This window comes from Macrotis lagotis, chromosome 1, assembly GCF_037893015.1.
Source record: "Macrotis lagotis isolate mMagLag1 chromosome 1, bilby.v1.9.chrom.fasta, whole genome shotgun sequence".
Classification (NCBI taxonomy): domain Eukaryota; kingdom Metazoa; phylum Chordata; class Mammalia; order Peramelemorphia; family Peramelidae; genus Macrotis; species Macrotis lagotis.
In genome coordinates, this window is record NC_133658.1 from 322226196 (window position 1) to 322298284 (window position 72089).

The following is a 72089-nucleotide window of genomic DNA, read 5'->3' on the forward strand; positions in this document are numbered from 1 at the left end:
GACATTGACTGTATGTGGTAAATACTTAATAAATAGTGATGCTAAATACCATCATATTTTAAGAATATCTCTACCTTAAATACTTAAACATAAATTTGGGGGAACATCACGGAAATGCCCCCTTAATGAGAGATAAGTGATCAGGATTCTAGTCTTGGCACTTCTGTTAATTCACTATTTGTCTGTGGCCAAGTTACTTCCTGAGCCTCTGTTTCCTCATTTACAAAATTAGGGAATGAACTAATTTATTTCTAAGGTCCATTTTATGTGGAATATTCTATCATCTCTAAGTATATTTGACAATTTCATGTCCTTAATGAACAAAGCAGGATCAAAGAGCAAGAGGAAAACGTATGTCCATGCTTTTAATCACTCCCTCCAGACCTTCCTGATGGAATCCTGCTAGTTATAAACCAAAAAGCTTTCAAGTTATTCTGATTATATGAGTCCATATGTATGAGAAAGTATAAATAACTATTCCTTATTTAATTTGCTGAGATTTTCATTACCTACATGTGTTCTGCCTCTCTCTAGTAATCAAATCTTCTTTTAGTCATTTTCTCACCCCATGTCCCCCAAATTATAAGCTATGGAAGTCCTCACTGATAACCACAAGTTATTTGACCACTCAGTACCCCAAGCTATATATGTGTGTGTATACATATATGTATATTATATGTATATGTTATATGTCTGATTTGCATTATAGAAGGATTTTCTACTCCATAAATTCCTTATACCAATGAAATCATATCTGTTCAAAATAATGAAGATATGATGATGACTGTCATTTCTATATTTTACCATTTACAAAACACTATATATGTATATGTGCATATACATATATATGTAATAAAATCTAATTAGAATCTTACAACTATATATGGTAGTCTGTTTCTTTAAATGAAGGAAAAATGAAGTCCTGGAAACTTAAGTCCTGCCTTAGAAGTCAGGGGGCTCTCCTGATCTGGGGATTTCCTGAAGGATTATATTTTGAAGGAAATATGAGCCAACTTAGTGACCTCAGACATCAATTTTTCTCCTGACTCAGGCAGAATAAGCTGAGGCCTAGGGAAATAATATTGATGTCTGCCCAACTGCATGAAAGTAAAGATTATAAAAAGGATCTATCTGTCCTCCACCCTAGTGAACTACCACTTAGATCTTACTGGGTTTGGGAAGCAGTTGGCCCAGGCTTTGATCAGACTCTTACCTCTCTGCTGGAGGAAGACGAGGGTCTTCCTTGACCGTAGAGTGATTTTAATGCATTTTCTCAATGTCTTCAGTGGACACAGAGTATTGTGGAAGAAGGTTCACTCTCAGTTATAGAGTTGGCCTGAGATGACTGGGAGCTGGAAATCCAAGTCTACCATGAACCAGCCTCAGACAAATAGAATGAGGTAGCAGGGTCAACATGGGGACCAACCTTTTCCAAAATGTCACGGTGTTTAACCCTAGCAGTGAATCCCTTCCCGTGTCCTCAGAGCCAGGTGAGTGAAAGCTCCCTCCCTAGAGAATAGACTCTCCCAGGACCCCTTCCCTCAGTGAAAATTGACCTCCTTCACCTTCCCTTCAGGGCCATGGAGAGGTCTCAGGAGTGAACCAGAAGAGAGTTTACAAAAAGGAAATTTGTAAAGTAAAACATTGAAAGAGAAATAGGAAACTATACAAATGTAGAAATCAACCTGAGCATCTACTATAGACTCAGGATAAAATAATATACTGTAAAGGAAGCAAAACAGAATTTGATTCAATTTAGCCAACATATTAGCCACATTCATAAACAGGGTACTTTTAGGAATCAGGGATATAAAGATGATATTTTAGTCTAGAAACAGTTGGGGAATTTTCAGATCTAGTATTTTTCTGGCCAATAGGCTAACTACTTTTGAATTAAGTCTTCTCTTCTTGCCTGGTCTCCCCAGCAACATGTTTTGTCTCTTCTTATCTGGAAACCCCTACATCCTTAGAACATTCTAGACCAAAAAAAAAATGATTTCCAAGCTATTGATTGCTCTTTTCTGTGATCTAAGGGGGAAAAAAAATCAAACATACTATTCTAAGCAACACCTCAAAAACATTTATAGGGCTTTGAGCCATAGCAACTGAGAAGATTCAGGAGATGCCATGATTCATGAACCCAGTTGTCCTAGACCCCAGTAGACTCTCTCCCTTCCATAGCCTAGTCACCATTATTTCCAAAGTTCCCTGATGACATTCTCAGATCACAAATCCACCAATAATGCACTCTAATACCTATCTTTCTACAATCTCTTCAACATTGACTTTTCTCATTTTTTTGTCAATCTCAGCCAATTTTCTGGTTATGAAATGAAACCTTAGGATTACTTTGATGTTATTTCTCATATTATTAGTGATTCTGAAAATTCTAGTATATGATTGTTAATAGTTTTCCATTCTTCTTTAAAGAATTATTTATTCATTTACCTATCAAGGAATGAATTTTAGTGAGACAGACAGGGACAGAGAAAAAGAGAAGCAGGTAGAAGAAAAGGGAATAGGGAAAAAAAATCTCTCAATTGCCACAAGGGAAAAGTATAAGCTCTCCTGCTGCTCTAAAACCTGAGAGAAAAAATCTCAATCCCCTTCTGTGGGATAAGAGTCCCAGTTCCAGATAGAATGTGAAAAAAAATATAGGTGATGCCATGGCTTCTAATGAAGTAGAGAAATGGACAAGATATGAAACAAACTCTGCTATTAAGGAATATACTAGGGAAGTGCATTAATAATACAATAGGGATTTTAAAAGAAAGACAACAGAAGAAACTATCCAGAGAAGTGAAGGTTGGAATGAATAAGAATGAATACATGAGAAGTAATAGTATCCAAGGCCTTTGCAAAAAACATGTTAGGAGAACTGAATAGTCAAGTCAATTTAGAGAAAGAGAAGTATTAAACAAATAAAGAGGTTAATGCTTCTGAAATGAGAGGCAAGATGTAGTTCTCCCTGTTTTCAAGATGTGATGGAGAACAACTGGTGAAATATTTGATAGAATGCATAAATCCTTCATCTCAAAGACTACTTTTACCCTAGCCATGGGCACCTGAGTGATAGATTAGATAAGAGTGTTGGCCAAGCGACCAGAAAAAAAGAATCACCATAGGATCAGCACTGCTCTCAGTAAGCAGAAATCTTTAATAAATAGTGAGCAAAATAAAAAACTGCCTCTTTAGGGAAAAAGTGAGCATTATTTTAACTTTTGAAATTGGGAAACTAGCAGAGTAATATAAAAGGCAAAATATTCATTGGCAATAAATTGCATCAGTAAATGAGAGAATAAGCAGTAGGAATTGAACTCCTAGTAGATTCTCTTAATATGTGGTTTTTTCTTTATTTTTAAATAACTTTATCATTATACATTCACCATGTGTGTATATACATGTGTTGTTCTTTATTGTTGCTATTTGTCCTTCATTTTCAAAGAAGGTCAGGACTTAGGGAGGTGATTGCTGTAGAGATGTTCACTTACCTTGGCAGTATACTTTCCAGGGAAGTACATATTGATAAGGAGGTTGACACACACATTGCTAGAATTAGGTGTTTGGGAGACTCTGAAGGAATGTGTGGATGAGAAGAGATATTAGACTATCAAATTGAAGGTCTACAGAGTCTTTGTCCTGCCTCATTGTTGTAGCCTGTGATACCTGGACAGTCTACCAGCCTCGTGTCAGGAAAATGAGTTGCTTCCATTTGAATTGTTTTAAAAAACTTCTGAAGATCAGCTGGCAGGAGAAGATTCTGGACTGAGGTCCTTTTATGAGCTAAACTGCCAGGTATTCAAACATTACTAGAGAGAGCTCAACTCCAGCAGGTTGGTCATGTTGTTCATATGCCAAACATATGCTTGCCAAAAAGACTTTTATGGAGAACTCACGCAGGGCAAATGCTCACAAAGGGGTCAAAAAAATAATACAAGGACATTCTCGAGATTTCTCTTAAGAACTTTGAAATTGATTGTGCAACATGGGAGAAACTGGCACAGGACCAATCTGTATGACATGCCGTCATCAGAGAGGGTGCTGCTCTATGACCAAGGCAGAATTGAAGCAACTCAAAGGAAACAGTAATGTATAAGTTGAGAGAAATCATCCTAGATGGATGATTTGTGCCTGACCTGTGGTAGAGCATTCCCAAGCTCATATTGGTCTGATAAGCCACAATTGGACATACTATAACATGTCTCTAACAGTGTTGGAGACATTGTTTTGGTTTAGATCTTCAATAAAGAAGAACAAGAACCAACCAATTTCTTTATAAAAATAGGATTTTTCCTCTTTAGGATTTCTTTAGTCACATCCCAGAAATGTTGGTAAGTTGTTTCTTTTGTTAATATAATTTTACCTAATTATTGTTTCTATGATTTGATCTTTTCCTCATTCAATGTTTTAGATTTCACAGGATATAGTAAACAGATCTCCATTTTCACAACTGTTTGCAATATCTCTGTGCCCTAATACATGATCAATTTTTGTAAAAGTCCTATGTGGTGCTGAGAAATTTGTTTATTCTTCTGAAGTCCCACTAATTTTGGTAACTCTTTCTCTGGTTTTCCAGAAGTTTTTATAATTCCATATATTTATTTATTCATGAAAGCCCAGACTGCCCTCTTCATTGTTACCTATACTTGTTCACCCATAACTTTGTGTACCTTTCAGAAGAAGTCTCTGCAACTGAATCATGAGGTGGATCCTACTCAAAAAGGAAAAATTTCCCTAAAAAGAGACAAAACAGGCACCTAGTTGACTTTGGTTTCCCCTGATACAGCTTCTTGGTTACCTATAGGACTTAAAAATCCCAGATACCTCCCAGACTTGAAGGAATCCTGAAACCAACTGAGTCAAAGTATTCTGATGACTTGCTGATTATACCATTTCAGTTGAACATACCAAAGATGAAAATCCAGTGTATTTTTGTTGTATATTAGAGAAAAGTAAACTTCCTTTTTATCTTCTATTCAATAACTTTTGAGTACCTCAATTCATCCCAACTCTGAATCTGAATTAAGAGAGTATAAACATTAGGGTCACCTCTTACATGCAGACCTTCATTATTATTTAAATAGGACAAGAAATGCTAACTATACCAGTAAAATGTGAAAAAAGATATTGAAGGAATAAGCATAACCAAAAAAGGAGACGAAGTATTTGTAGAAACAATTTTTTTAATTCAAAACAATAGTTTCAACAATATGAGTCTATAAAATAAACCTATACAAATAATTTGTCAGTAAATTGCTAACAAGATCCCAAAGAAGTGTTATTTAAAGTAATAATTCCTTAAACATCTGAGAGCTAACCTACCAAGACATGTTCAGGATTTTTATAAATATACAACAAAAATGTATATTACAATTAAAGAATATCTAAATGACTAGAGAGATATTTGTTATTTTTGTCTATGTGGACCTGTACAATCATAATCCCCAAATTACTCAATGAATTTTTATGCTCTCCCAATTAAATTACCAAAAGAAATTTTTTTAGAATGAAATAAAATGAAAACAAAGTTTTATTTGGAGCATAGTTAAGTCACTTAACCTCTCTCAACCTCAGTTTCCTCATTTGTAAACTGATAATAATAATTGTACCTACCTTACAGGGTCATTGTTATTAAATGAGGTAATGTATTCAAAATGCTTTAAAAATCTCAAAGAAGTTTACAAAAAAGTATGAACTATCTTTTTTAGAGGCAACTAGGTGCAGTGTGCTAGACATGGAGTCAGGAAGATCTGTATCTGAATGGTGTCTCATAAACTTATTTTCCTGTGTAGCACTTGAGGAAATCACTTAATCTAGCTCAACCTCAACTTTCTTTATGAGGATAATCATAAAACATCTCACAAGATAGCTTTTGAAGATCAAGTGAGAGTATGTATATAAAGCACTTTGTAAACCTTAAAGTTTTATGTAAATATTAGTTACCAACATCATCATGATGATCATTGTTATAATCATGAAAAACAAAAAAGTCAATTTTGATTATTTTTCAAAAATAAAGTTTTTAAACAAAATCTACATACCTAAAATCAAAAGAAATGTACAAGAAATACAAATTAAACATCTAACAAGAGTATGACATCCAAAATTCATGGGGAATTAATAGAAATCTATGATGATGAAGATTTTTTTTCCTCCAAATGAACTTTGTTATAATTTATCTGATTCTTCAAAAAAAAAAAATTCTTTGGTGGGGCAGCTAGGTGGTGCAGTGGATTAAACACCACCCTGGAATTAAGAGGACCTTAGTTCAAATCCAGCCTCATTTAATAATTTCCTGTGTGACCTTGGGCAAATCACTTAACATTGCCTTAAATAAATAAAAAAATCCTTTGGTAATTTGGGTATTAGAGTCTATAGATGCATTTCTGCCTTGACAAATGATCAAAATCTTTGACTGACACTTTAGTTTACTTTTACACTATTTAGGACCAGGACTAATGAGTGAAAATTCTCCTCTTAATTTCAGTTCCAGGTACAGCTTCTGATACTAAACTAGCTCTATATTATTTTTCAGCTTGGGTGAAGAATAGGTTGTTCAGGTTACATCCTTATGGCAAAGGACCAGAGTACTACCACTGACAGCTGTCCCATGGTATAACTCAGAAGAGAAAAGGTCATTTCTTTTTTTTAGGTTTTTGCAAGGCAAATGGGGTTAAGTGGCTTGCCCAAGGCCACACAGCTAGGTAATTATTAAGTGTCTGAGACTGAATTTGAACCCAGGTACTCCTGACTCCAGGACCCGTGCTTTATCCACTGTGCCACCTAGCTGCAGTCATTTCTGACTGAGACCTCTGCTTCAAATACGCAGCTGTCATCAGAGGCTCTGAGACTATTGTTAGAAATGTTTGTTTCCTACTATAGTTATGTATGCTAAAATTGCAAATTAAAAGAATGAATATCATTTTGAGGAAGAATGGATTCCCCCCACCCCACCCCCATGTGTGTAGTGATAGTTATCAGGATGTCTGGCAGAAGATATTTATGAGAGTTTACCTTGAGGAGAGATGATGATTTCCTTGTTCAGGGTACCCTTATGATCACTGTGAATTGGAGTATTCATCTTTCTAAAAAGGAAAGTGATAATTCACACTATGTACATATCTTATTAATAACCTCTGAAGTTAACTCTGTTGGAAGCCAAGAGAGGCCCTCTCTAACTCACAGAAATTCTAAATGAATAACAGAAAATTAGAACCATTAAGGTCTAGGCTGTCTCCCCAAACAGCTATTTTTCTGTCTCTCTTATTTCAAGTTGAAAAATGGATCTTCTTTAATCAGAAAAAAAAAAAAATTACATAGGAATAAGTATAAAGTCCATTACATGGGCTTTTTTTTTTTTTTTTTTTTTAGGATTTGGCAAGGCAAATGGGGTTAAATGCCTTGCCCAAGGCCACACAGCTAGGTAATTATTAAGTGTCTGGGGTCGGATTTGAACTCAGGTACTCCTGACTCCAGGGCAGGTGCTCTATCCACTGCACCACCTAGCTGCCCCCCATTGCATAGACTTTTTACCCACACTTTCTTTTAAATGTTCCACTCTTACCTCTCTTTCAGCTGGAACAACATTCTGATGCTTCAAATTTATTCTTTATCTCCCATCTATGAATTTAACTAGATAAAGTAGGAATAGCCAGCACAACATGACATTCTTAGAAAAAAGAAGGAACACAAGGCCTTAGAGAGTGTTAAACAAAAAACAAATCAGACAGAAACATTAGAAAAAATTAAATAGATACAGATAATACAGTTAATTACATCTACCTACTTTTCAGGATTGTTGTGAAGACAAAATAAGATAAAAATAAAATGAAGTGAACAATGTTTGTAAAGCACTTGGCAAACCTCAAAGCACTATACAAATTCTAATTATTACCAAGAAAATATAAAATATGATCATCTTTGTCAGGGTAGGGAAAGGAACCCACAAACATTTCAGAACTTCTTGGAGGATTAATTTCATAGAAATCCTTCAACTGCCCTTTGGCCTAATTTTAGGAAAATCTTTAAATGCTATGCAAAGACTAAGGAAGGCAAATGACATTACTCACTGTTGTCCTTTTTGTCCTTGGATAAGAAACCCAGCAGTTTAGTTTAAAAGGAATGCTTTTGTAAATGTACAGTCTTATCTCTTTTCTTAGTCTCTTAACTGGGAGTGATTTCTTATTTGGATATCAGATCTTTCCATTTGCCTTCCAAATACTTCATTGAAAGACTGCTTATCCTAAACTAAATTGGAAGGCTATCCAATACAAATCTGTATCCAGAATCTGCTATTCAGTTAGAGCAGATTCTTTCAAATTCAGTTAACATTGTTTTACTTTAACATTAAATGATCTTTGACCAATGGTCATCAGACTCCCTCTAGTATGCCTCACTCAAAAAGTTGAGAGAATTCTATAACACATTCTATTACAGAAAAGTTTCTTAGCCTTTGTTTTTGTAGTGAATATATTTGGCAGGCTGATGAAAACTATAAACCCCTCTCAAAATGGTACTTTAAAATACACAAAATAAAACACAAATGATTACAAGACAAAGCATTTCTATTGAAATAGTTACTAAAAATAAATTTTAAGTTCCAGTACCTGAAATTTAAAAGCCCTTTCCTAGGATTAAATTTGTGATTATATATTTTTTCTTTGACAACGCTTACTATCATTTGAGTAGTATACAAGTATTTCTATCGATAACTATTAATTTCCTTCTAAGGAGGCCAGTGACACTGAATCTAAGTCTCAAGGAGTAAACTATAAAAATAGAAATGGGGGCAGCTAGGTGGTGTGATGATAGAGCACTAGCCCTGGAGTCAGAAGGATCTGAGTTCAAATTCAGCTCAGACACTTAATAATTACCCAGCTGTGTGATCTTAGGCAAGTCACTTAACCCCATTGCCTTGAAAAAAAGAATAGAAATGTAGGAAGGACATAGGTTAGGAAGGGCTTTGAATGCCAAACAGAGCATGATGCTTTTGATCCTATTGCTTTATGTTTATCAAGGCTGGGGATGACATAATAAGATCTGTGCTTTATGAAAATCATTTGACTTAACCCCATTTGCCTTGCAAAAAAACCTAAAACAAAAAATCATTTGAGTTACTGAATAGAAAATGGATAGAAGTGGAGAGAGACTTGAGGCTATCAAGAATTACATTTTCCCCCACTCAAGAATATCCATAATTATTATCATTGGCTAATAATGACTCCAATTGGGTTCAAAAATGCTGTCTGCAATGGCCATGTTGCTCAAGGATCCTATTATTATTCTATCAGAAGACTTCATTAACTACCAAAGTTGATAACACCCTAACTGCCTTGAAGGGTGCATTTAAGACCCTGTAATCAGCACATTCCTGATTCAGGAATACAGATGGGATCCCAGATGGGGTCTGGTGAGTGTTGACATTTTTAATTCCTCTAACCAGGAAGAAGTTCTCACAGGGTTCCTGATCTGTAAATTGCTTCTGGATTTTTGACCTGGGAATCATTTAAGTGTGGAATACCTAGCAGGGGCATATCCCTCACAGGGGCTATCACCAGAAAACAAGCTAAGACTGGACACTGTAGATGGGTGTCTCCCCAGGAGCTCTATGGGCCTATTTGCATTTCCTTGGCCTCCTTTTTCTGCACCTAGGTCATCTCATCACATATTCAGTAGCTTATCTCACTATAATTCTTAAGACTGAAAAGACCAGTTCCCTGGATATTTCACATTTTAATTGTAATGAATTTGGTGTAAAGTATGGGCAGTGCTTAACCTAAAAATAACACATTCTCTCATCTCCTTAAAACAAAGTAGGACTGATTCAGAAACCAGTATTTACATAGCATGTGGTCACCTTCCTCTTTCAAGTCTGTTTAATGCAGTATTCAAGTTCTTGAGAACAACTGTAAACCATATATCAGCATCTAGAATTGAAAGGAACTTTAGAATTCACTGGGGATAATTCTCTCATTTTATCAGCAAAGAAACAGTAGTCCAGAGATTTGAACAAGGTCATACAGAGAGAAAAATTCAGGATCCGGATGTGAAATTAAGTTCTTTGGATCTTTCCACTATATCATTATCACCTATATCACCTCACCATATTTATCTGCTCCCAAGCAGATTCCCACACCAGGATGTGTATAATATCTTTGAGGTTAAGAAATGGAATTTTCCTGTATAATTGTACGTTCCTACTAGTTAATACTATTTAATAACCTTTTTAGCCAATATATACCTCTTTGAATTGCTATATTCCAATTATGAAATTATTCTATCAAATCTCAATGATATCTGGGGGGGTTATCTGGGGGGGATCTCAAGCTATTTTGGCTAGTGTCTTCGCTTTGCATTTTGTGGCATTAATATGTGAGACTATGAATTTTATTGACTCTCCTTTTCTTGGATATTTGTCTCCTATGTATTCCTTTCACTAATGGTCATCGTCCCATGTCATGTTTACTAACCTCTGTGGTATTTAAGTGGACAGGAAAAACATGAATGATTTTTCTCTCTCATCTTTTAAGTTCTTTTTTTTTTAATTCTTAAGAGCTGAAATTCAGTGAAGATACCCAAGGGGAACATGACACCTATCAGAGAGTAGTAAAGATGACATTACTAAAGACCAGTGGTATTCCTTCAGCATGAGAGGTATGAGCTATATATCCACATGTATTTCCTTTCTATATGTATTTCTGGGTATAACCCCTCTACATGTGTAGTCTTTCCACATGAGTTTCTGTTATTTTGTATAATTTCCCTTATACTTCTTGGCTGCATGTATAGTGATGTGTTCATCACCAGTATAGGTCCATGAGTAAATGGAAGGGAAATAAAATCTTTTATTTTTTACTTTATTTGCAAAACTATATACTTAAATAGGTTTTGTTGTCAACTAATGTGTCCTCTTTGATGACTTTTAAAAGTAATTACATCAGTCATGACTAGTGAATGATTATTGCAAGTGCAGCTAGTCCACAGAGTGCCTTGAACCTAGGGAAGGTTTTTTTTGAGGGTCAATGTGTGTGTGTGTGTGTGTGTGTGTGTGTGTGTGTGTGTATGTAAAGGGGGGTGGTGGAAGGGGTTGTGGTGGTGCAGAAGAAGTACCTATTAATTAATTAAATCAAAGGTTCATTGGTCATTTCTTCTCTGGGTCAATACAATTCTCTAATTTTCTTAGAGGGGCTAGGATTACCCTATACATTTTCATTTTTGCTTTCTTTTTTCTTTTCCTATTTATTCCTTTGAACTATTTTTGCTGTATCCTTGCCAATGCCAAAATTGTTCTCAATGCAGAAAGGAAAAGTAAGATAACTTTAAAGTAGTCCAGCCTTCTTTCTCTTTAACACTTCTTGGTTAATGGTCCAATCTTGGCTTTGTCTTTCTTATAACCAGTAGAACAGTATTCTCATAGTTTCCTTTTTATTTATTTAGATTGATTCCACAGAGCATCTACTCTGGTTTCATGAAAATGGACTTGTACATTGACTTCTTGCTGAGGAACAGGGACTTTATTCAGATGAGATAGTCTACAGTTTCCTGGAGTAGTATGAAAGATGATTGTCCACTGAGAGTCTGAACAAATAAACTCCTTTGAAGGATCTTCACCTTTCAGTAAGAGGAAGTTAGGTCTCATTTTTAGGCTACCCTCTCTTAAGTTAGTTCTATCTCTAGCTATTCTTTGGACTTCCAGCAAGGGGAGAAAATGTTCTCTTTCCTTCCCACTAGTAGCCAATCTTCTCTGACAACAAATCCCAATCAGAGAAGGAAATAAAGATTGATCAGAAATTGTATCATCTCTGCAAAGGGAAGTTCCTCTCCTTTAGCAAGAGATCCTTTCTTCTAAAAGAAAGTCTTTTCCAACCTATATGACATTTTGAGTCTTTTTTTAATTATTTCTTATTTAGTTTGTTATATAGTTTGTATCTCTTCCATTAGATTGTGACCTCCTCAAGGACAGGGATTTGACTGTCTTTTGCCTCTTTTGAATCCCTGTTACTTATCATGGTGCCTGATCCATTAGACCAGTATACTGGCTTCTCAGAGCTTTCTCGGCTGGCAGTAACTTCTAACCTGGAATCTTGCTTTCCAGGTCACCATGGCCAGTTTGAGCTCTTAGGTTTAGAGACTCCATTTCCTACAATTAGAACTGAAAATATGAATTAAAGAGATCAAAATCCCAAATCTAATTCTTGAGATCACAGAGCTTAAGTGAGAGAAAAGTTAGAGCTTCTCTGACACCAAGTTCAGTGCACGATGCCTAAGTTTTGCTGAACAAAACCTTAACTCTCTGGACACTGCCGGAAAAAAAGATGGAGACTGTTACAGACTGGTAGTTTTAAAGATACAACCAGTTCTGCCTATACAAGCAATGAAAAGAGGTTGCCCTTGCTCAGGATCAAGATATTCTAGAATATAACAGTAGAGCACCAGCCCTGGAGTTCAAATCCGGCCTCAGACACTTAGTAATTACCTAGCTGTGTGGCCTTGGGCAAGCCACTTAACCCCATTGCCTTGCAAAAAAAAAAAAACTAAAAAAGAGATATTCTAGAATATCTTCTCTCAGAAGCAGATGCCTGCTGTTTCTTACATGGGTGCCTACATCTTAGATGATCTAGACACATACAAAAGCTTCATTATACCTACCTGACACCTCCTTTTCCATCTCTTTTGCAGGACCATCATTCATGCTCTACCAACAAGCCTTAGAATACTCAATGTTTCTGACCTCTGGATCCTTTTCTCTAATTATCTATTCTTTTTCAGGGATCTCATCAAATCTAATGGGTTTTATTATTATTATTATCTCTATGGAGATGACTCTCCCAGATCTATATAACCAACCCTAATCTCTCTTGAGCCCCAGACCTGCATGTCTAACTGCCTACTGAACTTCTCTACCTAGTAGATTTAGACATCTTTAATTCAATACCATTCAAATTGAACTCAGTGTCTTTTCCCCCAAAACACTGAAGATAATAAAAATTATGAGTTTAGTTTTAAACAGTTTACAATTGAGATATTTATTGTTGAATGGGAGAGATCAGAAAGGGAGAGATTGTGCCTCCCCCATTAGAATGCCTATTGCCATCTACAATCCACTGTTGCCAAAATGAAGCTATATTGGGGCAGCTAGGTGGCATAATGGATAGAGCCAGGGGCCTAGAGCCAGGAACCTGGTCAACACCTTGCAAAAACAAAAAATGAATGCTATATTTTTTCTTTTAAGCCAGAGGCTCTTAATCTGTGGTATGTGAATTTAGCTGCTTGCTTTTTTTTAAATATATATATATATATATATATTCTAATTCTTATATTTTACAAAGTTAAAGTAGAATTCAGAAAGGGACATCTCAGCCAGAAGTCAAGCAAAGTCTATATCCTGCTTTTACCATGAGATTGAAATACTTTTCTATTGAAATAATGTAAAATTAGGTGGGGGGGGGAAGATGAAGAATTGAATTAGATTAGAAGCAGTGAAAGTAGGGAAGAGAGTCTAAATATAGCAGGATTTTTTTAAAGGAGAAAATGAAGCATTTGACAAGGAATAATTATGCATCAAGCTATTGATCTGAATAAAAAATTAAAGATTATGAGCTCACCATCATATGATGGGCAGGTATAGCGGATAGAGTGCTGTGCCTGAAGTCAAGAAGACTTAGCTTCCTGAGTTCAAATATTATGACCATGATTAAGTCATTTAACCCTGTTTACCTCAGTTTAACAACTGTAAAATATATAGCAAATAAGGAAATGAAGAATTGGCCATGACTAAAATGAATGAACAACAAGAAAAATCAAAAGTTCAATGATTATGGGCCCATCCTCTTAGGATATCTTAGGATACCAAGAGGATGGTAATTCCAAGTAAACCATATAATGAGAATCTAGTAGGAGGAACAGATGGAATGAGGTAAAATTAAGAATTTGGTTGTTTCAGTTGTTCAGTATTATTGACTGAGTGGGAGAACTATGAGCTCTTCCCAATCTAGTTCCATTCTGTCTTTTCAAAGTGATTACACATTACTCTCTTTCACCCACCATGCATCAAAAGTAATCGAATTGTACCCCATTTACAAGCTATCCAGTCAGGGAATATATATATAGAGTAGGGAAGTATAAGATTCTCTCCCTTTTGAGGTTAAGATCAAATGACATTTCCTTAACTTCCCTTGCTACAATCAATATCCTATTCCAATAGATAACACAGGTAATTTTTTTAAAATGGGCATGGAACTTAACAAATTAATTAGAAGATAGTTCTATCACTGATGAAATTGGTTTCCTATACTTTTTCTCAGAGTTGTTATATTTTTTCTCAATTATGTAGAATTTCTTTTTTGTAATTTTTAAAAATTTATTTAAGGCAATGGAGTTAAGTGACTTGCCCAAGGTCACACAGCTAGGCAATTATTAATATCTGAGGCTAAATTTGAACTTGGGTCCACCTGACTCCAGGACTGGTGTTCTATCCACTGTGCCACCCAACTTCCCCTAGAATTTCTTTTAAAATGTAGTATGGCTCATTAATTGATATAGACAAACCAATACAGTAGATGCCATCACCAAGAGAAAGAAAACAAATGGAAAGTCTCCTCATTTTGCCAGATGAATTGAGTGAATTAAAATCTCAAACTAGAGAGTGGCTAGGTGGATAAAGCACCTGTCCTGGAGTCAGGAGTACCTGGGTTCAAATCTGGTCTCAGACACTTAATAATTACCTAACTGTATGACCTTGGGCAAGCCACTTAACCCCCTTTGCCTTGCAAAAAAACCTAAAAAAAAATCTCAAACTTTAGAGTAACCTGAATAATTAAGGTGCAGACAAAGTTCTCCAAGATCATTACTGAACTTTTGAGGTATTTTGTAGAATTGAATTCTGACTCATTTTTAAGGGACATATTTTCCTGGCTATGTGCATTATTTCAGCCAATTGTCAATCAAGCAGTAATTTTATTCAAAATGCTTTAAGGATGGCCAGATATGCTAATTTAGCTTTCAACCCCTCCTTAATGCCCCAAGTACTAAAGATAAGCAAATTTTCATTTTATATTATTCAATCATTAGGCTAAAAAACAAGGTTTAAACCCAAAATGAGTAAAAGGCACAGTTAAACCCAAAGTTGAGCATAAAGTTAAAAAGGTGTTCTCAGCACTATTCCATAGCCTTTCTCTTGACTCTCTTGACTGCAGTTTCCTCTTCCAGGTGAGTTATTGGACATCTTTGGGACTTTTCTTTGCAGTGGGACTGACATCTGGGAGCATCACATCGGGCAAAGTTAGGTAGCAGAGAAAATCTGCCAGTTATTTTTGGAAAGGGTTTCATGGGAGTGAGGTAGATGAGGAGTCCAAACTATTATTGCCCATGCTTTATGTCATTCAATAACAGTCTTTGTATATGAGAAAAGTACAGTGGATAGAACACTGGTCTTAGAGTCAGGAGGAAAGGAGTTTGAATCCAACCTCAGACTTGACTCTTAGTCTTAGCTACTCTTAGCTGATATGACCTTGGGCAAATCCTATAACCTTGATTTACCTCACAGCCAGGGTCATCTCCAAGAGACTGGGGTTTAAAGAAATAAATAGTATGTGAACATTTAGATTCTGAAAGAAGACAAACCTGGGACTACTGGAGTCAGACTAGACCTAGAATAGAAAGACAAAGTGAGGATTGAGGGAATGAGCAAGTAAACACTTAGGAGGCAGTTACCACTGACATAGTCACCACTAGTCACTTCACTCTACTATTTTGACCTTCAAATGAACAAAAGTTTGAAATGAAACCCCTATCACTTATTCAACTATCCAAAAATATTGGCCAGGAAAGAGAAGGGGGAAAAGCAGTTTTCATTTATTGTAAAAACGTAAGGTAAGATATTTGTGTAAAAGATCTGCGAATTACTATTGTTTGAATTAGAAAGCAAATAAAATATATACTTTAAAAAATAAAAGATCTGTGAATGTTTTTGACATAGGTTCCAGAATTAAGAACTGCCACATACATAGGCCCTGAAATATAGTACCATGAAACTATTTCTCTGTCTGGTTTCCCATTGCAGTATTGAGTTCTATTTCTGGAAACCAATTGGAGAAATCACATTGACAGAACAAAATTTGTCCATAAGATAGCTACCACCTAAGGTGAGGGACCTTGAAACTCTGACACATCCTGCTTTAGTTAAAGTCACTTGGAAAGTTCAAGTCAGAAAGGTAACACTATCACTATCAAAAATGACCTCTAGGGGGTAGCTAGGTGGCACAGTGGATAGAGCATGAGCCCTGGAGTCTGGAGGTCCTGAGTTCAAATCGGACCTCAGACTAGCTGTGTGACCTTGAGCAGGTCACTTAATCCCATTGCCTTAATAAATTAAAAAAATAAATAAATAAATGACCTCTAGCACATGTCCATGTGAGAAAGTCATTAAACTTAGTTTACTTTTCTGTAAGAAAAGCTTAGAGATGGGGTGGCTAGGTGGCACAGTGGATAGCACCGGCCCCAGAGTCAGGAGTACCTGGGTTCAAATGCGGTCTCAGACACTTAATAATGACTTAACTGTGGGGCTTTTGGGCAAGCCACTTAACCCCATTTGCCTTGTAAAAAAACCTAAAAAAAAGGAGGGGGGGAAACAGAGTTACCACAAGGGAGCAAATACTTTTGAGGACATGGTAAGTGTGTGGCAAATTCATAATTCAAAGACATATCAAGCACAGGCACTATGCTAAGTGCTGGGAGTACAAAGAGGAAAAAGGCAATTCTTGCCCTCAAAAAGTTTACAATCTAATAGACAACTATATACAAAACAAGTTATTTAGTCAAATAGGAAACAGGAAATAAAAGAGATAAAGAAGCTTCCTGTAGAGGATAGGATTTCAGTTGAGAGTTAAAGGAAGACAAAGGGATGAGTAGTCCAATTGGAAGAGGAGAGTGAAGAGGCAAGCGAGAAAAATCAGAGAAAAAGTCTTAAGTGAAGAGGTAGAATGTGATTAGAAGCCAGTGGGACTGCATCAAAGAGCACCTAGTTGGGGATAAGGTGTCAGAAGCCTGGAAAGGTAGGAAGGGGCTAGATTCTGAAAGGCTTTGAATTCCAAATGGAACACTTTGTAATTGATCTTAGAAGCAATAGAAACACACTGGAGTTTATTGAATAGATGAAAATCACCATAGTAGTTGAATGGAGGGGGAAAGACTTGAGAAAGGCAGACCCATCAGCAGACTATTGTAATAGTCTAGGAATGTGGTGTTAGGGCCCAGTAAAGTCACTTCATAATGAGAAACAAGGATCAAACAGGAAAAAGTGGCAGATGGCATCTCTGTGAAACAAGTTGATATTTTTCTGTAAAATATAAGACAAGTTTCCCCAATGAGACAGTGGAGGGAAGGGGAATAAGGAGAGGTTTTAGGAGAGATGAAAAGGTTTGGGGAAGCTACTTTGTAGAGTGGGATAGTGAGTTAATAAGGGAGATTAAGTAAGCAAACCTTACTGGACACAGTGAGTGCCCAGAAGAGGTTATAATAATAAAATTTATAGTAAATTAAGTGATTTTTCTCTATCTTCATTCAGCAGCATGTAGAAAGGAGGGAAGGGAGTGAATGATGGAAATGATCCAAAGCTGAGGTTTAATAGGATGAAAAGGGACTATGGATCCAAGAGAGGAGGAAAATGTGGATTTGAATTGCTTCACTAAAGAATCAAGATAGGGAGGAAAGGAAAAAGTAGTCAGTGCAAAGGAGATGATCTGGAAGAGAATTGAGGGTCAAGGCATTGGAGGTTGTGGTAACTACTCTATCTTGTCTCCTTGTAATGTTTCCCAAACTTATCATCACTGATGACAAACTTATCTCCTGTCCAAGTGATCCATAATTTACACCAAGAATATTGATTCAGTTTCAGTCTAATTGCTTTCATGCTTCTCCCTGCTCAATCCAGTTCTTCAGAATGGTTTGCCATTACCATAATTTCCAGAGAAGTAGAGGCCCTAACTACCTGATATATATATCAATAGCAAATTTGTATTCTCTAATCTAATTCAGAATCAATATTTTCAAGGGTGAGCATATTCCTGCTACCACTCCATTATTACTCATCCACCTCAATCCTATCACTGCCAGATTTTATCCCCTTTTTTCCTCTATATCCCTTTGTGCTTTGGAACTCTTACTGACATTTACAAATTTGCCTTCTCAAGTCTCTTTCAGGTGGTCCATTTGTACAGGCTAGATTCAGGATTGGTGGTTGATCATTTAACATTTAACAGAAAGGAAGTTTACTTAACTATACCATGGAAAGGATATTCAGCAAGTTCAGATACACTGATTCAGGTAGATGCAGACCCTTTTCTCTCCATGTGGAAATTCATCTGGTCAGAGGAGTCTATCTTGCCATAGAGAGATGTCTGAGGAATCTGTCTCACTGGAGTGAGTGAGATATCTCTTAAGTCTGAGAGGCACCAACTTCTCCTGGACCCAATTTAGGCAACTAAGAAGTGAGTCAAGATCTGGAACCCTAGTCCTTTGGACCAGTAAATCCTGGAAAATGGTTCCCCCTGCTTTTTAGACGAAAACTATCCCTTTGTGGCAATAGGGCAAAGATGTCTTAGACCTTCCAACATTTAATTGGCTTTTAGGATCATTACTAATTAGCACTAACTTCTGAGTCATAAGAAGCTTAGTGTAGATAGCATTGGAGGTGAGTATAGGAAAAGGAAAAACAAAAGCAGACATAAAAAGAAAACAACAAGCAATATAACAGTTCTCCTCACCTTTTAATCAATGACCAAATAAGGAGGAAAGCAAAGATCAGCAATCTAAGGCTGTATCTATCCCATTCAGAAGGATCTTGTTGACCTGGTATAGATGGTGGATGATGGCAGATCTTTATAGTTCATAGTGGGTAAAGTAGTGAGTATGATCAAGAATAGCTCTAGAAATATTAAGACCACATCACACTCATTGATCCTTCTTATGGGTCAAGGTCCATGTGGGTAAGAAGTCATCACCTGGGACGGCTAGGTGGCGCAGTGGATAAAGCACTGGCCCTGGAGTCAGTTGTACCTGGGTTCAAATCAGGTCTCAGACACTTAATAACTACCTAGCTGTGTGGCCTTGGGCGAGCCACTTAACCCCATTTGCCTTGCAAAAACCTAAAGAAAAAAAAGTCATCACCTGTTGCATGCAGCCTGTTCAGCACCAGGACTTGCCCTGTCCCACCACCCATTCATTGTTCTCAGGCCAACCAGACAGGAGCTCCCCATCCCTAGGAAGAGAGGTGACACCGAATCTTTACCTTTTAGAGACCTCTGTTGAGGGATTCCCTTTTCTATCCTGGAAGCTGATCAAAGACTCCCTGTCACCTTCAACCAGGAATTCAGCCTCAGTAGCTAATCAAATAAAGGATCCCTTTTCTTCCAGGTAAATAGACATTACAATTATGCAATAACAATTTTATTTCCCCTACAACAATAAAACAAGGCATCTCCCAACAATTCTATTCTTGTAAGGGAGGGAAAGGAAAGAGCAAGAAGAATTTATTAAGCATCTACCAAGTGAAGTACTTTAAAAATATTTGAGTGACTCCAATGAGCCAACAACCTTGTGAAGATGATACTATGTTTATCCACAATTTACAGTTGAGCAAACTGAGGCAGATAGACATGAAGTAACTTGCCAGGGTCAGGGATCTAGGCCTGACTCAGGTCAAATGCTCTATCCACCATGCCACCAAAATTTCTGAGAACAAGCCTTTCTGAGATGTCAAAGCATGAGGGGGAAAGACTGTTGTTACTTGCAAGTGATCTGAACCATTTCTTTAGGGTGAATGGAGTCCTTTAGGCTATGGGGACAAATGGACCTCTAAATCTTTGCTACTTTTTTCCAGGGATAGAATAATGAAGGGCAACTTGTCACCAGAACTCTGTCCAAAGGCAATCCTCTATTATCAGGTGAATCTTCTTAGAAGCCAAAGTCAAGAAATCTCTGCAAGGAGCCTGCTATCTTCCTAAGATGATGCCAATTTATCTTAAACCTGACTTTTGGGAGGTGGGACATCTGCTATCAGTATTTAGGGCCATGATGATTAAGTCATTTAAGCAGACAATGCTGGCTCATTCTTAGAAAGTTCAAAGTATCATTATTCCCATGTCCATACTAAATGGATCAATATTTCTAACCTCTAGGATTCTTGTAAGAAGTTTGTCCTGATTTTTCAGCTTAGCAGAGGGCATTTGATGGATGGCTCTGATGGGTATTGAATATGCTCTACAACAACTCATATAGACATGCATTGCCTTTCATTATTCAAACTTGTTCTCTTTAGGCTTCAGGCCCATGGCCATTGTCTAGAAATCAGTACAGTTATCTGCGCCATCTGACACAAGTAGGTCATGTGTTGCCCTATCTCAATCCACGATGAGGATCTGTCAAGACCCCTGCCCTTCAGGCAGATTATTTGATGGCTACTGAGGACCATTTGTACAAGCCCCTCCTTCAGTGGGAGGAACTATTGGTAAACCTGGAAAAAACAGATCTGCAGATCAGGTCCTCAGAGGCAGGGTGGGCTTGCAAAAGAGGGAGGGTGTCAGGGTTAGGAAGATAACAACTTCAACTCCCAATCCCTGTGACTCTCCACTCTTCTGGCCTGCACTGCTGCTATTAATGCAGAAAACTTTCAAACTGCTCCTGCTTCTGGGTCTTGGCTGCCTTCTGAGCCTGTGATGTTGTTCACTCTGCTAATGCTTCTGCTACCACTGATACCCATTGCCGAATGTTAGCAAATATCACTAGGCTCATCTAACCTCTTCCCATGCACTATATTCCCCCAAATTTGACTTAGCAGGTTGAACCTTGGATTTTTTCAGTGGTGGTCTCCTGGAACTCTCTCCTCATTTCTTTTTCTAGTCTGGCCAATATTACAAGGTGAATGTAGTTCTCAGGAAGTGGAATGTCCTTCAGAGTTCTGTTCATCAGACTACACAAAGACGAGTTCAGGTAAGACCTGCGGGGAAGATTTGTGAAAGTATACTGGAATTCTTCCTAGGAAAATGTAAATTATTTGTGATTAGTCATGGAAATTGAAAAAAAAGGCAATAAAATTGAGCACCCTGTTTCAAAGTCAGGAATGACCTCAGTGATTGTTGTAACAATTTTGTTTAGTTCCTTAAAGTCCACTGTAAGTCATCAGATGCCATCTAACTTCCTCAAGGCCACATGGCTTTATTGCAAGGGGAACTGGCTTAGAAAAATACTCTAACCTCTTTCATCTCTATAATCTGAGAAATAGCTTTTCCTTGTCCTAGAATCTGAGATTATTTGGGATTAACTACACAGGATGACTCTGGAAATTCCAATTTCTTTTCATCCTCTGTAAAATGACTGCCATAGAATCATCAGCACTTAGACAATTACTGAACTCCAAGAACTCATGACATCTCTTTCCTCAGTGGTCTGTCCCACAAATCTTTTAAATGCTAAATACAATGGTTTTTACTCAGTTCACATTTTATGAGAACTTTTTGGTACACCATTTTCTACTGGTTCTGCTTATCTGATGGCTGTTTCATAGTTTTTTTTGTTGTCTCCAAACTTTGAGACTTTTTATACCTGTGCCCTAGGCTTTTTTACTCTCTATAAAAACTTTCTTGGAGATTTTGTTGCTCCCCTGGTTATAAGTATCCTCTCTATGAAGATAATTCCCATATCTATATATCTAACTTTATTCTGTTAGTCTCTTTCCTAAACTCCCTTCCACCCCAAACTCCTTATCTTTTCCTGGATAGTATTACAGGCATTTCAAATTCAATGTGTCCAAAATGAAACTCATTATCTGGCCCTTTAAATACACCACTCCTTCAGATCTCTATTTCTACTGAAGGAACTCTTATTTCCATATGTCCATGCTGTCAACTTTTAGCCTTCCATGACTTTTTACTCCTTTAGTCATCATATCCAATCAATTCCCAAGTCTTGTTGATTCTCCATAATATCCTTAGAATTCTTCTCTCCATGGGGCGGCTAGGTGGGGCAGTGGATAGAGCACTGGCCCTGGAGTCAGGAGTACCTGAGTTCAAATCAGACCTCAGACACTTAATAATTACCTAGCTGTGTGGCCTAGGACAAACCACTTAACCCCATTTGCCTTGCAAAAAACCTAAAAAAAAAGAAAAAAGAACTCTTCTCTCCAATCACAAAGAGAAGATTCAAATTCAGACTTTCTCCCCTGGGCTTTTGCAATGGCCTCCTCCTTAGCCTCCCTCCTTTCATTCTCTCCCCTCTTTGAAATGTCCTCTGTATAGCTGTCAATTAACCATTCTAAAGCACATTTCTTTACCATGTCATTCCCCTGCCCAAAATCTTTGGATGATTACATTTTCCCCTCTAAGATTCAATATGAGTTCCTCAACCTGCCCTTTATGGCCTTTCACAAATGTCCATCCAAATCACTAACATATTCAGGTACTGTGTGTTTAACCCAACTGTCCCACAGTATTCCCTAGGCTCAACAATGCAAAGCTTAACCCAATAGAAGCTGCCACCCCTACTGTCACCATCACCACCCATGCCTAGAATGAACTTCTTCCTTCCTCTTCTCCATTTTTTTAATCTTTCTTCAGGATGGATCTCAGCTGCTAGCTCCTCTGTGAAATTTTCCCTGACCATATTTGCTATTAGAGTTTGCTATCTCCTCAGGCTATGCTTTTATTTTAATTCTCTGCATAAATGCCATTATACCACCAAAATAGAAACTAAGTTCTTGCGGGGCACATATTATTTTTATTATATTATTATCTTATCCCCGGTGCCTGCCGTTTAGAAAATAATTCAGTTGAATTATTCATGTTGGCAGATTGATTGGTTCAGGGAGTAGTTCTCTGCCAGAATTTGGCAGGAAGCAATTAAGTCAGACCCAGGAGTCAAGGACCTACTTCTAAAAAAATTTGCTTCATAAAGAACCACAGTGCTCCTAAAGACCCAAGTGTGCAACTGCTAAAGTTAGTGGACATCCTTTCTCAAGAGAAATAGGCTCTCCTGCAAGCTACAGCAGCTGAAGAACCAGGGTCTGTGGCAAATGATGCCAGAAGCCCACACTTCTGCTAATCTCAACCAGATGAATAGAGTGGCCCTGCTCCAAATTTTGCCCTGGGGTGTCAAGTTGAGTTTCTTTTGTTTATATCACCCCCTCCCTTGCATTTTTTTTCAGGAATTTATTATGAATCAAACAGCAGCAGTTGGTGTTTGAACTATGCCATTCTAGTTATGGAGAATGTGGATATGGAGACTATCCAGAGAGACAAAAGTACTAAATCATTAAGAACAGGTATGAAGGATTGTGAATTAAGTATATATGTTATTTGAATCAAAAGAATAGCACCTTAATGAAATGAGAAATGTCTTACAAAGATAAAATTCCACTGTTTGCAAACCATATCTTTAAGCCCTAATCTCTTAAGTGCAAAATTTTTTTGATTTATTTATTTTTGGTTTTTGCAAGGCAATGGGGTTAAGTGACTTGCTCAAGGTCACATAGGTAATTATTAAGTGTCTGAGGCCAGATTTGAACACTCCTTCACTCTATGCAGTAGAGTTTACCTATACTAAATGAATGTACTAGGTGGAATATGGGGGAAAAAAATTTTTCCCCAATATCATGTTAAAACAATTTTTGATATTCCTTTTTAAAGTTTAAGTTTCAAATTCCTCCCTTACTGAGAATGCAAGAAAATATGCAGTCAAATAAAACATATTTCCATACTACTCATACTGTGAAAAAACACAGGCCAAAAAGAAACCCCAAGAAGACTAAAGAAAGTTTTTAAAAGTACATTTTGATATGCATTCAGACACAATCAGCTTTTTCCTCTGGAAATGGATAGTATTTTTTCATAATAAATCCTTCAAAAATTGTCTTCAATCATTGTCTTGCTGGGAATAGCTAAGTCATTCACAGTTGATCATTATGCCATTACTATGTACTATTACTGTGTTCAGTGTTCTCCTGGTACTCCTTATTTATCTTTGCATCAGGGTCAGGTAAGTCTTCCCAGATTTTTATGATACATACAAACAATATTCCACCAACAACATATACCACAACTTATTTATCTATGCCCTATTGATAGGCATCCCTCCATTTTTAAATTCTTTACCATTATAAAAAGACCTGCTATACATGTTTTTGTACTTATTCTTTTCCTTTTTTTCTAAATCTCTTTGGGATAGAGTTCTAGTGATATTGCTGTGTTAAAGTGTTTTATGGCCCTTTAGTCATAATTCCAAGATGCTTTCCAAAATAGGTGGATCATTTCACAACTTTACCAACAATTCATTAATGTCACAATTTGCCCACACCCTCAACAATATTTGTTATTTTCTCTTTTTTTAGGTTTTTTTTTGCAAGGTAATAGGGTTAAGTGACTTGCCCAAGGCCACACAGCTAGGTAATTATTGTCTGAGGCTGGATTTGAACTCAGGTACTCCTGACTCCAAGGCCAGTGCTCTATCCACTGTGCAACCTAGCTGCCCCAATATTTGTCATTTTATCACTTACTTTTCAATTCACCTTAATCCATTTGGGGGGAGTTGGATAGAACCTTGACAAAGATGACTCTTCTAAAATTCTGGCATCCCACAAAAAAAACTTTCTATTTTCATTTAGTAAGGAAGCTGGGGCAGCTAGGTGGCACAGTTGGTGGAGAACCAATTCTGTAGTCAGGAGGACCTGAGTTCAAATCTGTCCTCATTCAAATCTGTCTTCAGACATTTGACACTGTGTGATCCTGGACAAGTCACTTAACCCTGATTGCTTCAGAAAAAAGTTATTCCATTCATTTAGGAAGCTTAGACATGAGTCAATTTCTGTCCACCTTATTCAAAATTTTGGCATTTTTGTTCCCTGTTTCTCCAAATCCTGAGCTTTAGTTTGGGTTCTCTTCTATACTCAGTACCAAAGCCAGTAAATGAAAATGCTCCCTATACTCCTCTATTTTCATAGCACCTTAGTTAGACCACTCCTGATAACTAATTTAATACTGCTTCCTTCACACACAAACCTCCAAGCACAGACTGCCCCAGTCAATAGGCTTTGAATTTCATAGAAAGCATTGCAGGTTGAGAAAATTATTTATATAAACTAGTAGTGAACTTTCATCCTGCCATAAATTTTGGCATCTATCATTGCATATTTTCTTAGAGAAGGGATATACTTAAAGTGGCCAAAAACCTCCTCTTAATTGACTGCTAACTGTCCATGATGAGGGCCCTCCTATTATCAAAGGATCTTTCTATTCCATTGCTGGCCTATTAATTTACCTAAGACAAAGTCCACCAAAGGTTATTTGTCACAAAAGGCAAAAGTATAATTCCCAGTCATACCCAGGAATGACCAAGTGGAGAATAACAAAATATTAGGGAACACTGCTAAGGGGACTCTTAGTTAAGCATGCAAACTTTCTGAACAGAAGCATCTAAACTTCCTTCAAATACTTTGGATCTTCTATTCCACTCACCTATGAATTTGTACAATATGAGTCAATAATTCATCAATCTGTAATTTCAATCACAAATGCTTTAAAGCTTGCCAAAGATGTACTGATCTGATTTTCAGCTCCTCCTTATTGCCCCAGGAATGCAGGTAGAGTACATTGTGATTTTTCTACAAGATATTCAGCTTTGATGCTGATTAGGCTAAAAAAAAAAAGATAAATACTAGATAAGGGAAAGACAAACTAACCCATTAATAGCATAGAGTTTAAGGGATGGGAGAAAGTCAGATTTCCTCTGCACTGTTGAAGAGTTTTTCCTTTCCTTTCCTTTCCTTTCCTTTCCTTTCCTTTCCTTTCCTTTCCTTTCCTTTCCTTTCCTTTCCTTTCCTTTCCTTTCCTTTCCTTTCCCTTGGGACTGCAGCTTCCATTGCCACTTGAGTTATCAGACAGTTTTGGCCCTTCTCTTTGTAGAGTGACTGACAACTCCATGTATAGGCAAAGAAAGGGAAGTAGAAAAAAATCTGCCATGGACTTTGGAAAGAGTTTCATAGGGGACAGTTGGATGTAAAATCCAAGCTGTTGCTGACTATACTTTGTTATCATTCAATAAAAATTTTTGGGCTGCTAGATAGCACAATGGATAGAGCACCAGCCCTGGAGTCAGGAAGATCTTAGTTCAAATGTGACCCTAGACACTTAAGCAAGTCACTTAACCCCATTGCCTTGGCAAACACCCTAAATAAATAAATAAATAAAAATTTTGCACATAAGAGATTAGGGCTTAAAGATATGTTTTGCAAACAGTGGGATTTTGTCTTTCTTTTTTTTAAATTTCATTTATTTAAGGCAATGGGGTTAAGTGACTTGCCCAAGGTCACACAGCTAGGAAATTATTAAATGTCTGAGGCTGGATATGAACTCAGGTCCTCCTGACTCCAGGGCTGGTGTTCTATCCACTATGCCACCTAGCTGCCCCCAGGGATTTTGAAAGAAGTAAAAATCTAAGACTACTGGAGTCAAACTAAGCCTAGATAGGGGTGACTAGGTGGTGCAGTGAATAGAGCACCGGCCTTGGAGTCAGGAGTACCTGGGTTCAAATCCGACCTCAGACACTTATTACCTAGCTGTGTGGCCTTGGGCAAGCCACTTAACCCCATTGCCTTGAAAAATCTAAATAAAATAAAAATAAAATAAAAACTAAGCCTAGATAAAGAAGAAAAAAATAAAGAATGATAAGAAGCACTAACCACCATTATGTCCTCTACTTTTCACTCCCAAGTGAACAAAAATTTTCATTCATTGAATTATTCAAAGATATTGGACAAGAGGGGCAAAGGGGAAAGAGATTTTCATATATTTTAAGGATGAGTTAAGACATTGGTGTAAAAAATTTGTGAATCTTTTTGAAATAGGTTTCAACATTAAGAAGAGTCTCAGAAAACTTAAGGAGCAAAAGGTAGCCATGAAACTATTTCTTTGTCTGATTTTCCTTTGTTGGACACTTTTACATTGTTTTCCTACAAGAAATACAGAACTAGACACTGAATGGGAACTGTTTAAGTCCACATATAGAAAGAATTACACTAAGGTAGGTAATATCTCTTTTATAACAACCCTCTGGTTAATGGATGAGAATGTATATAACTCAAAAATCTGAGTAAGGGTATTGTCCCCCAAATTTTGCCCACTGCAGTATTGAGTTCCATTTCTGGTAACCAAGTGGAAAATTCACATTGACAGAATGAAATTTGGCCACGAAGTTGAGGGCCCTTGAAACCTGACACTTCCTATTTAGTTGAAGTCACTTGGAAGGCTCAAGTTAGAAGAGTAATATTTATGACCATCATGAATGACTTCTAATATATTAATAGTAATAATAATTATAATAAATGACTTCATAAATAACAATGTGGGTAAGCCATCAAGCCGTTAGTTTACTTTCTGCACAGATAACCCTTGGAGAAAAGAGTAGAAACTGCCTACCAAGTTGAACTGTCCCTAAGTCGCTTAGTTGGCCATGGCATGTATTAGGTTGACCAAGACTCTCAAAGGGAAAGACAACTGCTGAAAATTATTTTAGAGAAGACTCCTGTTTAGGTATGAATTGGATTAAATGACCCCTGAAGTCCCTCCTGAGTTATAGTTGCCAAATTCATATATTAGAACTATATGTCCCAAGGATATAGAGATACCTTGAAGGTGACTCGGCTTTGACTCGATGTTAAAGAAGCATTTTATATTGCCAATGAGACCTGCCCGTGCTTTAAGAGTCCAGATAATGTGATTCGGCACTCAGAATTCTAGGGCAAAGAGAGCTCAGGGTCATATTCATAGTAACATTGCCTGTGATTCTAAATTTTCTCATAGGAGGAGGAGTCTTTTAGGAGAAATGTATGGGAGAAGACCCTGAAACTCATTAAAGATCATAATCAACAGTATAAGAAAGGGAAACAGAGCTACTATATGGGGATGAATGCTTATGGGGATAGGGTAAGTGTGTGGTCAATTCATTAATTCAATAAAAATTTATCAAACACCCACTATGAGCCAGTGATTATGCTAAGAGTTGGGGATACAAAGAGACAAAAGATAGTCCCCTGCCCTCTAAGATCTTGCAGTCTAATTAGGGAAACAACATGCAAACAAATGTATACTAAGTAGGCTATATATGGCATAAATAGGAAATAACTAAAAGAGAGAGAACACTGTAATTAACAGGGGTAAAGACCATCCTATAGATGGTAGGATTTTATTTGGGACTTAAAGGAAGGCAAAGAGATCGGTAGGCAGGTTGGTGCAGAGGAGGGAGTAAAGAGGTAAAATATATAAGTTGAGGAAAAAGTCTGGACCTAAAAGACTCAGTGACTAGTCCAAAGAACAACCAGAAGGACAGTATTGCAGGATCAAAGAACACCTCATAGGGAGAATACATCAAAAGCCTGGAAAAGAAAGGAGCTAAGTTATAAAGGGCTCTAAATGCCAAAGAGAACATTTTGTATTTGTATCCTAGAGGCAATAGAAATACACTGGAGCTTGTTGAATAGGGGCTGATATGATTAGATTTGTACGTTAGAAAAAGCAGTTTAGAGGCTGAATGGAGGATGGATTGAAGTAGGCAAAAACTTGATGTAGGCAGACCCACCAGCAGACTCCAGGCATGAGATGATGAGGGCCCACCCCAGAGGGCTGGTAATGTCAGAGAAAAGAAGGGGACATATTGAGAGATGCTACAAAGATAAAATCTTAGACTTTAGCAAATGTTTAGACGTGGGGATCAAAAGATACTTAGAAATTCAGGATGACTCCTGGGTGTAAGTCTAAAAGACTGGGAGGATGTGTTGTCCTCTACAATAATAGGGAATTTAGGAGGAGAGAAGGGTTTAGGGGAAATAAAATAAGTTCTGTTTTGAATAGTTTGAGTTTCAGATGTCTAGTTTGAGATTCTTACAGGGAGTTGGAAATGGGAAATTGGAGGTTAGCAGAGGAAACACAAGTTTGAGAATCATCAGCATAGAAATTTTAAATGCATGGGATCTGATAAGATCACCAATTGAAGTAGTTTAGAGAGAGAAGACAAAAAGGCCCAGGACAGAGGGCTAAGAGATACCTAGGGATGAAGGGCTTGATCTGGAGAAGGATACAGCATAAGATAGGGGTGTGATCAGATGGGAGGAAAATCAGGAGATAGTGGTGTCCTGAAAAATTAGAGAGAAAGGAGTATTGAAAAAGAGAAAATGATCAACAGTCAAAGACTGCAGAGAGGTCAAGGAGAATGAAGATAAAGGAAAAGACATTGGACTTGGCAACTAAGAAATCATTGGTAATTTTGGAGAGAGCAGTTTCAGTAGATGATAAAGGAGAAAACCAGACTGTATGGGACTGAGAAGAGAAGAGAGAAAGTGGAGATATCCCTACTGAGAAATTTTGAAGAGGGTAGAAGAGAAATAGAATGGTGATTCTCAGTAAGGTAAGGATCAAGTGGGGATTTTTTTAAGGATAAGGGATACTTGTACATGTTTGTAGTCAGTAGAAAATAAGCCAGTGGGTAGGGAGAGACTGAAAATTAGTCAAAAGTGAGAATGACAGGGGCAGCTAGATGGCGCAGTCAATAGAGCACGGACCCTGGAGTCAGGAGTACCTGAGTTTAAATCCAACCTCAGACATTGCCTAGCTGTGTGACCTTGGGCAAGTTACTTAACCCCATTGCCTTAAATAAATTAATTTTTTTAAAAAGTGAGAATGACAGAGGAGACAATGTAGTGGAAGAGATTAGGTAGAATGGGATCATTGAACAGTAGAAGGGTTAGCCTTGGCAAGGAGTAAGACCACTTGATCATATAAAACAGGAATTAAGCAGTAAAAAGTGACAGAAGGCATCTCAGTAATAGGAGATGAGTATTTTTTATATAAAATATGGAGTAAGGTTTCCCAGTGAGGGAAGGCAAGGGTAACAATAAGAGTTTTGAGGAGGAATGCAAAGGTTTGGAGAAGCCACTATTAGAGTGGAATAGTGAATTAATAAGCCATTGCCTAGCAGCATTGAGTGCCCAGGTGAGGTTGAATAACATAATTTACAGTGAACCCAGTCAGAATAGTTGTGTGGTTTTCCTCTACATTCAGCAGTATCTAAGTAAGTAGGAAAGAGGGATATTCAAGGCAAAGATTTGACTGGGTGTTATAAGTGAAATGATGTCTCCTAGAGAGGAAGACTATATAGAATTGAATTGGTTCACCAGGGAATCCAGATGGGAAGGAGAAGAAAGAGTCATCAGTGCAAAAGAGGTGACCTGGAAAAGAATTGAAGGATTGGAGGTCATGGGAAGGGCAAAGAATAGGTTTATGTAAAGGAAAGCAGAGGGAAAGGTAAAATGTCAATAAATTATGTTTGGATAAGAAGATTTCAGAATTCTTGAACAGCAAGAGGGGGTACTTTGTGGGAAATGGCAAAATTGAGTGTATGATCATTTTTGTATGTGGCTGATGTGGGAAGGAGGAGCAATTCATGAGATGTGAGTAGACTGAGGATGTGGGTAGTTAAGGTATTTGAGGAGGCATCAGCATGTACATTGAAATGCCTTAATATGAGGTTAGGAGTTGGAGAGGACAGAGAAACTGTAAGCCAGGTACCAAATTATTGAGGAAGGAAAGGGAGTGAACTGGGTTACGTGGTCTGTAGAAAAGAGATAGCAGAATTTTGATTGGGTAGTAGAGATGTAATGCAGGAACTTCAAAGGAAATGAGGTTTCTAAGTGACTAAGAGGAATGGGGATGTCCTAATGGAGAACAAGGGGTATTCCAACTCACCTACCTCAAACAGTGAGCTGAAGGGAATGAGTGAAGATGTAGCCAGTACTGGGAAGGGTGACCAAGGAAGCTCTGTTGTCAAAAACAATCACCTTTCTCTGAAAAAGGAACACTAATTCTGTTGCCCACATAATATAGCTTGTCATTCTTACAGACTGACAAGGAACTCAGAAGAAAGCTGAGCACTCAAGTATCACCAAGAGCAAGGAAAGGATCATCATCTCAGTTTTTTCCAATTGTTTCTGACCTTCCCAAATCACTGGACTGGAGGAAGTATGGTTTCATGACCCCTGTGAGACAGCAGGTATTATCTCTCAACCAATTACTAAGGCTATTTCCCTTAAGTGTTTCCACCTATGGATATATATGACTTGCTCCTGCAAGAATCTAGGCAAAAAAAATAGTGAAACTTCAAGTAACTGACTATTGAAAACAGGGTATTGACCTTGCCACCTTCACAGTAAATGATCAGGCAAGGTACATAAAGCAAGAGAATCCTTTTTTGGAGACAGAAAAACTAGAATTCTTACCAGAATTATTCTTGCTTCCCGTGAATTCTTTTGTTCTTCCAAAAGATATTGCTCTGTCTCCTTATGTTCTAAGTCTTGCACTAACTAGGTACTGAAGGTTTTTTGAGTACAGTGATCATGTATTGATTGACTTCTCTTTCAGGGGATTTGTAATGCCTGCTGGGCTTTCTGTACACTTGGAGCCCTGGAAGGTCAGTATTTCCTGAAAAGTGGCCGACTAGTGGAACTGAGTAAACAGCAACTAATTGACTGCTCTGAATTCAGCGACTGTGATGGGGGATATATCATTGATACCTACCAATATATCATACAAAATGGGGGCATTACCACTGAGTCCTGCTACCCATATACAAAGCAGGTAAATGTAGAAACATGTTCACTGCCACCCTTGATAGGGTGCTTTGCTAAGATGGGGGAAAGGTCAATTCAGTTTCTCTCCTTTGTGAATAAGACAAGTTATTCGTAAAACCAATAAAAGATTTATGAAGGAAATAATTTTTATTCTGAAGCATACTCATAAAGCATATGACTACCACAATAACAGCAACAACAACAACAAAACCTTAAGAGAATTTGAGAAAGATGGTATTTATGGTATTATTTTTCACAAAAATTACTTTTCACAAAAAAAATTTTCACAAAATTATTTTTCACTGAACAAGACCAGTATTTAGGCAGTCCCTCTATTAAGTAGATTAAGTATTACAATTTTGCTTCCCCGAAGAGATAACTAAGATCCATTAGGTAGAGATTCCTGAGACTTGATATACAGAAGTTTTGACAGCAAGACAATAATCAGTTATCTAGAAAAGTTTCACTAGATATTGTGCTTTTCTCGGATTCCTAGTTAGTGTCGTTCCATTCTAAATCTCTATTGACTTCTTATTCTTGATTCTCTCTTTCAGAAAAATTGGTGGTGCGACTACAAAAGTAGATGTGAATATGTTACCATGAAAAACTATGTGATCCTCCCCCGTGGAGATGAAGAAATTCTGATGAGGGCTGTGGCAACTATAGGACCAGTGTCTGTGTCAATACATACCCCACGGTCCTTCTATCTTTATCAAGGAGGTATGGAGTCAACCAAATATGGTGGCAATCAGATATGGTATCAAAAAATATACATGCTCCAATGAGTCAGACTGAGCTTACTATTACTCATATTCACATAGTGCCTCCTATGTCCCAGCCACTATGCTAAGTGCTATTTACTACTATTATCTTTCATTTGATTTTTGCAAAAATTCTAGGAGACAAGGCAGCTAGGTAGTACAGTGGGACAGCAAGGTGGTGCAGTGGATAGAGCACTGACCCTGGAGTCAGGAGGACCTAAGTTCAAATCCAGTATCAGACACATAATAATTACCTAGCTGTGTGATTTTGAGCAAGTCACTTAACCCCACTGCCTTGCAAAAATTAAAAAAAAAAAATTCTAAGACACAAGTATTATTATCACTCCCAGGATAGATGAAGGAACTGATGCAAACAAAGGTTAAGTCACTTGCCTAAGGTCAGCCTAAGCAGCCTAAGTGGTTGTTTTACTTAGGTCCTCCTAATACTGCAACTTGTGTTCTTTTCACTAGGTCATCTCATCCAAAGAACTTTTTTCCTGCTTTCTCTAGGACTGTACATGGAACCAGATTGTGATTCAAATTCTGTGAACTATGGTTTATTGTTGGTTGGATATGGAGATGAAGAAGGTGAAAATACAATTACTGAATCAAAAGTAAAAAGATTTGAATGGAATGAATTGGTAAAAGAAAACAAAAATGAAGGGAAGAAATACTGGATTCTTAAGAACAGGTATGCAGGATGGAATATGTGAAGGAAGAAGGGCCTGTGTGGGCTCTTTTATTCAGTGGGGTTTTCCTAGATTTAAAAACCTGGCCCCTTATTTGAATTTTTCACCTCCACTAAGTCCATGCGAAGGAGAATGTTTATTTCCTTGACAACTGGCTTTTCTCCACTTGCTGTATAGAGCAACAAGGAAATGATTCCTTCTGAAATCTTCATAACAAATGTATTTAATATTGATATTGAGCTAAATCAGTCATCTTCCAAGGGTCATAGAATTCCCCCAAATCCCAGTCTTCTACATAGACCCCTTAAACTCACTATTATACTCCCCAAAATGAAGATAGAATATAAAAATAATCCCTTTCTATTTCTAAGGTTGATTCCCTTGTCAGCTGTCTTTGTACTAGGTCAGCTCTGTTCTCTTTCAGCCTTGGTGAAGAATGGGGTGAAGAGGGCTATATGCGTATTGCAAAGGACATGAACAACCACTGTGGCATTGCAAATGAAGCCAGCTATCCTATTCTGTAATCCAATGGCAAGACAATTCCCTGTGGTTGGATGTTGGGATCCACAGGAGAAATCCTCTTCTATCAGCATTCAGAAGTGATATGAGACTCCAATATCTAAGACCAATTCTTGTTATAACAATACATTTTCATAACTGGGGGATATTGGTTTGTCACAGATGTTGAGCCCAGGTGTTAGCTGTAGTTATGTAGTAAAATGTTATGTAGTAAAATGAATATTTTGAGGAACTCGGGGTGTTTTCTTTTCTCTGTGTATTGACTGATGGATGTGTAGATGTCTAGCAGATGAAAATGAGGAGTTCAACTTGGAGAGAGGGCATTTCCTTGCTTCTGGAGATACCTTTGGGTTTATTTATTAGAACATCTATCTCATCCATCCTTCAGGAGAAAGGGAGAGATATTTCTTCCCCAAAGCATCCCCAGAACACAGGAATTTTAACTATCACTAAAAGAGGAAACTATAATTTTCTCAATATTTCTAAATGGAAGTTAGTAGATTAGTATCATTGAGAGCTAAACTCCTTATAATACTCCAGTACAACCTTGTATTATCAAGGCAAGAGTCCTACTCCACAGGTAAAAATAACCCACATCCCACCACCAACAACCCTCCATATTTCAACTAGTCTCTTTCTATCAGCTAAAAGTTGCCTAGTTTCCTCCATGTCTAGAATATCCAATTTGCCACTGATGGCACCTATTTCTCTCACACAAATGGCATTTACCAGCCTCTCAGTCCCATCATCTCTGCCTCTTTCTTTATAACCCTGCAGATGAAGAATGAAATTTATCTAAAAACATCAAATTAAAAAGTGCTAAGTCTTGCTTTAAAAAAAAAAACTAAAGCTATGTGGAACTCAAAAACTTACAAAAGGATGAATGTTGAAAACTATCTTTGTATGTAGTTGAAAAATTAAATAAAATAGCATTAAAAAATCATAGTAATAAAATTCATGATTGCATACAGTTCATTTAATATTTATTTAGCATATACTATATCCTTGGTGATTGCCAAGCATTGGGTTCTTATATCATTTACAACTTTCAGAAAATGTGTGATAGTGGAGCAATTAGAAATGAAAGACTATAGATATGAAGTTATTGATATTTTCCTTTTAGGTTTTAAAAAGGCCTTCAACTTTTTCTTTGTCTTTGGCAACAAGAAATGACTTGTGAATTAATCACTCAATACCCTCAAATTGTCTCCCTTTCATCAGATTTCCTTCATATCTGCTTCTAGTTCTTTTTCCTGTCTTTGTTCTGTTCATTGCTACATCTATTTCTTATAAGAAGTTGGATTCAGAATAAGAACAAGCGTTTTCTGAATAGCCAATATGAGAATTTGTTTTCCTTGACCATACGTGTTTTCACAAAACTTTTCTTTGTTTCAAATCTGGCAGGGGTAGAAGGCAGAGAAAATTGTTGGATAGAAGAAAAAAATTCATTGAAGATTTTTTTCATTCAGAGAATAGAATGAAAACAAGAAAGAATGACAGGAAATATACCAATTATTTAGAAATCAATCTAGGATTGAAGAAAGATGTACATATTTATATGTATAAGTATTTATATCCTGTATTATGTGTATATGTAAATATATGTGTGTATATATACAATGAAGATTTGTGTCTAAAGGTAGCCATCTCCATTTGGGGTGGGAGGGAAGAAAAAATGAAAGTTATAAGATAGGGGCAGCTAGGTGGCACAGTGGATAAAGCCCTGGTCCTGGAGTCAGGAGTACCTAGGTTCAAATCCAGTCTCAGACACTTAATAATTTCCTAGCTGTGTGGCCTTGGGCAAGCCACTTAACCCCATTTGCCTTGCAAAAGCCTAAAAGAAAAAGTTATAAGATAAATTTGTTGTGTATTTAAAAGGATTAACAAGTTGTACATATGAATCTGCAATTCACGTACCTTCTTGTTTTTCTATCCCACTTTGTTATGGAAATATTAATTTTAAGTTCAGAATAAAATAAATTTCTTAAAAATTAATATGTCAGGCAGGTTCTAAGGTCTGGAAATTCAAAGAGAAGTAAAAGACAGTCCTGCCCTCAATGAACTTAAATCAAATAAAGAAATAACTTCTTTAGATTGATAGATATATCTATATATGCATATATACGCCTATACATATGCACACACATATCAATCACATACAGGACAATTTAAAAATTAGTGGAATTAGAGGGAAAGCATTAGAATTGGGGGTTGGAAAAGTTTTGAAGTAAAAGATGAGATTTTAGTAGGGACTTAAAGGAACCTGGGAGGTCAGTGGGCAAAATTGAAAAGGAGGAGTTTCCAGGAATGGAAGAGATTTGTGGAAAATACCTGGAGCAGAAAACTGGATTATCATGTTCTTGAAACAACAAGGATACCAGTGTCTCTGAATTAAAGAGTATATGATGGGGAATAAAGTATCAGGAGTCTGGGAAGAAAGAAATGGTCTAGGTTGAGATGGGATTTAAATGTCAAATAGGATTTTGTATTTATTTCTAGAGCAATGAGGAGCTGCTGGAGTTTATTGAATAGGAGGCATGGGAAGACATGATATAACCATTGGTATAGGAAAATCTCTTTTGGTTGAATGGAGATGAATTGGAACAAGGAGAGACTTAAGGCAGACAGTAAGTTCTTGCAAGATTCTAGGCATGAAATGAAGAGGGTCTATAACCAGAATAATCACAATGTTGGAGAGGAGAAGGAGATATATTTCAGAGATATTGCAAAGATGAAATTAATACATCTTAGCAAAATATTGGATGGGGGAGAGGGATGAGAAATAGTGAGCAGTTCGGGTTGTCATCTTGAGGGATTGGTCAATAATGTTGCCCTCTTCAATCATAGAGAAGGTTGGGTAGAGGAACTGGTTTAGGGCAAGAACATAATTAGTTCTATTTTGGACAGGTTTAAAATGTCTATTAGACATCCTGTTTGAGATGTCAGAAAGGCAACTGGTAATGGGAAATTGAAAGATTGTGTTAGAATAAGGAGATGTGAAGACAATCGGCGTTGAGTTGATGTCCAAATTCATGAACACTACTGAGATCACCAAATGAAATAACATAAAAAGAGAAGAGAAGGGGACCCAAGATACAACTCTCTGGTTCATTTACAATTTTAAGTCATGATCTGGAGATGCATCTAGCAAAGAATACTGAGAAGTGTTCAGATAGGTAGGAGTATAAGGAGAATGCTGTTCCAAGTCAGTACAACCATTTAAAAAGTAATTTAAATTAAGCAAATAAAATATTGAAACTTCTCCTACTCTTATGAAGATAGGAGAAAATGGACTTTTAGGGAAAGTGGGTTTAAGGATCTATGTGGGTTTGTTTTACGAAGAACTCACCTATCTCTGACTCAGGGAGGTAAGAAAGGTATAGACTTTAATTCAATGGTTGCAAAAATGGTCTACAAGTTACCTCAAAAATCCATAAACTAATACAAAAGTTCCTAAATTAGTTTGGAAAAACAGCTAAATAATGAGTTTCTTAAAGGAGATAGCAGTTTTTACTAAGGTAATAAAGTTAAGCAAAAAGAGACAGTTGAGAGAATAGCAAAGGGGATAGTCAAGCTAAAAAAGGAAAAAGAAAAGAAGCTTAGCTCAATTATCAATCCAACCACATAGAGATGGGACCATATTGATCCAGCAGCATAAACAAGAGTCTGTGGATCCAACCTAGAGAAAGGATGATGTTTGTCCTTCCTTCTCAAAGAAGGAAAGTATTGCCTTGACAAGCACATGGATGGGATTGGGGGGGGGGGGGGGGGCTGTGCTAAGTCACCAGCTTCACTTTCTCCTCCTGAGCCATCTGGGTCCAGTGACCAGATATGGATCAGGATGACTGGAGATGACCCTGGATGTGAGGCAATCAGGGTTAAGTGACTCACCCAAAGTCACATAACTAGTAGGTGGCAAGTGTCTGAAGCTGGATACAAACTGTTGTCCTTCTGACTCCAAGGCCAGTGCTCTATCCACTGCACTACCTAGCACCCCAAAGAAGAAAAGAAGATAAGTCTGGGTGGAGCATTGCTCAAATACATTTTCCTGGTGGGCAGAACAAGTGTGGTGCTTGAGGAGTGGTTTATCAACTGGCTTCAGGTATTCTCTAGTGTTCATGCTACAAGGGCAGACCTCAAGGAGTGGTTAAAGACAGCATTCACTGAATATGAACAGTTTACTGTAACATATTAGTTATCAGATGCCTCTCAAATAATAGGAGTGTTAAAAAAAAGTCATAACCTTAGAGGAGTGGATTCCCTGGCTTCATTTTTTCCTGCTTCCTGTATCTAATAACTAAACTCATGGGGTTTTTTTTATTTTATGAATCTACTTGTCTCTATATTCAAAGTCATGCTGACCTCCTGTTTCTTTATAAGGAATATCTTTTAATTACTCTTTTTTTTATCAAAAGTCCTTTGGAAACAACATATTCTCTATCATTAGTTCTTTGGATTAACAATCCATAATATGAACAAGAAAAGCATAGGGAGTATTTTGGAACAGATTGAAGTATTGAAGACTTATCTGAAAGATAGCTAGGTGTATAAATGAAAAATAAAAGTAAATAAAGTAAATAAAATCATGAATATTATAGGTAAGTTATTTTCTATTAAGGGGACTGTACTTGGGATTTTATTTTCATCTCCACTTAATTTCTTATTAGAAGGCCTATTGAGCACTTGCATAGTTGGGAGAAGTGAGATATTTTGTAGGAAATTATTCATTAAGTAAGAAGAACTGACAAACTTAAGAGTCCAGTTCTGTAAAATACCTTCAAGTCTATCTACCAACAAAATCAATCATCTTTGGATGAGCTCTTAAAACATTGTTCACACATCTGATGTTCTTGGGTTCTCTGAACTTATATGAATGTTCCAGGCAAGGTGAAGCTTTACATTAGTACATGCTCCTGCCCCAAAGAGCATGACTAAGATCAGCCTTACCGTTAAAGTCCAATGTGGCTTAGGAAATGGAATCCACAAAGAATCAACACAGAATGAAGAATATCCTCCACAGCACAGAAAAGTTTCCAATACAAAAAGATTACAACATTTTTCTGTGCCCAGAGTTCCCTTACTTCACTTAGACTCATTACTAGGTATAGACAAGGCTACTTACAAATTATGCTTCAAAATTAGCCTTCAGGTAGCAAAGAACTGGAAATATCAAGGGGAGAATGTCTAAATATAATGTGAAACATGCCTATCATGGAATATCACTGTGCTAAAGGAAATAATGAATATAGGGAGAAAGACTTGCATGAACAAAGTAAAGTAAACAGAGAAAACTATACACAATGACAATAAAGTAACTGGAAAGAACAACCAACATAAAACATTCAAACAATAATGTTTGAAAATTATATAGCACAAACAACCACAAAGAAAAGATCTCTACCCATTTGTTTACAGATATGGAAGATCCATGGTCATGGGAGATCGAATATATTTAAAGATTTTTTACAATGCATAGATTAGTTTTGTTACCTTTTTTCCTTTTAAAATTTTTTTATTTTTTATTTTTTACTATATATAGGTTGATGGAAAGTGGGGGAAAAGAGGAAGGATAAGGCAAAAACATGGGTGATTTAAAAACAATTATATGAATAACAATTTATTTTTTAAAAATCCTAGTCCAGGAAAAATACGATGCCTATATGTGTAGGGAACTCTAAACAGACTAAAGACATTGGGCCTGAGGGACATATAAGTGAAACCTATAAAGTAATGATTAGCATCTATTAATCAAGCAATCGATATACATTTAAGCTATTACTATGTGTCAAGGATAGACTGGATAGGCTCAGAGAAAGCTTGACAGTCCCAGTACTCCAGAAGTTTAGAATTGACCCTTTTATATTAAAGACCTGGGTAATCTGGGAGTAACTATGAGTCTCTTAAATTAGCCAAATGCCTTCTCATTTAATTATTTTTGAAGCTCTCATTTGAATATTCAAGACCAAGGGACTCCCACAACTGCCAGACCATCTCCAGATGTCCTATTTCCTATCAATCAGGCCATGAGGTAAAACAATTCTGGTAAAAAATTGCCTTGCACAGCATGCCCTCCCTATAATAAAGATAATTGTGCAACTCACACCTCCAATCATTTAATTGGTTGGCATAGTGCTCTTGGATACTGAAGGACTAGTAAAGACCTGAGTAAAATGTTCTTGCTAATTTGCCTCCATATTTATTGTGAACAACTTCTCATGTCTACCCTCACAATAACAAAAGCTCTTTGAAAGCAAAGACTTTTATTTTCAACTTTTCCTCTAAGCTTTGCACCATGCCTAATACAAAGTAGTACTATATTAAGGGCTGGTTAACTAATTGAGTGATTCTTCTAAGCTGAGGATCTCAGATAAATCTCTTTTGGGAAATAAATACCAAATCAATACCAAAATGAAACCAGAATCAGGAAGAAGTGTTCAGTCAGTGGTTGAGAACAGTCTAGGAAATAAAAGAAGACCTGAACTAAGGTAGGTAAAGTGGGATGAAAGAAGGGGAACTAACCACAGCTAATAAATAGAAAGGAGTTAGAAAAGTCTAAGACAAAGGTGAGATTTTATAAAGAGAAAGAGTACTAATGTAAAGCTTCACCTTGCCTGGAATGTTCATATAAGTTCAGAGGAACCCAAGAACTTCAGATGTGTGAACAATGTTTTAAGAGCTCATCCAAAGATGATTGATCTTGTCGGTAGATAGACTTAAAGGTATTTTACAGAACTGGACTCTTGAATAATTTCCTACAAAATATCTCACTTCTCCCAACTATGCAAGTGCTCAATGGGCCTTCTAATAAGAAGAAATTAAATGGAGATGAAAATAAAATCCCAAGTACAGTCCCCTTAATAGAAAATAACTTACCTATAATATTCATGATTTTATTCACTTTACTTACTTTTATTTTTCATTTATACACCTAGCTGTCTTTCAGATAAGTCTTCAACACTTCAATCTGTTCCAAAATACTCCCTGTGCTCATACCTATGCTTTTCTTGTTCATATTATGGATTAATCCAAAGAACTAATGACAGAGAATATGTTGTTTCCAAAGGACTTTTGATCAAAAAAAAAAGAGTAATTAAAAGATATTCCTTATAAAGAAACAGGAGGTCAGCATGACTTTGAATATAGAGACAGGTAGATTCATAAAATAAAAAAAAACATGAGTTTAGTTACTAGATACAGGAAGCAGGAAAAGATGAAGCCAGGGAATCCACTCCTCTAAGATTATGACTTTTTTTTTTAACACTCATTATTTGAGAAGCATCTGATAACTAATATGTTACAGTAATAACTATTAAATTTCTTCTAATGAGGTTTACCTAATTATCTAGGCTTTCAATATCTTCAGAATCCATATCTATATTTTAGTTAATGTAGTGAATTAGCAAACCCTCTGAGATTCAGTTATTAGTAAAAGACTAAATAAATCCACAAAATGCTTCAGATTTTCTAATTCTTAACAAAACTACTTCTTTAAATTCTTCAAATTCAAGGAGAAGAGTTGGGAGCAGAAATTATACTTGAAGTTAGCAGAAAAAATCCTTAAAATCAAGAAATTAAGCTACCAAGACCTCCTTCAGACTTGAATCCACCCACAAAAATATATTATCTGGAAGACAAATACTAAGACATTAATTGTTCCAGATAGATCTCTAGAATTACAACTTTGATATGCCTAAAATAATCTCCCTATTTAGTACTGATTAGCATCTTAATAACATTGCTGCTGTAAAAAAACAAATTATGCCTTTTCAGCAAGGTAGTAAATAGATACTAGGGGCAGCTAGGTGGCACAGTGGATAGAACACTGACTTTGGAGCCAGGAGACAGGAGTTTGAATCCACTCAGACACCTGACACTAACTAGCTGTGAGACCTTGGGCAAGTCACTTAACCTTGATTGCCTGGCATCTAGGCCATCTTCAGTTGTCCTAATTCATATCTGGCCTCTTAACCCAAAAGCCTCTGGTGACTTTACCCAGCACCCACTCACTCAAATGCAATTCATGTGCTTTTCAAGCATCATCTCCCTGATGTCATGATCCTCTTCAAGAAAGGACAAAGACATCATCATCAAATAGATTATGCCTGAGGGCTAAAGATTAGGGTGAAAATAAGGTGCAAATTCAGAATAAGGGGAAAAGTTGGAGCCCAAATTAAAGGTCTCAAAAGAATGTGAGGGACCTGAGAAGTCCAGAATCCAAGATAGATGGAAGGTACTTCTTTGGCCCTCTGCCTACTGCTTCCTTCTCCAGATGAGTTTTGGTAAGCCTTTTCTTCATAGGCATAGAGCTGAAGCTTAGACATATAGACATTGTTATCAAACAGAATGATTTTGGTAGGTGTCTGGGTAAGGGGGTAATGAGACAGTAGTGAAACCCAAGGAAGCATTACAGTGGATGGTCAGTTATCTTACTATGGTCAAAATCACTCCTTGAATGGAATTTTAAGACATCTAAGATTTTAAACATGTGGGAAATTACTTGATGTTTAGAGTTTCTTGAGACTTTGAGACTTAGGTGAAAAATCTGGTGAAACAAGCATTTAAAGTCGGAAGTAAGTGAATATAAGAGAAGACTGGAATGAGAATAGGAATAGAAGAGGATAACAAGTTAGGATTTGGGAGTTAAGGGTGCTAGGAATCTCAGAGATCATTAGCCTCCCTTTTCAACACTCTCCTCATCTTTTCTTCTTCCATCTAGCTCCAAAGGTTCAGTTTTTTTTTTATCTTAAATGAGTCAAAAACTATATTTTTGTTTTTTACAAGGCAATAGGGTTAAATGACTTGCCCGAGGTCTAAGTAATTATTAAGTTTCTGAGTTGCTTTTCAGATGGAGTGAAGAAAGGTATGACCAAAACTAAATCCACCCTCCTGGCAAAGGACCTGGACAATCATTGTGGTATTGCTTCTAGTGTCAGCTATCCATTTGTGAAGCCCAATGAAGATATCACTACCAAGAATTGGAATCTTTGAGTCTGTGACCCACAGAAGAAATCCTCTTATTCAAGCCTTCAAATATGATAAGAGAGTGATACCTCTAATCAAGTTTTCCCATCATAATAGTGAATCTTCTTGGTTTGGGGATATTTGTTTGCCAACAACTGATTAGAAAAGAAATTCTGAAGGTCTTCCCTGCTCAGACAGATTCTTTTGTTATGGGACTAGGTCATCCTTTTTTTTTTTTGCAAGGCAATGGGGTTAAGTGGCTTGCCCAAGGCCACACAGTTAGGTAATTATTAAGTGTCTGAGACCAGATTTGAACCCAGGTACTCCTGACTCCAGGGCCAGTGCTTTATCCACTGTGCCACCTAGCCACCCCTTTTTCTAACCCAGACCTTCATGACTGAGTGTGTGGTGCCTCAGACAAACTGAGACCTGGGATAGAACTCAGCTTAAAAAAGCCAAGGTCACCCACTGTATCCCAGGTCATGATCAGTCATCTTGATTCTTGTCTTGTCAGTGAACCCCAATGACTCTGGAAGTGAGAGTGACACAGATAAGTTGTTACAGATCTATTTCACTGAAATTCAATGCACTCAAGTCAAGACATCATCTTCTTAAAGGAAAGAAGGACAAACTTTCTAGGAATTCAACTAGCCAGTTCAAGTTGGGCAATACTTGGACAATAGGATGGAGGGGGAGGTAGAATTATATGGTCAGTACAGAGGGTACAGATTAAAAACTATAAAACATATTTCTGTCCAATATTTCCCAACTTCATTTGGAAAATAGGAAAAAAAAAAGGAAGACAAGACTTTTAAAAGCAGTATCTGGTGTCTGATTTGGGGAAGTTTAAGAGTTAGGTTAGTGCTAGGGAAGGATTAAGGAATGGATAACACATAGATTGAATATGTCCTGAGAGGTTAACTCAAGGACAAGTGGTCATGGGAGGCAGAGGAGAGATAGTCAATATATTTGCCTCATTGAAAGGGGAATGCATGTGCTACCTTTATTAGGCTTATACAACGCAAATCCTAATTCTGGTACTACTCCTGCTTCTTCAATCATGGACCCCACAGTATGTCCCTGGGTCAATTCAGTGTCCTCTACTAGTATCAGTAAGGTTGACAATGGGATGTGAGTATAGGTGGGTCTCAAAATAGCTATAGACATTGGTATGAGAGTCAATGTTAATGTGAGACCAGTTCAGAAAGAGAAGAGATGAAGGGTGTAGCTCAAAGAGTAAAGGTGAGGTAAGAATCAGGTAGATGCGGGGCTTCAGCTCAAAGCCTTAATCCTTTCAGACAGTGCAGGAATCCATTGTCTTGTGGACACCCCCCTCCCCACCTTGTCCTGTGCTAGGGGGCAAAGAATTTGTCTGAGGTTCAATGACTTCATCAACTTACACTTTGGAAGATATCTTGGGGTTTAGTGGTTAGATTTTTTTATTTCCTATTTATTTATTTTCGCACTTTTTTTCTAAAAGCTGGGAAAATTAACTCTTAAGTAATTTTAAGCATTTTTGATTTCTTAAACAGGTTGTGAAAAAGCTTATTGTAATTCATTGCCTCTTTAAATTTAAACCACTTTGACTTTCATTGAATAATAGTTCCCAACCAAAGTTTCTCTTGCTCATTGTTTGGCTTTGGATGGTTCCCAGTGCCTCTAACTAGCAATTGTTTTCTGTTTTAGTCAGAAACCCTGAGGGTCTTCCCCTCCCAGACTGATTCTTTTGTAATTTTAAACCAGGACTTCTTTTCTCTCAGTTCTTACCTAGTCTTTCATTATTGAGAGGGTATTACCTCAGACACACTGACACCTGAGATAGACTTCAGTTTAAAAAGACCAAGACTGGTCTTCTTGATTCTTCTCTTGCCAGTTGAACCACAGCTGGAGAGAGCAAGGCTGAGGAAATTGCACAGCCCTGACTCACTGAAAGTCAATTCATTCGCATGTCAAGACATCACTCTTGTGATATCATTGGTCATCTTCAAGGACCTACAGAATGTGAGTAGGAATAGCCAACTTCTGGGGAACTAATGGGACAGTTTGCACATTGCTACTATTTTTTTTTTCCTCTTTTCCTTTTCCTTCACTTATGCTCCCTTTGTTGATGTGGGGATTCATACCCTTACATGTGGGTGCTCTGACCAAAGGAATATGATTTTTGGTCACTTATACTTTGGTATGAAGCAGGCACAGAAATTACTTAATCTTTTGAAATTTTTCCATACTGTAAAGGGCATTTTTCATTCTCTGTTGACTGTTTACAGTCTCCACTTCTTAAGCCACAGGAAACTTTTGGTCATGTCCTTTGGGGCAAAAGAGGGCTTAGCAGGTAGCAGGTACATAGAACTCCACTTAGGTACAATAGAACTGTCTGAACCACTCCTTGGGTACTACCCCTGTGGCATACTAATTGGAGAATATCTGGAATTAGGTGCTAAACCACTCCTCAAGTTCTACCCTTGTCCCACCATCCACAGGAACCTTCTCTTTCTCTTCTGGACTCTCAGCTGGTAGCCTCTGGCTTCTCTCTAAGCTAGATCCACATGGCCATGCCTCTGGAATGATAAGGTCCCAGTTCCATGTGCCTTTTATCTATGTTGATCTAAGCCTCTCTTCTTTCCTCATATGTTCTCCCTGTCATCTCTTTCTTCTCTTCTAGGTTTTTTCTATTTTCCCTTTACTTTTTCAGTTGACTTCTCCTTTCCCAGCTTGTAACTACCAATAAGGGTCAGCTCCATGCTTCTGGATCTATGTTGACATAAGTTTCTTTTCTTTTCTTTTTTCCTTCTTAAGGGTTTTACCCTTTTTAACCAAAAATTCTGCTGATCCACCTGTCCTTTAAGTAATTCACTATCTTGTTGCTTTTTTTTTTAGATTTTTTCAAGGCAATGGGGGTTAAGTGGCTTGCCCAAGGCCACACAGGTAATTATTAAGTGTCTGAGACCAGATGACTCCAAGGCCGGTGCTTTATCCACTATGCCACCTAGCCACCCCTTTCTTGTTGCTTTTCAAAGAACTTAACCTGTGAACTTTTTGTAGGGAACTTAATGTAGTAATCTGTGAACTTTGCAGAGATTTTCATCCCAAACGCTACCTTTAAGATCCCTTTCCTGAACCTCATTTCTGCTTATTTTCAAGAAGAATCCTGGGGTTTGGAGGTTTTTATTTTTTATTTTAATTTTTTTTCCAAAAAGCTGGAGCCATTAACTCTTTATTTTACATAGTTTTCATTTATGATTTCTTGAAATACAACTGAGAGGCAACTAGGTGGGCCAGTAGATAGAGCACTGGCCCTGGAGTCAGGAAGACCTGAGTTCAAATCTGACCTCAGATACTTAATAATTAACTGTGTGGCCTTGGGCAAGCTACTTAACTCCATTGCCTGTTCTGCGTCAGAACTGACAAAGATCCACTTTAAAAAAAGGGCTACAGTCTCCTTCAAACTTGATATTTTGTTGTTAACAAATAGAATACAGACATATAAAACACTGACATTTCTCCCTTTCTAAATTATCAAAAGTATAAGGATTTATTCAATCTCTCTTACAGAGATAACCAGACCAATTTTCCTGCCTTCTCAGGATAGTCTTTACTCCGATTGTTTACAAAATGATGAAAGTCAAACTTGCAGATGTAATTAGGCTATCAAAAGTTATAACTGGAGAAACACAGATCTTGTGGAGGACAGAGGCTAACATTAAGACTTACAAATGTCAATTTGAGGCTGATAAAATAATTTTTGATCAGAAATAAAGAATTAATACTTGGACACCTCCAAGTGAATAAAAAATTGGAATGAGACCCTGTGGATGTTTTTGAAATAGGTTCCAGAAGTAAGAAGAGATTCTGTCAACTCCATAAAGCAGCAGAAGTCCGCCACCATGAGACAATTTCTTTGTCTGGTTTCCCTTTGTTGGGTACTTGCATATGGTTCTCCCACAAAAAGGCCAGAGTTAGACACTGAATGGGAGCTGTTTAAATCCACATATGGAAGAAATTACATTGAGGTAGGTGATATCTCTTTTGCAGAACTCTCTAGTTAATTAATATGCATAGTCCAAAGAACTTGAGTGAGGTCATGGTTCCCCTGAACTCTTCCCTAGTAAGACTACCACCCCTACTCTATGGAAATCAATTTTGGGGAACTGAAAATTACACCGACAGAATGAAATTTGGCCATAAGAGGGCTACCCAGTAGGATGAAGAACCTTGAAATCCTGACACATCTTGCTTAGTTGAATTCAGTTGGAAAGTTTAAGTGGAAGAGTAAGACAAAGTACTCTCCAGAGAAAAACTTGAAAGATGTAGATCTTGGCTCCATAATAAGGAGAAACTGCCTTCCAAGTTGATCTGTACCTAATGGCTTAGGCTGCCATCAAAGGGAAAGACAGCTCCTCAAAACTATTTTAGAGAACACTCCTGCTTAGGTATGGATCCGATTATATGAACCCTGAGGTTCCTCCTGGGTTCAAGCTGCCAATTCTACACCACTTTAAGGTGACTAAACTTTGACTTGATCTTAAGAGGCAATTTATGTTTCTAGTAGAAAATGTCCATGCCTTAAAGGTCTAGACAATGTAATTGAGCATTCAGAACTTTAGTGCAAAGAAAAACTCATGACTGAAGGTAAGTGAAGTGAACAGAACCAGGAGAACATTGTACACAGTAACAGCAACATTGTATGATGATCATTTATGATAAACATATCTCTTCTCAGAAATACAGTGATCCAAGAAAATTTCAAAAGACTCATGATGGAAAATGCTATCTTACATTTAGAGAAAGAAATATGGAGCCTGAATGCAGATCAAAGCATACTATTTTCACTTTTTTGTTTTTCATGATTTTTTTTCTTTTATTCTGTTTCTTCTTTCACAACATGATAAATATGCTTAACATGATTACACATGTGTAATCTATATTAGATTGCTTGCCATCTTGGGGAAGAGTAAAGGAAAAGGAGAAAAATTTGAAACTGAATTTCATAAAATGAATGTTTAAAACTGTCCTTACATATAATTGAAAATACTGTTTACAAAAGAGAGCTGATGGCTAGCTATTAACATTACTGTTTGTGTTTATAAATTTTCCCATAGAAAGAGGAATCTTTTAGGAGACAAGTGTGGGAGGAGAACTGGAAGTTCATTAATGATCATAATCGCCTGTATAAGGAGGGGAAGCTGAGTTACTACCTGGGGATGAATGATTTTGGGGACATGGTGAGTAGCAAATTCATTCATTCAATAAACATTTATCAAGCACCTACTATGTGTCTAACACTAGAAATAATAAAGAGGCAAATGACGTTTGTCCTGTCCCTAGTGGGCTATTTTTGGGGTTTCTTGGCAAAGCTATTGGAATAGTTTGATATTTCCTTTTCCATCTCATTATACAGATGAGGATACTGAGGTAAATAGGATTGCCATGGGGCAAACAGCTAGGCCACATTTGATCTCAGGTCTCCTTGACTCCAGTTCCAGTGCTCTATCTGCTGTGCCACCTAGCTGCCCAAGGAAGGAAGAAAAAGAAAAAGAACTTATACTCTAATGAGGGAACCAACAATATATTCAAAGCAAGTTTTATAGAGCATAAATACGAACTTATTAAAAGAGAAAACACTAGAATTAAGGGAGGTTAGAGAAGGTTTCCTATAAAAGATGGAATTTGAAGCAGAGGATGGAGCACAAGCAGGAGGCCAATATTACTGGATCAAAGAACACCTGGTGAGAAGTAATATGTCAGAAAAGGAGTTACGAAGGTTATGAAGGGCCCTGAATGCCAAAGAGAGCATTTTGTGATTGCTTCTAAAGGCAATAGGTAGCTAGTGGAGTTTATTAAACAAGGACTGATATGATCAGAACTGCACTTTAAATCACTTTAGTCTCTGAATATAGGATGTATTGAATATTTGAGGCCCACCAGCAGGCTATTTTCCAGGTGTGGGATGAGAGGGGCAGGGGTGGGGTGGTAGTGTCAGAAGAGAGAAGGAAATGTATTGGAGAGATTACAAAGGTGAAATTTCAACTCTTAGCCAACGTTTGAATTTGGAGAGTGAGAGATATTGAGGAATGCAGGATGACTCCTCATTTATAAGCCTGAAGGACTGGAAAAATCATGTTGTCCTCCACAATAATTGGGAATTTGGAGGAGGTTAAGATTTGGGAGAAAAATAATCTGATAGGCAGTTGGAGATGGGAAGTCAACAGAGAAACTGAGGTAGATCGGAAAATCATCCATGGGAACTGATGTGATCACCAATTGAAGTCATATATAGAAAAAAAAGAGAAGAGGGCACAAGAGAGAAACTTGAGGGACACTTCAAGTTAGAGAACATAATCTGAAGAAGATTCAGCAAAGAAGATGGGAGTGGTCAATTAGGTAGAAAAAGAACTAGAAGTGAATGGTGTCCTGAAAATCTAGAAGAGCATGTCAAGAAGGAGAGAGGAATCAATGTGTCAAAGGCTGCAGAGAGATAAAGGAGAATGAGGGTTCAAAAAAAAGTCATCGGATTTGGCAGGATTTTAAGATTGGAAGCCAGACTATACACATTTCAGAGGAGAGAACTTGGAAGCACCTAGTGTAGATACTTAGAAAAATGAGGAGTCAGCACAGGAGTCAGAATGACCTAAATTCAAATCCAACCTTAAACACTAATTAGTTGTGTGGTCCTGAGCTAATATTTTATCCCAGTTTGCTTCAGTTTCCTTAATCTATAAAATGAGCAGGAGAAGCAAACAGGAAAATCATTCCAATATTTTTGCCAAGAAAACCCCAAAGTTGGACACAACTGAAACAACAAGGTGATAGTTTTCAGGGATGGAAGGATCTAGAGGATAAAGGAGATATGGAGATGTTGAAAATGTTAAATAGTGGGATGACAGAGTGGGGAACTACGTGTTGGAGGAAATGGGATGGAATGGGTTATATAATTTGTAATGCACTTAGTTAAAATGATTGTGATATTTTTCCCCCTCTACCTTTATTAAGCAGCATGTATAAATGACAAAAGATGAATGGTGGCAATGAACGAAGAATTAAGCCTGGTTAGTGATATGATAGTGGAAACCTGGGATTCAAGAGAGGTTCACAAAGGAGTCAAGAGTTCAGGGGAGGAAAGAAGAGAGTGGTCCCTGTAGAGGAGATGACCTGGGAGAGAGAATTGAGGTGTCAAGGGATTAGAGATCATGGTGAGGATGAAGAACAGGGTTTGTGAGGGAGAGTTAAAAAACCAATAGATTATGGTCTGAGGGGATTTCAGAATTCTTGAATAGAGAGGTGGTACATTTATTGGTAATGGCAAAATTGAGGGAAGTAGCTCATGGTAGGTGAGTAGGTAGAGGGAAGTGGGTACTTCAGCAATTTAAGGAACCATCAGTATGTATATATTGAAGTCCCTTACAATGGGAGAAGGAATTGGGGAGAAGAGAAAAAGCCTGGTTTCCAGCACATTCAGAGGAAGGGAAGTGACCTGGGTGGGGAGGGTGTAGACAACAGATACTACCATTTTAATTAGGAGATAGATACATAGCTGTAAACTCAAAGGAAGAGAGGTTGCCCAATGAGAAAGGAAGGAGAATGGAAAATGAAAATGAGGAGCAGAGTGTCTTAATCCCCCCCCCCCCACCTCCCAGTCAATGAATTGAGTGGATTGAGTGAAGGCACACCTGAGACTGGAAATGGTGGTCAAGGAAGCTTTCAAACTTCAAACATCTTTCACTGAACAAGGACCCCTGATTCTGTGCCCCCTTGTAAGATAGTTTGTTATTCTTTCAGACAGATGAGGAATTTAACAGAATGCTGAAACCCAACATGTCACCAAGGGTAAAGAGAGATACCACAGCCAAGATATCTTCAAATTTTTCTAATCTTCCCAAATCAGTGGACTGGAGAAAGGATGGCTTCATGACTCCTGTGAGAAATCAGGTATTATCCTCATCCTATGTTTGTTTGGTGTTTTTTTGTTTGTTTGTTTTTTAGGTTTTTGCAAGGCAAATGGGGTTAAGTGGCTTGCCCAAGGCCACACAGCTAGGTGTGACTCCAGGGCAGGTGCCCTATCCACTGTGCCACCTAACCACCCTCTTCATCCAATGTTAATCTTTAAGGTTTCATTTAATAAGGATATTTCCCTCAAGTGTGAACACCTATGCACATTTGTGACTGTTGTTACTGAAAGTATATGGGCAAGGAAATGATCAGACATGAATGGAATATAAAGATCAGGGGAATCCTTGAGTTCAAACTAATCTGTCCTTTTGTGTTCAGACTTGCACTATCTAGGCATTGTAGGAGTTACAGTACAAAGCACATTTAATTATCATCTTCTCTTTCAGGGAAGGTGTAGCTCCTGTTGGGCATTCAGTGCAATTGGATCTCTGGAAGGCCAGCTCTTCCTGAAAACAGGCAAACTTGTGGAACTGAGCAAACAGAAACTAATTGACTGCTCCAAAAAACAAGGCTGTTATGGGGGAACTGTCTCTAGTGCTTTCAGTTATATCAAAAATAATGGCATTGTCTCTGAGGAATGCTACCCCTATCTGGCCAAGGTACATGAAGACATTCTACACTGCCTTTCTTGATACTGGGTTGGCCAATTTTGCCATGATGGGGGAAAGGTGAATTCAGGTCCTCTGTCTTGTGAAGAAGTTGTGAAACCAATAAAATTGGTTTATGGAGGTAATATTTTTTCTTTTTTTAATTATATAAATATTTTGCTTTCCAATTATATATAATAATAGTAGTTTCTACCAATCTTTTTTCCAAGGTTTTGAATTTTACAATTTTTCCCCTTCCCTCCCCCCAAAAGAAGGCAATCTGATACATTTGTTTCCATAATTTGCACAAATCAAAATTGAATGTGTTGAGAGAAAAAAGATCCATAAGGCAGAAAGAAAACATTAGAGATAGCAAAAATTATGTAATACACAAGACAACTTTTTAAAAATTGAAAATCTCGGGGCAGCTAGGTGGCGCAGATGATAAAGCACCGGCCCTGGTGTCAGGAGTACCTGGGTTCAAATCTAGTCTCAGATACTAAAATAATTACCTGTGTGGCCTTGGGCAAGCCACTTAACCCTGTTTGCCTTGCAAAAACCTAAAAAATAAAAAATAAATAAAATAAAAATAAAAAATAAATTGAAAATCTCCACAATTCCTTCTCTGGATACAGATGGTATTCTCCAACATGGATCCCCTAAAACTGTCCCTGATTATTGCACAGATGGAGTGAGCAAGTCCATCAAGGTTGATCATCTATAGTTTGCTATACTTAAAACACATTCATATAGCACATGACTGCAACAACTCTAGATTAAATAATCTGAAGAAAATATGACAGATTGGGAGACTGGCATTTTTAAAAATCTGTACAAGTAAGAAGTGAATGGACCAAATTTAAGAAGTTCCACTAAAAAAACAGATTGTTTTCCATTTGTGCTTCTCTGAGTAAATAACAGCTAGGAATCCCTAAATAGAACTTCCTGAAACTTCATATTATGGTTATAACAGCAAAATTATAACCATCAATGTATAAAAGCGTATGTATTGTGCTTTCTAAAGATTCCTTGGTATAGTGCCCTTTCATTCCACACCTATTGACTTCCTCCAAATGACTGTCTCTTTCAGAAACATCAGTGCTCATACAGAAATGAATGTGCAAATGTTACTATCAAAAGCTATAATGTCCTCCCCTTTGGAAATGAGAAAATTCTGATGAAAGCTGTGGCAACTGTAGGACCAGTATCTGTGGCAATGAATGCATGGAAGTCCTTCCACTGGTATAGAGGAGGTATAAGGTCAACCAAGTAAGGTGCCAATTAGATATGATGTCAGAGCTTTTTTCTTCACCCCAACTTTACATTTTCTAGGAATTTACAATGAAACAAGATGCAATCCACGGAAAATAAACCATGCTTTACTGTTGATTGGATATGGATACAAAGTAAAAGAAATTGAAGAGAATCCATCAGAAGAAAACCAATATGAAGAGAAATTCTGGATTCTTAAAAATAGGTATGGAAGATGGAAGATGACAAAAGTGTAGAAGTTTCTTGTGGAGAGGGGGATGGCCCTAGTTAGCTAAGAATTAGCCTACATTTTAAAGATAGTCCTTATTTGAATTTTCATCTCAACCCAGTCTATGTGAGGAAGAATTTTTATCCTTGATAGAACTGACTTACACACACACACACACACACACACACACACACACACACACACACACACACACATTTTATTGATCAACAAGGAATTGACTCCCTCTGATCCTGCATACAAAATTGTGTTTCCTCTATATAAGTGACAAGTTAAGCACTGAACTAATCTCTCATCTTGCTTGAGCATTGAGTTTTCTCCAAATCATAGTATTCTGTATGAGCCCCTTAGACTCATTTTCATATTCCCAGGAATGAAGATAAGAGAATGAAAATGATTCATTTCCATTTCTAAAGCTTATTCCCTGAACAGCTATGTACTACTACTAATCTGGCTCTATTCCTTTCAGCTGGGGTGTGAGGTGGGGTGAAAACGGCTACATGCGTATTGCAATGGATGGGAAGAATCGCTGTGGGATTGCTACCCGTGCTGAATATCCTATTCTGTAACCCAATGGAGAGATTATTCCCTGTACTTGGAGTATGTGGTCCACAGAAGATAAAATCCTCTTCTATAAACATTCAGAAGTGATATTGAAGCAGAACCAGGGCACTGTAATCTTTTGAGGTTTATTCTGTATTGTGGAGGGTGTTACACATTCAGTCTCCATTTCTTAAGCTACATTGGGACTTTTGGTCATACCCTTTGAGGCAGAAAATATACAATGAGTACCATCTTAACCACTCCTTGGGGACAGCTCCTGGCATATGCACTGGAAAATACCAGGTATCAAACCACTCTGGTCATTTGGCTGGAACAATATGGTCCCCAGCTTCTTCTGCCTAGATCTATATTGATCTCTTCTCATCTAAGCTTTTCTTCTCTTTTCTTTGTTGATTACTCCTTTCCCTGACTGTAACTACCAATATGGCCCCAGCTCCATGTGGCTGGATCTATGTTGATCTAAGTTTCTTTCCTGCCTTTCTCCCTTTTAAGTTCTTTATCCTTTTTTAATCTCTACTTCTGTCCATTAAGTAGCTCACTACCTTGCTGCTTCTCCAGAGAGCTTATCCTGTGAACAACTGTGATCACCTGTGAACTTTATGTAGTAACCAGTGAAATCTAAATCTTTTTTACCCCAGGGGTCAGATGTCTGTCTTGTGAGTTTTTCAATTAAGAATTGAACCCCTGAGAGCATTTTCCTGTCATCCATATGAGACTCCAATATCAAACCAAGTTTTGCCATCATTAACAGTCCATTTTCCTAATGGGGGATATTGGTTTGTCATAGATATGAATAATTTTGCTAAAATTCTGTGCAATAAAGTGAATATTTTGAGGAACACTGGGATTTTTCTTTTCTCCATGCCCTGACTGATGTGGTTGTATGGCAGTTGAAAATGATGAAGAGTTGTTTTCTTTTTTTGTTGTTTTTATAAGACAATGGGGGTTAAAATAACTTGTCCAAGGTCACATAGCCAGGTAATTATTAGTGTCCAAAGTCAGATTTGAACTCAGGTCCTCCTGACTCTAGGACTGGTACTCTATCCACTGTGCTACCCAGCTGCCCTCTTTTTTTCTTATGAACCCCTTTGAATCTCAAATAAGATTTTGTGTTTGTTTTTATAGGCAATAGGCAGTAGCTACTGTAGTTTATTAAGAAGGGGTTACACAGTGACATGGTCAATTCTATACTTTAGCAAAATCACTTTTTGTTGAATGGAGAATGGTTTCCCATAGGGAGTTACTTGAGGGCAGGTAGAACCACCAACAAGCTTTTGCAAGAGATTAGGCGTGAAGTGATGAGGAACCATACCAAAGTGGTAGCAATGCCAGAGGAGAGAAGGGGGAATGATCAAGAAATTTTTGCAAAAGTCAAAAGGTTCTGTGAAAAGTTAAGATATGGGGATTATAATGAGTCCAGGATAACTCCTAGGGTTGTCAATCTGAAGGATTGGGAAGAGGGTGTTATTCTCTACCATAATAGAAGATTGAGATGGGAGTACAGGTTTAGGGGAAAAGATAATTAGTTCTATTTAGCACATGATTTAGATGTCTTTTGGACACCCAGTTTGATTTGTTAGATGGAGACTAGTAGAGAAGTTAAGATTAAGATAGAACAGAGAATCATGTACATTAAAATACTTAAATCCATAGGAGTTGATGAGATCATCAAATGAAGTAGCATAAAATGACAAGAGAAGGGTACCTAGGCTAGAAAACTGATGATCTACATGAAGATCTAGGAGTACATGAGAAAACATGATCAGATAGATTGGAGTATACAGGGGAAAATGGAGTCCTAAAAACTTATTGGGCAAAGAATATCAAGGAGTGGGGTGATCAATAGTGTCAAAGACTGCAGAGAAGTTAAGAAGAATGAAGACTGAGAAAAGATCACTGCATTTGGCACCTAAAATAATTTCAAACTTTAGAAAGAGTATGATGATAGGTAAAAATGATTAAGTAAAAAGCCAGATTGCAAGGAGTCAAAAGGAGAATGGAAGAAGAGAAATTAGAGACATCTGTTAGAGATGGCCTTTTCAAGTTTCACTACAAGGGCCAAAGAGATAGAAAGGATTGAGGTTTTTTCCAGGATGGGGAAAAAAGGCATACTTGTAGGAATTAGGAAAATAGTAGACAAGAGACTGAAATTAAGTGATGCATGGGGATGACAGAAGGAGCAATCTGTCAATGAAATGCAATCACTTGAGCAGGCAGAGAGATTAGCTTTTGTAATGGAAATGCTTTTGAGAACAAAAATCATTTTTTTTTAGGTTTTTGAAAGGCATACAGGGTGAAGTGGCTTTCCCAAGGCCACACAGCTAGGTAATTATTAAGTGTCTGACACTGGATTTGAACCCAGGTACTCCTGACTCCAGGGCCGGTGCTTTATCCACTACGCCACCTAGCCACCCCAATTTTCTTTTTTAGATTTTTGCAAGGCAAACGGGGTTAAGTGGCTTGCCCAAGGTCACACAGCTAGGTTAATTATTAAGTGTCTGAGACAGGATTTGAACCCAGGTACTCCTGACTCCAAGGCCGGTGTTCTATCCACTACGCCACCTAGCCGCCCCCTAAAAATCATTTTTTTATAAGGCAATGTGGTTAAGTGACTTGCCCAAGGTCATACAGCTAGGTAATTATTAAGTGTCTGAGACAGGATTTGAACCCAGGTACTCCTGACTCCAAGGCCGGTGTTCTATCCACTGTGCCACCTAGCTGCCTGAGAACAAAAATTCTAAAAAATTAACCAATAACAAAGTTATGCTCAAATCTGTTATATCCCACAAACCATTCCTGATCAACTTACTTGAAAGTGATAATTACTTCAGATGTGTTTGAACCCCTTGTGTTTGTCCTTGACATTAGCATAGTGCCCTGATCTGGTTACTTATGTATGTTTCATTTTTGGTCCTACTTTAACTCTTTGAAGGAAATAAATTGTTCATACCGATTCTATTTCCATTAACATCGGAAACAAATCAATAAATGTTGGTTGAATAAATAAATGAATTGGCGATATTCCTGGGCACTTTTACTATAGCATAAGAATCCATAAATCAGATACTGTTGTTTAGCGTGAAGTGACCTTTCACTAACATAACTGGAAAGTTGGGTAAGCCTCTCCTTATGGAGAAAAGAAATATTTTTAAGAAAATGAAACCTACTGGTAGAAAACAAAGGTCCAGAATTAGTACAAGGCATTTTATTTTTTCTTTTATTTATTTTGGGTTTTACAAATTTACCCCTATTCTTGATTCCCTCCCCCCACCCCACCCCCCACAGAAGGCAGTCTGTTAGTCTTTATATTGTTTCCATGGTATGCATTGATCGAAGTTGAATGTGATGAGAGAGAAATCATCCTCAAGGGAGAAAAACAAAGTATAAGGGATAGCAAAATTACATAAGATAACATTTGTTTTAATTGAAGGTAATAGTCTTTGGTCTTTGTTCAAACTCCACAATTCTTTCTCTGGATACAGATGGTATTCTCCATCACAGATAGCCCAAAATCGTCCGATTGTTCCACTGATGGAATGAGCATGTCCATCAAGTATGATAATCACACACCCCCCCCCATTGTAAAATGTTTTTATGGTTCTGTTCATCTCACTCAGCATCAGTTCATGCAAATCCTTCCATGTTTCCCTGAATTCCCATCCCTCCTGGTTTCTTCTTTTTTTTTTTTGGTTGAAATGACTTTATACATTACTAAAATATTCTTGTTTAAGAATAAACGTAATATATCTCCTCCCCCACAAAAAAATATAGAATCTCATGAGGAAATAAAGTAAAAGAAAGAGAAAAAAATATGTTTCAGTCTGTGTTCTGATACCACCAGCTGTCTTGGGTGGATCACATTCTTTATCATAAGTCCATCACAGAAGTTACTTCCATATTTTTCTGCAGTTGCTATTGCTGATTGTAATTCCCTCCTTCCATTCCTCCCCACTACCATATATTTTCTCTCTCTCCTTTCACTCTGTCCCTCTTCTAAAATGTGCTGTAGGGAAAAAAAAGCACCTAAAATGTGCTATAGGGTAGCTGAATGGCACAGCAGACAGCGCATCATTCCTGGAGCCAAGAGGCCCCAAGCCCATATACTACCCCAGAGACCCACCAACCACCCTGACCCATGGTCCCAGACAGGCCATCCAATCCCAACACTTTGCAAAAAGTTAAAAAGAAAATGTGTTCTATTCTCTCCTATGATCTACCCTCTCCTCTATCACCCACATCCCCTCCCTCCCCCCCCTCCCCTTTCTCTCCTTTTTATTCTAGATGTCTATACCCTATTGTGTGTGTATTTTGTATCCTCTCTGAGCCATTTCTGATGAAACTGACGGTTCCCTCATTCCCCCCTTGCCTTCCCTCTTTCCATATCATTGCAAAAAAAAAATATCCTTTATATGAAATATCAACGTATTCTACCTCTCCTCTCTCTTACTCCCAGTATATTTCCCTTTAATCCATTGACTCCATTTTTACAATATATTAATCTTCAAATTCAGCTCTCTCGAGGCGACTAGGTGCCGCAGTGGATAAAGCACCAGCCCTGGAGTCAGGAGTACCTGAGTTCAAATCCAGCCTTAGACACTTAATAATTACCTAGCTGTGTGGCCTTGGGCAAGTCACTTAACTCTACTGCCTTGCAAAGAAAAACTAAAAAAAAAAATTCAGCTCTCTCCTGTGCTTCATCTATTAAAAGCTATTAAATGAGAAGGTTCATATGAGTATTATCAGTATCATTTTTCTATGCAGGAATACATGCAGTTCATCATCATTAAGTCCCTCATAATTTACCCTTCTCCACTCTATGCTTCACCTGAGTCCTGTGCTTAAAGTTCAGACTTTCCGTTCAGCTCTGGTCATTTCAACAGGAACATTTAAAATTCCCATTTCATTAAAAGTTCATTTTTTCCCCCTGGAAGAGGATGTTCAGTTTTGCTGGGTAGTTGATTCTCAGTTGCATTCTAAGCTCTTTTGCCTTCCAGAATATTATATTCTAAGCCCTACAAGCCCTTAATGTAGTTGTTGCTAAGTCCTGTGTGATCCTGACTATAGCTCTGTGATATTTGAATTGTGGCCTTCTGGCTGCTTGTAATATTTTCTCTTTGACTTGGGAGTTCTGGAACTTGGCTATAATATTTCTGGGGGTTGTTTTTTGGGGATCTCTTGGGGAGTTTGGTGGATTCTCTCAATTTCTATTTTGTCCTCTGCTTCTCAGGTATCAGGGCAATTTTCCCCATAGGAATTCTTTAAAAATGAGGTCAAGGTTCTTTTCCTGATCTTGACTTTAAGGTATCCCAATAATTTTTAAATGATCTTTTCTGAATCTGTTTTCCAGATCAGTTGTTTTTCAATGAGATGTTTCACATTTTCTCATAATTTTTCATTCTTTTGGTTTTGAAGTATTGTGTCGTGATTTCTCATAGAGTCATCAGCTTCCTTTAGCTCCATTCTACATCTGAAGGATTTGTTTTCCTCAGAGGGCTTTCTTACCTCCTTTTCCATCTGGCCAATTCTGCTTTTTAAAGCATTCTTCTCAATAACTTTTTGAACCGTTTTATCCATTTGACTTATGCTGGTTTTTAACATGTTATTGTTTTCAGCATTTTTTGGATCTCCTTGACTAAGCTGCTGACTTCATTTTCATGTTTTTCCTGCATCTCTCACATTTCTTTTTTTTTTTAGATTTTTTTTCATGACAATGGGGTTAAGTGGCTTGCCCAAGGCCACACGGCTAGGTAATTATTAAGTGTCTGAGGTCAAATTTGAACCCAGGTACTCCTGACTCCAAGGCCAGTGCTCTGTTCACTGCGCCACCTAGCTGCCCCATCTCTCATTTCTTTTCCCAATTTTTCTTCTATCTCCCTTACTTGATTTTCAAAATTTGTTTTGAGCTCTGTCATAGCCTGAAATGAACTTCTATTTTACTTGGAGTCTTTAGATGCAGAAACTTGTACTTCCTCATCTTCAAACTGAGTATTTTGATCCTCCTTGGGATCATAAAGTATTTGTCAATGGTCAGGTTCCTTTTTTTTTTCTGTTTACTCATTTCCCCAGCCTGTGCCTGGTTTTGGGGTGCTTCCTGAGCTTTTGAATCTTATTGGTATACCCCCACAAGGACTTCAGTGTTTGAGGCTTTGACTACTCTCCTTATCTGTGAATGACCACAAGCGCACCCTTCTGGCACGGGGTTGAGGGGGATGTCCCTGTTCTATGTGGGGCCTAGACTATGATCAGGATCTGAATGTGGTCAGAGCCCCAGAGTCCTATTCCAGAGACAGAGGACACACTTCAGAAGTCTCCCTTCACTCCCTTACCTTCAGTGGGCTGAGCACTAGAGTACAGCTGCCTAGAAGCTCTTGCTTGCAGCTCTGCTGGCCTGCCTCCATTTCCTGCTTCCTGGATCTGGGCTGCCACAACCATGCTAAATGCAGCAGCCACACTCAGTGCTGCAACCATGCTCAGGGCCTAGGCTTCTTACTTGTTCTGGAAGAGATCTCCCTGCTGATCTTCCAAGTTATGCTTGGCTCTCCCTGGGGTGCAGGTTAGGAAACTGCTTCTGCTGCTGGGAGCCATGGCTCCCAGGCACCTTGGGGCTGTTCGCAGGAGGTTGAAGTTTCTTCATTCTGGAGGGACTTATGGATAAGCTATGAAAATAGATGATTTTGACTATATTAAATTTTAAAGGTTTTACACTAATAAAACCAATGCAACCAAGATTAGAAGGAAAATAGTGGGAAGCAATTTTCATAGCTTATTCATAATTTTTCCACTATTTTCCAGGTTACCTTGGGCTGGAGAATTGCCTCACTGGATCTTTCTGTGGGTTCTGTCTCTCTCAAAAATTTAGTAAGGGTCATAATTTTAAGATTTTTTGGCAAGATGGTGACATGAAGGGATCGAGTCTTAGGAGCTCTCTGATAAAAACTCATAAACTAAGGACTCTAACTAAACTTTCGAGAGACAGAACCCACAAAGGGACCCAGTGAGGCAGTTCTCCTACTCAAGGTAACCTGGAAAAGAGCAGAAAGGCTCTGCTCCCCGGGGTCCGAGGGGCGGCCCGCCAGAGGGGTGGCCTGTGAGAGCAAAAGAACTTCAGCCTCCCGGAGGCAGGCCCAGGGCACTGGAAGCTGAAGCTCACAACAGCAGGGGAGTTTCATGAGTTATACCCTGGGGAGCACTGGCACAAATTGGGGGAACAGTGGGGGACCTCTGCCAGAGCGAGCACATGAAGCCCAGCCCTCAGGGCACACAGCAAGCAGCTTGGTCTTTCAGCAGCCCAGATCTGGAAACAGAAGCAGGCAGAGCCAGTAAGCAGGAGCCCCCCCCCCCCCGGGCATGAGCCCATTGAGCTGAGGGAGGGGAGTAAAGAGAGAGAGAGACTGCAGAGCTCTGTCCTCTGCCTCTGGAACAGGACTCTGGGGCTCTGACCACATTCAGATCCTGATTGCAGTCTAGGCCCCCCCCATAGAACAGCAGGGCCCCCCCACCTCAGCCCTGTGGCAGAGGGGAGAGCTTATGGTCATTCACAGACCAGGAGGGAGGATAGAGCCTCACACACTGAGACCCTTGTGGGAGTGTCCCAAAAGCTCAGGAAGCACCCCAAAAAACAGGCTTAGGCTGGGAAAATGAGCAAGCAAAGAAACAAGAGGAAGACCATTGAGAAATATTTTGCAAATGAGCCCAAGAAGGATCAAAATACTCAGTCTGAAGATGAGGAAGCACAAGCTCCTGCATCTAAAGACTCCAAGAAAAACAGAAATTGGGCTCAGGCTATGACAGAGCTCAAAAAAGACTTTGAAAATCAAATGAGGGAGTTGGAAGAAAAACTGGGAAAAGAAAGAAGAGAGATGCAGGAAAAACATGAAAATGAAGTCAGCAGCTTAGTCAAGGAAATCCAAAAAAATGCTGAAGAAAATAGAATGCTAAAAAAACAGCTTAGGTCAAATGGATAAAAGAGTTCAAAAAGTTATTGAGGAGAAGAATGCTTTAAAAAGCAAAACTGGCCAGATGGAAAAAGAGATAAGAAAACTCTCTGAGGAGCACAAATCCTTCAGACAAAGAACAGAATTCAGGGAGATTGATGAATTTACCAGAAATCAGGAATCAATACTTCAAAACCAAAAAAATGAAAAATTAGAAGAAAATGTGAAATATCTCATTGAAAAAACAACTAATATGGAAAACAGATTTAGGAAAGATAATTTAAAAATTATTGGAATACCTGAAAGTCATGATGAGGAAAAGAGCCTTGACATCATTTTCTTTTTTTTTAATTTTTTTAATTTATTTTTTATTCTCATTTTGTACAAATGTTTTTTTTACATTAATAAAATATTCTTGTTTACAAGTAAACAAAATACCCCTCCTCCCCCATGAATATAGATAGACTTGTTTGGGGGAAAAAAGTAAAGGGGACAGAAAAAAATTAAAATAAAAAAATAATAATAGTAATAATTGTAGGTATGGCCAGGTGGCGCAATGGACGAAGCACTAGCCCTGGAGCCACAAGCACCCGAGTCAACATCCAGCCTCGTAACCCCAAGAATCACCCAGCCATGTGACATGCAAGCCACCCAATCCCCACTGCTCTGCAAAAACCAAAAAAAAGAAAGAAAAAAAAGACCCAAAATAAAATAAAATAGTAATAATAGTAGGGGTGGCTGGGTGGCAGACAGAGCATTGGCCCTTGAGCCAGGAGCACCTGGGTCCAAATCTGGCCCCAGACACCCAAAGATCACCCTGCTATGTCAGGCCATCCAGCCCCACTTGCCCTGCACCCTCCCCAAATAATAACAAAAAATGTGCTTGAGTCTTTGTTCCAACACCAACAATTCTGTCATGGGTGGATCTCATTCTTTATAAGTCCATCACAAAAGTTATTTCCATATTTTTCCAACATTGCCATTGCTGATCGCGACTCCTTCCTTTCTTATTTCTCCACTACCATGTACTATATTTTCTCTCTCCTTTCACTATGACTCTGCTGTATGGTCACTGAGTGGCGCAGCAGACAGATCCCTGGTCCTGGGGCCAAGAAGCCCTGAGCCCCCATACCACCCCTTAGGCCCAGAATCCACCTGGCCCTGTGGTCCTGGGCAGGCCCTCTATTACCAGCCCCTTGCAAGAAGTAAGAAAGAAAATGTGTTATATCTGGGCACTCTCCCCCCATGGTCCATCCCCTCCTCCTTTATTCACATCCCCACCCCTTCCCCCTGCTCCCCCCTCCTTCTTACTCCAGATGTCTATACCCCATTGAGTATATTTGCTGTTTCCTCTCCTAGCCATCTCTGATGAGAGCAAAGTTTCCCTCATTCCCCCTTGCCTCCCCCCCTTCCATATCATTGCAATAGCTCATTGTAATAAAAAAAAAATCTCATGTGAAATATCTTGGACTATTCCCCCTCTCCTTTTTCTTTTTCCCATTCCATTTCCCTTTTTTTTCTATTGACTCCATTTTTACACCATATTTTATCTTCGAATTCAGCTTTCTCCTGTGCTTCAACTATAAAAGCTCTCTCTACCTGCTCTATTAACTGAGAAGGTTCATATGAGTATCATCAGTGTCATTTTTCTATGCAGGAATATATACAGTTCATCCTCATTAAGTCCCTCATATCCCCCCCCCCCCCTTCAATCTCCATGCTTCACCTGAGTCCTGTATCTGAAGATCGAACCTTCTGTTCAGCTCTGGCCATTCCAAAAGGAACATTTGAAATTCCCCTGGTTCATTGAAAGTCCATCTTTTTCCCTGGGTAGTTCATTCTTGGCTGCATTCTAAGCTCTCTTGCCTTCCGGTATATTGTATTCCAAGCCCTACAAGCTTCCAATGTAGTTGCTGCTAAGTCCTGTGTGATCCTGACTGCAGCTCCACAATATTTGAACTGTGTCCTTCTGGCTGCTTGTAATATTTTCTCTTTGACTTGGGAGCTCTGGAACTTGGCTATAATATTCCTGGGGGTTGGTTTTTTGGGATCTCTTTCTCGGGGGGGATTGATGGATTCTCTCCATTTCTATTTTGCCCTCTGCTTCTAGAATATCAGGGCAATTTTCCTGTAGTAATTCTTTGAAAATGATGTCAAGGCTCTTTTCCTGATCATGACTTTCAGGTATTCCAGTAATTTTTAAATTATCTTTCCTAAGTCTGTTTTCCATATCAGTTGTTTTTTCAATGAGATATTTCACATTTTCTTCTAATTTTTCATTTTTTTGGTTTTGAAGTATTGATTCCTGATTTCTGGTAAATTCATCAGTCTCCCTGAATTCCATTCTTTGTCTGAAGGATTTGTTCTCCTCAGAGAGTTTTCTTCTCTTTTTCCATCTGGCCAATTTTGCTTTTTAAAGCATTCTTCTTCTCAATAACTTTTTGAACTGTCATCCATTTGACCTAAGCTGGTTTTTAGCATGCTATTTTCTTCAGCATTCTTTTGGATTTCCTTGACTAAGCTGCTGACTTCATTTTCATGTTTTTCCTGCATCTCTCTCCTTTCTTTTCCCAGTTTTTCTTCCAACTCCCTCAATTGATTTTCAAAGTCTTTTTTGAGCTCTGTCGTAGCCTGAGCCCAATTTCTGTTTTTCTTGGAGTCTTTAGATGCAGGAGCTTGGGCTTCCTCATCTTCAGACTGAGTATTTTGGTCCTTCTTGGGGTCATTTGCAAAATATTTCTCAATAGTCTTCTTTTTATTTCTCTGCTTGCTCATTTTCCCAGCCTGGGCCTGGTTTGGGGTGTTTCTTGAACTTTTGGGATGCTCCCACAAGGGTCTCAGTGTGTGAGGCTCTGTCCTCCCTCCTGGTCTGTGAATGACCATAAGCACCTCCCTCTGCCACGGGGCTGAGGTGGAGGGGGCCCTGCTGTTCTATGGGGGGGCCTAGACTGCTATCAGGATCTGAGTGTGGTCAGAGCCCCAGAGTCCTGTTCCAGAGGCAGAGGACAGAGCTCTGCAGGCTCTCTTCATTCCCCTCCCTCAGCTCAATGGGCTCATGCCCTGGGGACTCCTGCTTACTGGCTCTGCCTGCTTCTGTTTCCTGGATCAGGGCTGGGGAAAGACCATGCTGCTCTCTGTGTGCCCTGAGTGCTGTGCTCCACGTGTTCGCTCTGGCAGAGGTCCCCCCGCTGTTCCACTTTGTGCCGGTGCTCCTCGGGGTGCAGCGCAGGAGACTCCCCCGCTGCTGTGAGCTGAGACTCCCAGCGCCCTGGGGCTGCCTCCAGGAGGCTGAGGTTCTTTGCCTCTGGCGGGCCACCCCTCTGGTGGGCCACCTCTCCAATCCCGGGGAGCAGAGCCTTTCTGCTCTTTTCCAGGTTACCTTGAGTAGGAGAACTGCCTCACTGGGACCCTTTGTGGGTTCTGTCTCTCGAAAGTTTAGTTAGAGTCCTTAGCTGATGAATTTTATCAGAGAGCTCCTAAGACTGGATCCCTTCTTGTTGCCATCTTGGCTCCGCCACCCCCTCGAACTCTTGACATCATTTTCAAAGAATTACTACAGGAAAATTGCCCTGATATTCTAGAAGCAGAGGGCAAAATAGAAATGGAGAGAATCCATCAATCCCCCCCGAGAAAGAGATCCCAAAAAACCAACCCCCAGGAATATTATAGCCAAGTTCCAGAACTCCCAAGTCAAAGAGAAAATATTACAAGCAGTCAGAAGGACACAGTTCAAATATTGTGGAGCTGCAGTCAGGATCACACAGGACTTAGCAGCAACTACATTGGAAGCTTGTAGGGCTTGGAATACAATATACCGGAAGGCAAAAGAGCTTAGAATGCAGCCAAGAATGAACTACCCAGCAAGGCTGAATGTCCTCTTCCAGGGAAAAAGATGGACTTTCAATGAACCAGGGGAATTTCAAATGTTCCTTTTGGAATGGCCAGAGCTGAACAGAAGGTTGATCTTCAGATACAGGACTCAGGTGAAGCATGGAGATCGGAGGAGGGGGGGGAAATATGAGGGACTTAATGAGGATGAAATGCATGTATAGAAAAATGATCCTGATAATATTCATATGAACCATCTCAGTTAATAGAGCAAGTAGAGGGAGCTTTTATAGTTGAAGCACAGGAGAAAGCTGAATTCGAAGATAAAATATGGTGTAAAAATGGAGTCAATAGGAAAAAAAGGGAAATGGAATGGGAGGAAGAAAAAGGAGAGGGGAAATAGTCCAAGATATTTCACATGAGATTTTTTTTTATTACAATGAGCTATTGCAATGATATGGAAGGGGGGAGGCAAGGGGGAATGAGGGAACTTTTGCTCTCATCAGAGATGACTAGGAGAGGAAACAGCATATATACTCAATGGGGTATAGGCATCTGGAGTAAGAAGGAGGGGGGAGCAGGGGGAAGGGGTGGGGATGTGAATAAAGGAGGAGAGGATGGACCATGGGGGGAGAGTGGTCAGCTATAACACATTTTCTTTTTTACTTCTTGCAAGGGGCTGGGATTGGATGGCCTACCCAGGACCATAGGGCCAGGTGGATTCTGGGCCTAAGGGGTGGTATGGGGGTTCAGGGATTCTTGGCCCCAGGACCAGGGATCTGTCTGCTGCACCACTCAGCGACCCTACAGCAGAGTCAGAGTAAAAGGAGAGAGAAAATAGAGTACATGGTAGTGGAGAAATAAGAAAGGAGGGAGTTGCGATCAGCAATGGCAATGTTGGAAAAATATGGAAGTAACTTTTGTGATGGACTTATCATAAAGAATGTGATCCACCCGTGACAGAGTTGTTGGTGTTGGAACAAAGACTGAAGCACATTTTTTGTTATTATTATTTGGGGAGGGTGCAGGGCAAGTGGGGTTGGGTGGCCTGACTGGGGCCACATAGCAAGGTGATGTTTGGGTGTCTGGGGCCGGATTCGGACCCAGGTGCTCCTGGCTCAAGGGCCAATGCTCTGTCTGCCACCCAGCCACCCCTACTATTATTACTATTTTATTTTATTTTGGGTCTTTTTTTTTCTTCTTTTTGATTTTTGCAGGGCAGTGGGGATCAGGTGGCTTACATGTCACACAGCTGGGTGATTATTGGGTTTAAGAGGCTGGATATGGACTTGAGTGCTCATGGCTCCAGGGCTGGTGCTTCGTCCATTGTGCCACCTGGCCATACCTACAATTATTACGATTATTTTTTTTTTTAATTTTAATTGTTTTTCTCTCCCCTTTACTTTTTTGCCCAAGCAAGTCAATCTATATTCATGGGGGGAGGGGTATTTTGTTTACTTGTAAACAAGAATATTTTATTAATGTAAAAAAACATTTGTACAAAATGAGAATAAAAAAATAAATTAAAAAAAGATTTTTTGAAATATTTTGGAGAGAGCACCTAGGGAGAGGCTCTTCTCCTGCTGCCATCTTGGCTCCACCCTGTACAATCCTTTTAGAAAGTCATTTGAATCCTCTGAAACTTTCCATCTCATCTGGTTCACTATTATCCATATACAATGAGGCTACTTACAAAAAAGTGCTAAGGAACTAGAAACAAAGATGCCATCAAGTAGGGAATGTTTAAATAAGGATACATGAATGTCATGGAATATTGTTACTGTGCTTTAGGAAATTACAAATAGAGAGACTTATACCAAAAAAACCTATGGACAAAATGAAGTAATCAGAAAAGTATACATGATTATAATGTAAGCATAAAGGACATTAACCATATAACACTGAAAAATCAGTGCTTAGAAATGACTGAAAAACTTGGCTACAAAGAAATGATGAAAAGATACCCAACCCACTTCTTTGCAGAGTGGAGACTCATGAATATGGAAGATTAAACATTTTTTCAAGATTTGGTTTCAATGCATGGGTCAGTTTTGCTGTCTTTGTTCTTTTTTTTCTTTTAAAAATTCTTTATTACATGAGATGGCTCTCTGGGAGGGAAAAGCAGAAGGATACAGATAGAAAACTTGGATGAGTTAAAAACAATCCATATCCATAATAATTTATTTTTTAAAAAGCACTGGTCCAGGGGCAGCTAAGTGGCACAGTAGATACAGCATTGGCCCTGGAGGCAGGAGGACCTGCCTAAGTTCAAATCCAGCCTCAGACACTTAATAATTACCTAGCTGTGTGACCTTGGGCAAGTCACTTAACCCCATTACCTTGCAAAAATAAACAAAACCACTAGTCCAAAACAAGAAATAAAGAACATTATAAAATGCAAAATAGATAATTTTGACTATATCAAATTTTAAAGGTTTTACACTAATAAAATCAATGCAACCAAGATTAGAAGGAAAATATCTGGGAAACAATTTTCATAGCTAGTACTTCTGATAAAGGTCGCATTTCTAAAATACATAGAGAATTGAATCAAATTTATAAAATTGTAAGTCATTTCCCACTTGATAAATGGTCAAAGGTTTTGAACAGGCAATTTTCAGATGAAATTAAAGCTATATATATATACACACACACACACACTCATATGAAAAAATGCTCCAGATGATTACTGATTAGAGAAACACAAATTAAAATTGAGGTACCACTTCACATATATCAGACTGGCTAAGATAACAAAAAAGGAAAATGATTAAGTTAGAGAAGATGTGGGAAAATTGGGGCATTAATGTTAGTGAATGATGTTGTGAGTGATCCATTCATTCTGGAGAGTAATCTGGAACTATGCCCAAAGAACAATTAAATTGATCATACCCTTTGATCCCCTTACTAGGCCTATATCCAAAGGCCTATGTCAAAAGCCTATACCTTTGATACCCATTACTAGACCTATATCCAAAAGAAATTTTAAAACATGGAAAAAGTTCTACATGTTCAAAAGTATTTATAGTAGTTCTTTTTGTAGTGGCCAAGAATTAGAAACTGAAGGGATCCCCATCAAATGAGGAATGACTGAAGAAGTTATGACGTATGAAAATTATGGAGTACTATTATTCTATAATAGACTATGAGTGTCAGACTCTGAAGAAGTGTGGAAAGGATTACATGAACTGATGCAGAAGAAGGGAATAGAACTAAGAGAATGTTGAACACATTAACACAACATTGTGAGCTGATCAACTATAATGAATGCAGCACCTCTCAGCAGTTCAGAGATCCAGGACAACCCTGAGAGACCTGTTGTGGACAATGCCATCCACATCCAGAGGAAAAAAAAAAAAGAAACAAAAAAACTACAGCATCTGAATGTATACTATGTTCATTTAAAAAAAAAAAACTTTTCTTATGTTTTTTCTTCCTATCTCATGGTTCTCTTTCTTTCCCTTAATCCTAATTCCTCCTATACAAAATGACTAATATGTAAATATTTTAAGCATAATTGTATGAGTACAAATTTTACCAGACTGTTTACTGCCAAGAGGAGGGGGAAGGGAAAGGAAGTTGGTAGAAAAATGTGTAACATAAATTTACAAATGAATGGATGTTGGAAAAATAAAAAAATATCAATTAAAGACATAGTTGTGAGGAAAGTACTCTATAAAGTACAAAATTAAATATAAATATGAATTATTTTATGGCTTTATAAATTTGAAATTATATTTATAGGTTTTTCTCATTTATTACGCTTGTTCAAATTACACCATGAACAGTAGCACCAATGACAAACAAAAAAAGCACTGGTTCAGAAAAAAATTATGCTTATATGAATATGAATTTATATGCTTAAAGGTATCTTGAAAAGACTAAATTAGGATTAAGAGGCATATAAACAAAACCTATAAAGTAATGATTAACATGGATCAATTAATATCCATTTAAGCTACTATGGTCAAGGGCAAAGTTTGGCACCATTGTCAAGTTTCTTTGTACTCCAGAAGCTTATAACTGACACCTTCATATTAAAGACCTGAATGGAACATTCTTGTTTATCTGCCTACAATCTTATTGCGAACAATATCTGATGTCTACCTCATTAAAATAAAAGCCCTTTGAAGGCAAAGACTGCTTTAGTTTTTACCTTTTTTTTTCCCTCTATGCTTAACACTGTATCTAACACAAATTGGTATTTAATAAATGCTTGTTAATTGAGTTAATTGATTGAATATTGAGGATCCAGATAGAACTCTTGTGGAAAAAATAATACAATTACTAAAAGCCAAAATGATACCAAAATTTAGAAGAGATTTTTAATCAGTGGTTGAGAAATAGTCTAGGAAATAAAAGATGAAGGCCTGTTGTAGGGCAGTTGAAGAGAGATGAGGGAAGAGAGATTAATCAGTTGATAAATAAAAAGGAGTCAGAAAAGTCTAAAACAAAGGTGAGATTTTGTAAAGAGAAAGAATATTAATGTAAAGCTTCACTTTGCCAGGAATGACCATCAACTAACTAGTGTACCCTTCAGAGGAACTTAGGGACCTCAGATGTGTAAATAAGGCTTTAAGAGCTCAATCCAAGATGATCTGATCATGCCTGGAGGTATACTTAAATTTTACAAAATGGGCTCTTAATTGAGTCTGTCACATTCTCCTGAATTAGTGCATAATTTCCTAGAAAATATCTCACTTCTCCCAACTTCCCAAGTATTCAGTGGGTCTCCAAACAAGAAGAAATTACATAGAGATGAATATAAAATCCCAAGTATAGTCCCTTTAAAAGAAAATAGCTTACCCTATGATATTCATGATTGTATTTACTAAAGTTCCTACTTAGTCTGTCTTTCAGATATCCATCCAGACCACTTCCATTCGTTCCAATTACTCCTTGCTCATAATTTTCATACACCATAACTTCTTCCGTCATTCCTCATTTGATGCACATTCTTTCAGTTTCTAATTCTTGGCCACTACAAAAAAAATTGCTATAAATATTTTTGAACATGTGAAACTTTTTCCATTTTTTAAAATTTCTTTTGGACATAGGCCTAGTAGTAGTTATCAAAGGGTATGATCAATTTTATTGTTCTTTGGGCATAGTTCCAGATTGCTCTCCATTACCTGTCTTTTTTTTTTTAAGTTTTTTGCAGGGAAAATGGGGTTAAGTGTCTTGCCCAAGGCGGCATGGCTAGGTAATTATTAAGTATCTGAGGTTGGATTTGAACTCAGGTACTTCTGACTCCAAGGCCAGTGCTCTATCCACTGCGCCACCTAGCCACCCCTATAAATGAGTATTTTCTTAATAGCCCTTTGGGCACAGAATGGAGATAGTTGGTGTACCTACTAGGCCACATATAGGCAAATCCCTTCTTGGTACTGCCAATTCTTCCTCTTCTTCTTCCTCACTTTGTGAAGAATTGAAAGAGAAGGTCTTGGGATGGCTAGGTGGCGCAGTGGATAAAGCACCGGCCCAGGAGTCAGGAGAACCTGGGTTCAAATTCTGTCTCAGACACTTACCTAGCCCTGTCGCCTTGGGCAAGCCACTTAACCCCATTTGCCTTGCAAAAACTTAAAAGAAAAAAAGAAAGAGGTCTTTCATTTCACTTACATTAAGTGAACTAAATTTCAAACTATAGTGTAAGGGTAGAATCTTTTGGAATCATTTGATGTTGAAAAGGTTATGCCTTTTTTTAATTCAGAATTTATTTTTTTAATTTTATTTGAGTCTTACAATTTTTCTCCCAATCTTACTTCCCTCCCCCCCACAAGGAAAGCAATCTGTCAGTCTTTATTTTGTTTCCATGTTGTATATTGATCCAAATTGAGTGTGATGAGAGAGAAATCACATCCTTAAGGAAGAAACAAAAATTATAAGAGATAACAAGATCAGACAATAAGATATCTGGATTTTTCCCCTAAATTAAAGGGAATAGTCCTTGAAATTTGTTAAAACTCCATGGCTCTTTATCTGGATACAGATGGTATTCTCCATTGCAGACAGCCCAAAATTGTCCCTGGTTGTTGAACGGATAGAACAAGCAAGTCCATCACGGTTGAACATCATCCCCATGTTGCTGTTAGAGTATACAGTGTTTTTCTGGTTCTGCTCATCTCACTCAGCATCAGTTCATGCAAATCCCTCCAGGCTTCCCTGAATTCCTGTCCCTCCTGGTTTCTAATAGAACAATAGTGTTCCATGACATACATATACCAGTTTGCTAAGCCATTCCCCAAATGAAGGACATTTACTTGATTTCCAATTCTTTGCCACCACAAACAGGGCTGCTATGAATATTTTTGTACAAGTGATGTTTTTACCCTTTTTCATCATCTCTTCAGGGTATAAATCCAGCAGTGGTATGCTCATTTTTATTGCCCTTTGGGCATAGTTCCAAATTTCTCTCCAGAAAGGTTGGATGAGTTCACAGCTCCACCAACAGTGTAATAGTGTCCCAGATTTACCACAACTCTTCCAACAATGATCATTATCCTTTCTGGTCATATTGGCCAGCCTGAGAGGTATAAGGTGGTACCTCAGAGAAGCTTTGATTTGTATTTCTCTAATAATTAATGATTTAGAGCAATTTTTCATATGGCTATGGATTGCTTTGATCTCCTCATCTGCAAATTGTCTTTGCATATCCTTTGACATTTGTCAGTTGGGGAATGGCCTGAAAAGGTTATGTCTTAATGGAGATAGGAACAAACCAAATAGGTTATGATTTTCATATTTTAACGAGAATCCTGAGCACCTCAAAGAACCTTGACTAGTCTATTCCCATTTTAAAAAGGCTCTCATACCAAGGATATCTGCACCAAAAGAAGGATATGAGGCAGTTTTTGCTTAGATAGTTTTCTTTCTTTTTCTTTTTTTTTAGATTTTTGCAAGGCAAACGGGCTTAAGTGGCTTGCCCAAGGCCACACAGCTAGATAATTATTAAGTGTCTGAGACCACATTTGAACCCAGGTACTCCTGACTCTAGGGCCAGTGCTTTATCCACTGCGCCACCTAGCTGCCCCTAAATTGTTTTCTAATATCGTTGCATTTACAGTTTCATAGTGGGGAGGGGTGAGGGGATATATAGACTTTGCCTGCTCTTTACCTACCTGTACCAGTTTTTAGTGCCCAT

At 38.1% G+C, this 72089-nt stretch overlaps 2 protein-coding genes across 2 annotated transcripts; both read left to right on the forward strand.

Annotated features, from left to right (window-relative positions):
• Positions 1–1414: 1414 nt before the first annotated feature.
• Positions 1415–33634, forward strand: LOC141496620 (procathepsin L-like). The gene is made up of 10 exons (XM_074199197.1): positions 1415–1490; positions 20896–20985; positions 23195–23311; positions 26888–26931; positions 27843–27965; positions 30934–31083; positions 31452–31667; positions 32215–32380; positions 32893–33035; positions 33482–33634. The coding sequence occupies exons 1-10, from the start codon at positions 1415–1417 to the stop codon at positions 33632–33634; spliced, it is 1278 nt and encodes a 425-aa protein (XP_074055298.1).
• Positions 33635–46474: 12840 nt separating this feature from the next.
• On the forward strand, positions 46475–53191 carry LOC141496681 (cathepsin L2-like). Its single transcript, XM_074199328.1, has 7 exons — positions 46475–46600; positions 47690–47812; positions 50367–50516; positions 50924–51136; positions 52215–52377; positions 52457–52601; positions 53092–53191. The coding sequence occupies exons 1-7, from the start codon at positions 46475–46477 to the stop codon at positions 53189–53191; spliced, it is 1020 nt and encodes a 339-aa protein (XP_074055429.1).
• Positions 53192–72089: the final 18898 nt, after the last annotated feature.

Coding starts and splice junctions, on each gene's coding strand:
- LOC141496620 (XM_074199197.1), top strand. CDS start 1,415: ATGGGGACCAACCTTTTCCAAAATGTCACGGTGTTTAACCCTAGCAGT. Junction 31,668..32,214: donor GCTACCCATATACAAAGCAG/GTAAATGTAGAA, acceptor TCTCTCTTTCAG/AAAAATTGGTGGTGCGACTA. Junction 33,036..33,481: donor ATACAATTACTGAATCAAAA/GTAAAAAGATTT, acceptor TCTATTTCTAAG/GTTGATTCCCTTGTCAGCTG.
- LOC141496681 (XM_074199328.1), top strand. CDS start 46,475: ATGAGACAATTTCTTTGTCTGGTTTCCCTTTGTTGGGTACTTGCATAT. Junction 47,813..50,366: donor TGAATGATTTTGGGGACATG/GTGAGTAGCAAA, acceptor TTATTCTTTCAG/ACAGATGAGGAATTTAACAG. Junction 52,602..53,091: donor TTCTGGATTCTTAAAAATAG/GTATGGAAGATG, acceptor TATTCCTTTCAG/CTGGGGTGTGAGGTGGGGTG.